Below are 72,089 nucleotides of genomic sequence, written 5' to 3'. Positions count from 1 at the left end.
AATTTATGTGATGGACAAAAAAATGGTTGTAGGTAGTTGTAGGATAAAGTCGTTTTTTACCAATACACTTTATTTTTGACGAATTTTAATTTCAAAAGAATTAAAAATGAAACACTCCAATATTTTAAAACACATCAAAACTGGTTTCGATATTTTAATAAAGTACCAATCAGAAAATCCAAAAATCACATTAAAATATAATAAATAAAGTATTGTGAAAGTAAAAAAAAAAACAATAATTAAAATAAAAAGATAATGAAAAAAATTAAATCATATGTTTATGCCGTTAACAGAAATCGAGTCATTATTAGTATTATTAAATGCTTTTCAAAAGATCTATCAAAAAACTGTATAGCACCGAGTGAAAGGATACAAAATCAAATGTATTTGTATGAAATGTATCGCATTTGTATAGAATGGACTAAAGTAGTATACAGTTTCTAGAGATTAAAATTGAGTATGTACTCGTATAGTTAAAAACACGAAAATTATTAAAACTATTTTTAATGTCACTGCTCATCAAAAATCATGTAATAAAAAAAAAACAAATATTAACTATGTCGTATAAAATACTTATATTGATGTGGCTATGTTACATAAAGTGTGAACAATGAAAAAACCACGAAAATAAAACTGACAGTAGATATATAATGTGTTCAACGAAAAAACGTAACCAAAATTAATAGAATGAAAAATAAAATGGCAAAGTAAATAATTAAATGCGGACTAAGAGTAGAAAAAAAGTGATTATACAGAGAAATCACCATACTTAACACATACATTTTTGATGTAATTTTGCGGTTGATAACATCAAATGCTTTACTTACCCGACTTCGTTGAAATTTTTTCGATATATTTTTACGAGGGTTCCTTCTTATTACGTTGTGCATGTAAACGTAAATATCTCCTTTTGGACCAGCCCCATGGTTTCGTGATAGATTGATTTTCCTAGCTCTTTCAATTTTTTGTCGAAGCTCATTATTTGATTTTCTCGTGTCCATTTTAAAAGGGCTCACTTCTAAACAAAATATGGAAACAATACAAATTATACCATAAATAATAATTATAGTCCTGAAAATTATGGAAATGTTGTTTGTTTATTAAATATTATGTGTTCACACTTAATAGGTATACTTAAGTGATGACCTAGTCTGGAGGGGACAACAAAACTTATAAACATTTTTATTTTTTTGTAAAAATCAAGGTGTAGCTTATTAAAAAAAATGTAATAACTCAATTTACCATATGTTGTTCAAAACGTTTCAAGTACTTATATGTACAAATAATAATTTTAAATAAAATAACAAAGAAAATAATCGATAGACATGAGTTCATGATAAAATGATATGATAATAGCATGCGAATTGTGTTTTAAAGCTACGAATTGTGTACATTTACGGTGGGTAAATTAAAGCCATTGTCCCATTCGAAAAAATATATGCATATTATATTATATATTATACGACTATCTAAAATTAAAAAAAAAATAAACATCTATTCCCATAGTACAATAAATCGGATACAACTTATTTGACTATTTTTTTTACTAGATTTGTTCATAGACTTATTCTAACATAATGTAAGTTTTGTCGACAAAGAAAATCGTTGTCTACAAAACCTATCAAATACTGCAGGTACCTTTGTTAAGAAAGTTTACAATGTTTTTAGGACTTCCCGTGATTATGGTCATTGAGGGTTCGAATTCCTCTTCCTCCTCCGTTTCATTATATACTTCGTTAATTTCTTCACTGTTTTCTTCTTCTTTATCTTCGTTTTCATCTTCTTCGCTCTGTAACCTTTTACCATGTTTATTCTTGTTCATATTAGATTTTCGTGTTCTATTGTTTTTCACATTGTTTTCACTATTACTTTTAGAATTTCTTCGTATTAAATGATTTTTCACCGTACTCTTATAGTTTTTTTGGTCGTTGACTTTACCAATTGCATGTTTGCCCGTTGCAGTATTATTGTATATATTGGGATTTTTACTGGCTGATTGTTTCTTATTATAGCTTACATCGACCTCTTCTTCATCTTCCCCGTCATCGTCATCATATGTTTTATCACGCCTATTATTCTTTAAACTGGCTTTGATACGGGCATCATGGTTTCTTTTTGGTTTCACGTCGTCTTCATCGTCATGAGTGTTTGCACCAAAGTCATTACCCTCGTATTCATTATCATCTTCTTTCCCTTCGTCGTCAAAATCATTCTTCCTCTTGCTAGACTCGACGCGAAAACCTCTGCCTGTTTCCGAATGAGAGCCTTCACTGGTGCCACCTGAATCGTCATCATCAGTGACGCTCCTATTTTCGGTTTCGGATGCACTAACATCAATTTCTTGTCTGCTAATATCTTTGACCTGTTTGTTTTCTTTTACGGTAGGCTCATATATTCTGCAGAATACACCGTTGCCTCGGAGTCCATCCTGATACAAAAACGCGACGAACACCACGGCTAATAACCACAGTTTACTGAACATAACAGTCATTGTACACAGGTTTCACGAGCTTATTTCGACGTACTATTAAAACAACGTGGTCTATCCGAAGAGCAATATAGTGATCGTATGCGATAGATTTTCACCATGTCTTGCACGAAATTCCGATGGCGAATAGACCCTGTTCAAATCGTAACGAGGGCGTGGCAATAGTTTGACGCACGTATTGTAATGCTATAATAATAGGGAATTTTAAGTAGCGCTTACAATTACACTTTGCTTAAATTCCATACAAGGTGAAGTTTTTATTATTATTTTAGTAAAAAGTGAGAATCGGTCAGATGCGGAGAAGTACAACACTAGTGGTAGTAATTATTGCATAGTTCTATATTACGTGATTTTTAAATCGAATAACCACTAAAGCTGAAAGCTTTCCTCGCAAAAAGATAATGTTATTTATTGAAGATAAAACCAAGACGAAGAAGACAACATAAAATACAGCTTGCAGAATTCGATGTCGTATGTTCGTAGAAAACATTTGGCGTTAACCAGGTCGATAACAGACGAGAATTTATTGAATCCTAAAAAACGAACAGATTAACTATTTCCGAAACTCAAAATAATCGGAATCATATCGATAACAAATAATGTCTACAGCCCAATGGATAAACATTGAAAAAACGACTTGTTCCTATGTCTTTTATTGTAGACGAAATACTTTTCATAATACTAAATTAATTCAGAAAATGACAAATGTAAAAAAATAAAAACGACCGTCACAATAATCTCAAGTGTTTGGAAAAATGAAAGTAATTCACCCTGTATCTAAATTACAACGTTTCATACTTAAACTACAAAATAACAACAATTATCTGTGACATATGGCACGTATGAGGAATTTTTTTTATTTTCCTATAAGCCTACTTAATATTCGATATACGCATTTGTACATAATAGTAATTAGTAATAGTAAAAATTAACGTAAAAAATACGGTTAGTGAATAAATTTGTATTATTATTGTTGTTGTAAACTTCGATCATTATTTGCTCGTATTATTATTATTGTGTTATTGTTTATCGTATTCGCTAAAACAAAACAAATACAAAAAAAGACACAGCACGAATAATACAATAACGATTTACATACAAACGGATAGTTAAACCTTGAGTAACTCAAAATTACTTCCTTTTTTTTTATAAGAAAACTGGGAAAATAAAATGCACAGGTGTCCTTAAACGTTGACGAAAGTTGTTCGATTATTAGATATCTATGAGCAATCGCGCCGAATGAAATTGAAACTGCCAGTTCAAATAATTAGATTTAGCCGCTTCCCCTTCCAAATTTACCACCCCTTCAAATACCAAAACATTTCTTTTAAACATCTTTAATAATTAAAGACGTTATATAATATTTAATTATTAAATATACTATTTTAATTAGAAAATACTTGTCAAGTAATATATAAAAAAATTTATTTATATTTTTTAATGATTATTTTTATTTTTTTTTTAAATTCCAATTTTCTAGACAGTTCAATTGAACTACTTGGAGTACGTAGTCGGCGCCATTGTCTATGGTTCGTAACCGAATACATGTAACCGTTTATAACAATGAAATTTTATATTATTATAAGTACCTATTATTAAAGTACTAATTCTCTGTATTTCAATACATCACTTGATATTTTAATCCCAATAGTTTTGTCTCGGTACGATACTTTATCGTATTTTATCTCGTCTAAAATATATCGTCTCTAATATCCTTATCCATGTATAAATACATATATAAAAATCAGGTATTTTTAACGTACATTGAGTCAGTCCGGCCCATTTATAATTTTGACAAACAAACTAGCCCAATGTTTAGCATGTAATTAGCATGAATTTGCATTGCCATCCGCACAATTTGCATGAACATGGTTTACCAGTAAAACATAAAAAAAAGTGGCCAGGCTGGCGCAACGTTGCGCCATTTTTTTCGGTCAATATTTTGCATGTAATTAGCATGAATGTGTAAAAATTCATGCTCATCACCTGAATTCGCACGACATTTTTTATGGGCTAAAAAACCGATTCTCTATTTTGACCGATGCGCCAGCTCGGCCCCAAGTGTAAATCTTCATATTTTTGCTAATATTTCTTGATTTATCATTATCTTCGTGTCATTAGTGTTACACTCCCATTATTCCCTACTACTCGTATAAACAGAAGAATTTTAAGAATTTTTCGTTCATAGAATTAGCATTGATATAAAATTGATGAATATAAATAAAAATAAATTTATATATATAGGTATTGAATTCCTCGAATTTGATTAGACTATTCTAACATATTTTGCCAAACCGTTTATTTGTTCCTTATTATATTACATTTAGACATTTAACGATGTTTAATACCAGACAACAATTATAATATCGATAGACGATAAACTTTATTATTATACCTATATATATTTATTGAGTGTTAGCGTTGTTTAATTTACGTACACTTATTCAGTATGAATATAATATGTAATTTTAGAATCAAAAAATAATGATGGCGTTTGTTATATTTAATTATCTTTTGAATTATCCGATCGAGATTTTATGTTCTTAAATTTATTTTATGATTTCTCAAATTACTGCATTCGACTCTAATCGTATAATTTTTAATTTATCACTACTATAAACCTTAGAAATAAGTTGTCGTCATTGTTGTGGAAAGAATTCCGTAAACTCTTCAGTATATGTTATAGAGGTTAGTGATCGCAACAGTTGAAGCATTGTGAAAAAATTCTTCTAGAGTTACGATGGCTGCTCCAGCTACGTATTGGTTAATGGTAGAAAGAAACATAGACGTGCGCAGACTTTTAGTTCCGGGATTGTACACTCAATATTAGGGCCTACGATAATTTTGAAACCATTATAGGTATATTTATATAAAATGCACAAAAATCATTTTTTTATATAATTATTATTTTAATAAATATTACTTAACAACATATCAACATGAAAATATCAATATTTTATAATAATAATTGACGTTTAGAAGCAACATTTGACTTGCTACCATTAATCACAACTTTATTTCCAGCACCAGTTTTGTGAAATTTTAAAGACTCATCCAATACTTTAACCAATTCAGATATGGATTGAAACGCTTTATCTACATCGTCTTTCAAACCTCGTATTTTGACTAAATTATTTTTAGCCTCGGCTAAAATATCAAACCAAATATTATTTATTAATAAACAAAATGCAAAAAACAAATACTCGTATATTAACATTATTAATTACCTGGACTGGGAAATGTAATTTTAACATTAAAGGTTTCTTGAAGTTGTGTAACTTTTTTACCCTTAACTCCGATCATAGCTCCATGATGACGCTGATCAATTAAAATTTCTTTTTCGCTTACATTTTTCAAATTCAATATAATTTCCTCCAATTCCTAATAATAATTTAAATTATTAGAAAATCACGAATGAAACTATATTATGGAAATTTGTTGAAACACCCAATTTCGTTAATACATACGACTTGTACATTTTTTTGTGACAAGGTAAATTCTTTTAAAATAAAATTCTCAACAGAAATTCTTTAAAAACTTAAACCTAATATATTAAAAATGAATGTTCAATGAATCGATATCGAGTTTTGTCAATATTCAATATTCAAATGCTCATAAATTTATTGTTTAACATAACGCTAATTTGTTAGTAACTATTAAAATACATATAATATATTTGTAAGAATTTGAACATTGAATATTGGTAAAAGTCGATATCGATTCATTGAACATTAATTTTTAATATATTAGGTTATAATGGAAAGTTGTAGGATATTTTCAGACTTTTTGTTGAATTTCAATAATTTTATCTACATTTTAGTTTAGATAGATTTATATAGAGTTAGAGATCATGATATTTTCAAATATTTATTAAGGATTTAATTTTAATTTAATTTTTAATAATAAATAGTACAGCAACAATTAACCACTTAAACAGTTTTGTTAATTTTTTTCTAACCTATTCATACGAGTCATTCTTTTCGGAAATGAATTTTATTAACTGTGAACATAGAAATCGACCAACATATAAATAGAGTAGTGCATTATACTACATTAAAATTTATAGATTACAAACCGAATATAAATTAACTGGAATGAAATGTAATAAAAATCACACCAAGCAAATCAATGAATACTTAAATAATTTTATTTTCATAAATTAAATAATATTCCATTTTATATTCTAAACAAGTTCAATATGGATACTTTAATTAATAAATGTTATACTATATTGATTAATAAATAATATTTTTCATTATTTAATTGCATACAGGAAGAAAAAATATCAAATAATTTTTGATATTTTACATTAGAAAAATATTCCACCCTTGCACTAATAGTATTTCCCGACCCCACCCACAAGATATTTAACTATATTAAATTTTATCAATTAGTTTTTTGAGGCAAAAAATATATTTTAGATCGAAAAAAAGGCAATATCGTCATATTCTTACGATTTTTATTTACGTTAATATTATTACAATATTATTATGATATTAATTTACTAATACTTCGATCAGTATTTATTAAATTCATCATATTAAACAAGACAAAATGTTTCTTAGACAATCGAAAATTAAAAAATGTATACAACTAGTTCAAAGCCCAAAACTGTGCAATAATCCTTCGTTACCACTATTATAAATAGTAACGAGTAATTTATATTTGCCCAATATTTCAAATTAGTTGTGATAGTGGTTTTAAATGTGCACTAATCACTGACCGAGTGATATACAAATTAAAATTTAGAATAACCCAAATGTTTTGAATAATATCTACGTTTTTAAAATTTTAATCAATGGTTTTAGTGGTTACCACAAACATACGGGCTATAAAATTAATATTTCAATTCGTTAAAACATATTTTTGATACATACTTTTATAGCTTTTGCCGTACTATTTCTTGTTCCAGTAACATTTATGATCTCGGACGTATTTTTAATGCTTGGTATATATATACGTGCTCCAGTACGTATTTCGATATCTTTTCGGACTGCTCCTGATTTACCCATTAATTTACCATGATGTTTCTTAGAAACATTAATAGAACGAGTAATCAGCTAAAGAAAAAAATATTATTATATTTATTTATACGCACAAAAAACCATAAAATAACAAATGATTCGTCAAACATTTTATGCACAAGGCTGGGCATTAACGAGTTAAAAGTTAAAATTAAGTTAAAACATTAAGTTAATTAACTCGTTACTTTTTTTACAAATTAACTTTTAACTTAATAAGTTACTTTTTTTTAAGATTAACGTGTTAACCTTAAGTTAATTTAATTTAAAAGTATGTAAATGAAGTTAATTTTAGTGCAAAGAATAATGCAAATTATTAAATGAGGTTTTTAGTATATTTATAATTTACAATTTAATATGAATTTCCTGTAGACGAAAATAATATGAAAAATAATTTTAATAGTCATTATATAGGCTATATATTTATAACATTGTTATTGTGTAGACACTATAAACCTATGGAAATCCTAAGAATATTCTGTGAAAATAGTAAATACAATGAGAGCGAGTGTCGACGAGGGATTAATCGTAGAACAACTGTGGTATAATTTCCAATTTAATTTCATTATTAAAATTGTAAATTGGTTTGAGTATGAGTTCAGAACTAAGATTTATTTTAGAAAAGTAGGTTTTTTGATAGCTAGTTAATACTTTTATGTATCATTTTAAATTTCCCCAGTAATTTTTTTGATCGTAAAAAAACTAATATTATGGGTGCAATTTTTTATTTTTGCAAATTAGAAAATTTTAACTTTAAACTAAGTTAAGTTACTTTTTTTAAAAGTTAACTTTTAACTTAACAAGTTAACTAAAAAATATAAGTATCTTTTAATTTAAATTAACTTTATCATTTTAAAATAACTTAACGAGTTAAAAAAAATCGTAACTTGCCCAGCTTTGTTTGTGCACATTTAAGTATTAAAATATTAAAAAAATAATTATAATACTTTATAATTCATAATTTGTGCACAAAAATATAATTAATTACAAATAATTTACTTGGGTTTGGAAACTAGCGATAATCTTATGTTTCGCTTGATCAACGTTAACTCTTCTTCCCCTGACGAGAAAAGTCAATTCCATATTTTTTGATGAGCTGATCTCTATTTCCACATTAGTTTCTGTAGCAATTTTTCTATATAAGTCTTTAGATTTTACTTCCCCGCATTGCTTACACTCATCCAAATTACGATTTTCGGCAGTTATTGTAAATACCTACAAATTTTACAAAATAAAAATTAAATTGTTATTTTATTTTTACACCAGATATAAATCCACAAAAACTTTCTAAACTATAACTATTTAAACAAAAAGAAAAATTGTATTTAAAATCCTAATAATGATGACCTATAATATCAAAATTATCATTCTATTATTTTATTATTCTTTATTTAGCTTTCAGCACAAAGTTATTACACCCCAACAATTAGATAAAATGAATAAGATAACTAAATATATATTTTAATATTAAAATATATATATATATATTATTATTATCATAAAATAATATTAATAAAACAAAATAATTTGAGATAATTAAATATGGATTGAAGACCAATTAAAATTGATTGGTAACAGATAACATAGTCAGTGATTAAATACGTGATTTTTTAAATTAATAAGGTAGAAAATAATTTGAGCTGTGGAATAAGCTATCTGTGTAGAACAGCTTTGAGAAGGGAAATGAAGGAATTTATTAATGCCGAAAGATCTGAAATAATTTTTCGAAAACGTCTTATTGTTCATAGGGCTATAAGATAATAGGATATTATTAATATTATTATTAACTCTTTTGAGGGAGAGATCTAATTCTAATAGGCCATCAGACATATTAGATATGAGAATTAAGTGGTGCAGATTTCTGATTGTAACCTTATAGGGTCAATATGTTGGTAGGTAGCATAAATATGCGAAAATAAGCACTGGTAGAAATTAGGTGTTCCATAGGTACATTGAAACGTAGACGTCCACGAAGGCAAACAATCAAAAAAGAAGACGATAAGTTACACGTGAACTTGTTAAGATCGATGATTTGTATCAACGTATTTTTGAAAGCTGTGAAGTTTTTAATGTTCCTAACATAGATTGTCGGAACCCTAATATTGTCATGTAGATGGTCAACAATTAGATTTAAAATAGATCCATTGGTTACATTGGCAACATTACTAGAGGTGTCGAATTTCGTTGTCCCCTTCGTTGGCCAAGACAGCGAAACGATTAGGCAAAACTAATGATTTGGTTTTTTTCCCCATATGGATAGGAGAATAAAGCGATGATGACAGCGACCGTTTGGGCTTTGGGCAGTACGTGGAGAGGATATGTTATCCATCTTGAAAGTGAAGACACATTCGATAAAATATAATACCCTGAACTGATTACATGGTTAAAATCGTGATAACGCATCGGTCACATTACAATCGCAAAGACATGTTACCATGTTGATCGTTCTGATACTTATTAATTATTATTAAAATGGCATGATGAATTACTTCATTTACAATTGAAGTTCTAACTATATTCCGTTTTTCAGACACTGCACTCTGACGCTTGATCCTTATGTTGCCCAATGTCTTTAAAGCTGGTAAAGCCGGAAAAACAATGGCATAGCTGTTGCTATTGTATCCTGCAACTCCTGTGCTAGTAAGGTTGGACACGACTGGTGCACTCTTCATCTTTAGGATATTTTTCTGTCCTAATCTCAAATTGTAGTCTTAAAAAAGTATCAAAGATTTATCTTTTTTAAAACAAAAACTAAGAACACTGAAATCAAAATCTGAATAAATGTAGTAATTTATTTCAGTCGAATCTGATATGAATGCTCAATTAGTATGATAGTTTAGAAAATGATATACAATACTTCATATAAATCAACTAGGTTCTTCTATGACTATAAACAATTGAAAAATAGATTCAATCACCAATAGCTACGAATATGCAAAATATAATTTTAGTATCGATACATAACGACTAATAATGCAATTTTGTTCTCTCCTTATTAGTAAACAATAATCGATTTTGATTAAAATTTGATAAAACTCAAAAAGTGCCAATTGAATACATAAAATATAAAATAAAAATCTTGTATCCAAATTTCAACTTTTAATAATAAAATTTTAGCTTTTTCAACTAAAAATGTAGTAGATTTTTGTGATTTTTATTGAGTTTTATCAACAATTAATGTTCAAACATCATAAATTATTTTTTTTTTAATTATGCTAACTTTTTTTATTTATTAGTAAGAGATATGCACGAGAAACATTGTTTTTACATTTTTAATTTTATTTTTCCAGGATTGGCCAAAATTATTTTATCTTATTTTACGAAAAAATTACGAATGCTTAACATTTTCAAATACATATTTATTATATTTGGAAAATTATACCAGTGTAAAGTATATTAAGCAAAAAATGTCAAGGTTCTGTAATTATTATTATTTTGGTTATGATAAAACAAAATTTAATTTTTTCGAAAACCTGTATTATGTAAATATTGTTGATTTTTTTTTTGTAACTTTTCGATTAGTTTTCGTAAATATTAAAAAAGCTATTGGAAAATGAGTAAATTTACCTTCTCCAAAGTACCAACTATTCACCGAAACCTCCACTTTTATTCTATGACTGTGATGATCGGATCACTCTTTCTGGTTGAAATCGTGTCCGAAGACTCACAAAAAATGCATTCCTCGTTTCACTTTTAAACTAATAATTTATCATTAAAAGGTAAATAAATAATAAAAATCATTGACATATTTTCTTTACGGAATAAAGACTCTAACTATATTTCGTAAATACAGTTTTGTTTTTTTTTTTTTTTTTAAATAAACGTTTGTGGTTAAAATTAAATTTTTAAGAGTATTTTACATCGTGTGAGATAAGTGAAAATGTTAGAAAATATATAGATCTTGGAGCGTCTTTATAAAATTTATTTCGTCTCAGGCAAATAAAGTTCTGTTGGTGACTGTTTATTTGATTTTTGTAAAATTTCATGAAAAAAGTCAGACATAACCTAACATTTTGACCTATGCAGATGTTTAAAATTCAATAAACAAATGCATTTCAAATAACTACAAAATATATGTTCATAAGTTTATATTACATTGAATTACAGAAATAACTTTTATTTTTTCAACTACATACATTATTGTTAATTATTGTTGAATTATTGATTTTTGGGAACATTCACAAAACAATAACATTTAAAACTATATATAAAAACTTATTTAAGAAATCCTGACGATTCTTATTTGGTCCATACGTATTTGAGATATATATATTTAGACAATATGTCCTTCTCCTTGGTCTAATCTATTTCTGTACCAAATTTCAACAATCGATTAAGTAGTTTAGGAAGGCATTAGAGACATACAGACATACATTCATATACATAGACTTATTTTATTAACGGCCTAAATATTAATATTAAAATAATACAATATTAAAATTAGCCTTCCTAAAATTTTACACGCCCAGAAAATAAAATTATAAAAAATTATAAAATAATTACACACCTGATTTTAGCTCATTGTTGAGTAGATTTGGAAAATAATTATCTCTTACGTAGACAATTGTAAGTAGCATTTACTAGAGTTAGAAGACCTGATTTATAGATTTATGCACCACAAAATAAAATGTTGAATGTGGTATATAGAGGTTTTAACCGAAGTCATTTTAGAATTGAGAAACTCGAGTTAATGATCAATAGGGTTCAGAAGTTGTAGGAGCTAAAAAAGGCAAAATATGCATGCAAATATGCACGAAAAAATTATAAAATATGCATGAAAAAATGTTAAATATGCAAAAAAAATGTATATAATATGTAAAAATTTTTTTATTAAATATGAAAAAAAATGTACTAAGTATATAAAACAAATTTTTTATATGTTTTTATTAAATTCAAAATTTTTTGGGTGATTTTTATGCATTGTAATTTTTTCAATCTAAAAAAAACAGAATGAAAGTTATTTGAAAAATTATATTTATTTGTTATTAATCCAATAAACATACATAACTGTCATACCTGTAAACGTATTGCATTGAACAATCAGAACTTTCTTTATATTTTCCATATCAAACGAACGACGATTGTCTGAAAGTATATATTTGTAGCGCGAAAAACTTCTTTCAACATCCGATGAAGTTGATGAATGTATAATTGTATATAATATTAGTATTAATAATACACTTGCCATATTGCTATTAGATTAACGATAACGTCGATATTATATAGTGTTCACCTTAGTGCTATAAAGATAAATACACTCCGTTAAATTAAATTGATATAACGACGGTAAGGTATGGCGACTAGTAAGTTAACTAGTCGAAAATAAAATAAAACTTCAAATCGTTTAGAAAATATAACACAGGCATAAAAATCTCATGAAAATTAAGAAATATGCACTTTCTTCTAAAATTGCCAAAATATGCGAAAAAATGCATTTTTAATAATTGTATTTAAACTCGTTTTTGTATGGAACAGATTTTTAGCTTGGTCTGCTATAAATTGAGAGTATACAGAAAAATATGCAACTCCTACAACTTCTGAGCTCAAATGATTAATATACTATACTGAGTATAGAATCATTTTTAAGTATCATAAATTAAGTTAAATTATACAAATTACTATATTACATGGCTTGGCTTTAAATAGTGTAATAATAAACAATAATAATAAAAAAATGCATGTGCAAATCGAGGAGCTGTTTTTAATTCGCTAAACAAAAATACACTGTTCACAAACTCTATTTGTTAAAAATTAATTTTTTAAAATGCTATGCAAAGTCCGTTAGTCTGATAGCTACACTATGATTTTAAGAAAAGATAATAGTTTGTCTACAAAAAAGTGTAATAAACATATGCCTATAATCTACATAGTATTGTTAATTTTCCCATTTTTGTCAGAGGATAGAACTGATGGACAAGAAGATTACACTTAATAGCCTATAAAATAAAAATATTTAAATAATATTAAACCACAAACAAAACCGAAATATTCATCTAGTAATATATGAAACATACAAAAAGCAAAAAATTTAATCAGTTGTAATATATAAATAATGTATATTAGTTAGAAATGAAAATATCAAATTAAATTAAAAATATAAAAGTATTGTTTTTGTAAAAAATAATTAAAACGATATTATAATTATCACTTATAGGTTTAGTCATCTAACAATAACTGCAAAAGGTAGGTAATGACAATCACTACAAACATGTTAGGCATAACCTAAACTATGTTTGGTTTAGACAACTTAACCATGTTCTACACTGTAGTTAATTATATGAATTATACTGTATAAGTTTAATGATTATTTAATTATTTTTATAATAATAATCATTAATTTGATAAAGCTAATAATAATACACTAATGTTTTATTATTTCAGTTTTGAAACATTATCATTTAATAAAAGTAAAAATCACATACATCATTATTCAGATACACATATTTTTAACAATCTTACCTTACTCAAAATTTGATTGAGTTATCATTTTAAAGTTCAAAATATCAAGGATTAAGTTAAACAGTTATGGAAATAGTTCACTAATGAAAACATTTTCTTTTCCACTTTAATTACTAATATACTGAAATAGATATAAATAACAGTTTTTGAATTAACTTAGTATTATTTCACATTTTTTTTTTTTTTTTTTAATTTTGTTAAGGGAAAAAGAAATCAGTCTTACAGTTATTCTGATGACACAAAACAATTTCTTGTAAATTTTTAATAAAAAACAATGTATAAGTCAATCTTTTAAATGTGGCATCAGTGTATTTTAGAACATCACCTCTTATATATGTATTTAATTGAAAAATCTTTAACAAAAATAACAATAATATATTATAATTTATGATTGGTAAAATATCAGCCTTGTTTTAAAGTATTCATCGCATCACAGGCATAGAAACAGCCGCTTTTGTGTCAGTAGCATCAGATTCTTTCCAAAGTTGAGTCACAGTTTTCAATTCCGTAAAGAAATGATAACCCTAGAAAAATTTAGAATAAGTAAAAAATATATACATGGTAGAAAAACATTAATTCAACATCAATAGCACATACTTGTTTTCCATAGAAATGATTTTGTCCCAAGAATGAAGCTCGTGTACCAGTAAAGGAAAACATAGGCAAAGGTACAGGGATGGGAACATTGATTCCAACCTACATAAAAGATAAATAAATAATTAAAACTAAATCCCAAAAAAATAAACAACATGCTTACATTGCCACATTGGACTTCATGAGTGAACTTTCTTGCTGTTGCACCATTTGTAGTGAAAATAGCAGTACCATTACCATATGGATTTGAATTGATTATGTCTATTGCTTCATCTAAAGTATCTGCAGTCAAACACACTAATACTGGTCCAAATATTTCTTCTTTATAACATCTCATATGTGGCTAATTTCAAAAATAAAAATAATAAAAATTAAATGCAACAACAAATTAAAAATGTGCTACAGTGATACCTTAACATCTGTGAGAATTGTGGGTCCCACAAAATTTCCATTTTCATATCCAGGAACACTAATGTTTCTACCGTCCAAAATTATCTTAGCTCCTTCATCAATACCTGATTGAATTAAGTTAATAATTTTTTGTTTTGCTTCAGGAGATATGACAGGACCAACATCAGTATTTGGTAGGTGTCCTTAATAATAAAAATAATTTAATATAATTTATATACAAATAATTTCATTAGATAATATAAAAAAACTTAATGAAAATATGAGTAACTTTTAATTCACTTACCAGCATTGACATTTAAATTTTCAGCACGACTCTTCAACTCAGGAAGCCAATTTTTGGCTTCACCGACAAACACAGCAGTACTTAATGCCATACACCGTTGTCCAGCTGCTCCAAATGCAGCTCCAACTAATGAATTCAGCATGCTAGTCTTGTTAGCGTCTGGCATAATGATACCATGATTTTTGGCACCCATATTACTTTGAACTCTTTTACCATTTTTAGAACCTCGGCTGAATATGTGTTCTCCCTACTCAATAGAAACATAAAATAAAATCACATCTAAATAATTCTATTACATAATTTAACTAAATATTAAATTACCGCCGTATTTGCACCAACAAATGAAATTGCTTTAATAGCTGGAGCATCACAAATAAAATTCACAGTGTCCACACTACCATGAATAATGTTAACAACACCAGGTGGGCAGCCAGCTTCCGACAACATTTCAACAAGCATCATACAATTACCAGGCACTCTTTCAGAAGGCTAAAATTGTTTATAAAGAAACATTTATGCAAATTTTTAATAATTAAAAACTTACATAAAAAAGTATTTAAACATAAAAAATTGTAATTACTACAATTGCAATCAAAAATTACAATTACAGTCAAATCACGATAACTCAGTCCTCAATAACACGAAAAACTTTACAACTCGAATAGTGTTTTATTTCTCTAGAAAATTTTTCCCCTATAAATTAGTTAGATTTCTCGAATAATACATATCTCAAAGTGAATTTTTATCCCCCTTTAACTTCAAGTAATAGCAACTCGACTGTAATTGTTAAAGTTTTGTAACAAATTATAACATTTGATATCTCAATCAATTTAAATTAATCTAATAATAATTCAATTATTCACTTTAATAACAAATGTGTTTCCACAAGAAATAGAAACGGGAAACATCCACAAAGGTATCATAGCTGGGAAATTGAATGGCGCAATACCAGCTGTAACACCGAGAGGCTCACGATAGGAATGTATATCCATGTCAGTAGCTACCAGTGGTAATGATTCACCCATGATTGAACTAGTAAAGTTACAGCAGTTCTCAACAACCTCTAAAAAAAAAATAAAAACAATTATACATAGTTCTATAAAAAAGTACAAGTATAAAGTAAATAACATAATAAATCTTACGGAGTCCACGAGTTACATCTCCTTCTGCATCAATCAGTGTTTTTCCTTGTTCTTTAGTAATGTTTTCTGCCAATTTTTTCTGAAATACAATAAACAACTCTTTAAACAACAACTCAAATCTTAAAAAAATTAATTTACTATGTTAGCTTTAATAATTTCTTGATAACGAAACATTATTTGTTGTCTTCTCATCACAGAAGTTTTGGACCATGATTTAAAAGCTACTTTGGACGATTCTACAGCATGTTCCATTTCATCCAGGGTGCATTTCGGTACTCTAGAGATGACCTAATATAGATAGAAAAAAATTATATTATCATGCAAATTTATTTTTACTTCTTAAATAATTGGATAACAAAAATATTGAGCTTACTTCATTTGTAGCAGGATTATGGACGTCGATCCAATCATTTGTTTTTGATTCCACAAATTTCCCATCTATGTACATTGGAACTTTTGGAATAGCACCGCATGTTGCATTGGATCTAATTGCTTGTTGAAACACGTTTTTCTGAAAAAGAGACCAATTTAAATATATTACTAAAATATTAATAAGATTGATACTGAAACATTTGAATATTAATAACCTATGATCTTAGATTAGATAAACAGTTATATGAGTTATGATTAATTATAGTTCCTTTATGATATTATAGAAATCTTTAAACGAATATATGCTAATGGTCAAATAAAGAAAAAAAAATTATGTTGGGTTATACTTCATTAATTCTATTAACTAATTAGCAACTATAATTTATAACATAAATTAAAACTTTTTTCTATTCATTGACAATTTAAGATTAATGTTAACTAATGTACTTTAAATTTATTTCAAAAACGTATTTATTTTTAGTTATTAACCATTGGTAGAATTTGTAGATGATCAAATATAATACAATTATATTTCAATTACTTCAACCTAATAAAATAATATATATTAGAGGAATTAATTTTCCAAGTTAACATACATATGTAATATTTAAATATACACTTTAGTTGAACTTTTTTTTAATTTTAAATAAATAGGATTATAATAAGAAATACACTTTTTAGTATATCACAGTGAAAATACAAAACCTTATATTTGTTTATCAATAACTTCTGTAATAAACCTTTAGGTAATTAATGTACTATCTAGCAGTAAATGTCAAGTGGTAAAATGTACATACATATTATTATCAGGGGAATTATAATACCAAATTACGTCAGTGGTTAAAAATTAAATTAAATTAAAACTGTATAATGAAAGTTAAAAAAAAACAGTCAGAGATTGATCTTAGGTAATTTTATCAAATTATTTAAATTAATTCAATTCTTACAAGGATATAAAAAAATATGGTAAACAGCTAACAAACATTATATGCTAATAATCATTTCAAGTATTGGATATTTGTTTTGAGGTCAGAAATACCAAACCTTTCAAAGTTTTTCACGAGCACTAATCACAGATAATACTGCAGTATAAAGTGTTTAAAAATCATATGATATAGTTAGTTATTTAGTTTGTTCCGATATATTAACAGTATTAAAAATAAAAAAAATAAAAAGTTAGACAGGTAACCAACAACTTGAACATTATTTTATCGAAAAAAATGGCACTGTAACAATTTACAGTATAATATGCAGTTGACACGAGACCTAGACTAAATTTGTCAACCTGTCGATAGAGCAGTCCCTATTTTTTTAGTGAACCCCGACTCAAAATGTGTAATCAGAAATTGGAAGTATACACTACGGATTGAAAAATATGTACCTAATAAATACTAATAAATAAGACTACTATAAAGATGTTTTTGATGAAGCCAGTTAAAGCAAGACGGCAGACGAGGACTTCAATATACCTATTTCATTTAAAATCATATATCCTTCAAATAAATAATTTGTAAATAGTAGTCAGATTCATGTCTGACAAAAGTATGTTTTCAATTTAAAAAATAATAATAGATTGGTAGTTACCTAATTAGAATGTACAATTTGATCAATAAAAAAGGATTATTACTGAAAACTGTAATCGTATGGAAATGGGCTGGAGAGGGACTATGTATCATATAATTGTACAAAAAGCGTAGTACGGATTTTTATGAAAAATGCGATAGAGGTGTTTAAACGTAAGTACGGACACCGAACGGAAAACCAATCCACTTACTTTTAATACGTTAGACCGGAACATTTTTTCCAGCGGTGACACAACACTCCCACTCGGACACGTAACCGAATCCTTTTCGACTGGGCCGACAAACGGTGATGAGCAACGACGGCACTACCCGTGCAGCAGTTCGAACTCGGATGTGAAAAATCACAGTCGGAGTAATAACCGACCGTCGACGCTGCTACTTAACTGTCCGCGAATGGTGGTCCCGGTGATAACGCCGGAAACTGATATGCGCGCGCGTATCGCTGTCGGACGGTGATCATCGGGTACGCGGTCAACAGGTGGTGAGTGAGGGACCCAGTAGAGATGGTAAACGGTGCGCACATCAACCGGGAACGACGTAAAACGTTTCAATTGGAACGATCCGGAGGGGGGGGACTTTTACCAAAATCCATGACACCCGTATCCTGCTCATGTAACAGCGTTTATCAAATATTATACGTATACGCATATTTAATCAATTTTAATAGGTGTACTCACCGGCGGATGCGTTACGAGCAACAACGCAGGGCAATGGCGAGACGTAAATGTTATTTTGGAACAATTGAACCTTCAACATTTTGTGATGGGTACTGCCATTCTGGATTTGATAATAAATGTACTCAATATTTCAGTGCCCCAGACAAAAGGCACATGCGACCCTTACTTCTTCGCAAAATGTTTTCATTTAAGGGCTCTACTCTTTTTCCTAATACATGTACAATGTTGACATTTTTTCAATATTGCCATCAATTGCAACCGCTACGGTTGAAAGAAGCTTTTCAACTCTAATGCGTATAACAATTCACCTAAGAAATTCAACTTTTGAAGATAGAATGGCCTAACACTAATAAATGTACACAGAGATATAGGTAGATTTAGACAGAATCAAGAGATTCTTTTGCCAACAGAAAAGAAAGACTTTTAAATTTTAAATTGTAAATTTAGAATATCTTCTTCTTTATAGAATTATTAGTTCATTCAAGACCATCACCACTCTAAGAAAGCCTTTCCATCTCTCCCTATCCAATGTCACTCCTATATCTAGCAATGGATTGGTTTTTTTTCTATTATAACATTCAATCTCTGCCTAGTCTTAAGTTTAAAATATAATCTTAATAAAATACTAAATATTTAATAAATTACTTATATAAATAAATATAAATGTGTGATTAGATTAATATTGTTAATGCATTGTTATGTGAAATGTATAGTACATACAATAATTGCCTACAGCTGTACGATTAATTAAAGAAAAATTTAGATTTATGAACATTTACTTTTTACAAGCAATGGCATCATATACATTTTATAAGTAAGGTTTATTAAAAAAAGTACATTTAAAATGTTTGTATAGTAAATTAGAGTGGATAAAACTAATACATTAAAACATTTACAGGATAAATAACATTATTAATTAATTAATAACATTAATATTAGAATAATAGTTACACATTAGTAAAAATAATAAATACTTTTCATGTTGTTCAACATGTAACAGTATTATTCAGAAACTGTATAAACATAGTAACTATATTTGATTGGTCGTTAGTGGTTGATGCATGACTTTTAGCATATGATAAAAATTGTTTCCTAGACTTGACAAGCTGCAACATTGAAACATTCTTATCCAACTTGGTCAAATATTTCCCTTCATAATCTGTTAGTTCAATGTTTTCTCCTTCAACACCTTGTTTTTTTAACTGTATTATTGACTAAAACATACAGATAGAAACAACATTTTAGTTTTAATACAATGATTTCATAAATTCAACATTTATAATGTACCAGAATAAATTATGTTGGATATGAGTTATTTATAAAAATAAAAGAAAAATATTTTTTGAACTCACATTAATTACTTCTTGTGTTTTTTTATCTAAATCATATAAATATGAACTTGAATTTAAAGGAGCCTGTTGAAAATATAAATTCATATAAGACATTACAAAATTTACATTTTGTTGAATACTCAATATTATATTATTAAGCTACAGTTTTCTTGAACAGTTTCATTTTAAACAAAATATAATTAGCATTTCATAATTACTAAAATATTAAATATAAATAGTTATAGAATTTCTGATAATAATAACTTGATTAATAAATTAATCAATAAATTAATGGTAAAATTAAAATATTTTGCAAAATTGAATTCTATAAGTTAAATATTTATTGAACTACCAAGAGATATTCTTACATTTATTGTTGATTGATTAGGAGTGGGAGCAGCAACTTCAAAAATTGCTTTTCGGATGTCTTCAGCAGGCAGTGTATCATCTAATTGTAAATTTATCAAGGGTGAATCCCATCTACATAAATCAGTTAATTTGAATGAAAAGAAATTCAATGGGATTTTAATCTTGGTTAAATTAATTTGTGTTAATTTTAATCACCTATTTGAATGATTTGGTTCTTCATATCTCATAACAAGATCATCAAATGTTTTTCTAATATATTTTTCATTTTCCGCTCTGCTTTCATTTAGCTCCCAAGCTCTAGTAGGTGAAATGTCACAAACAACTAAACATTTAGGTGTGCTTAAACTCTTAGAAGAACAGTACAATTCATACCTAAACCCTGATAAATATATTATTTTAATAAATTATTAATACCCAATTACATAAATATCAAATTCAAAGCAATACAGTAATAGACTAAATCTTAAGTAATAAACAACAACCCTTTAATGAAATTTCCAGAATCTAATATTACAACATTTTCTTTTGTCAAACTCCTACAAAAAGTTACAATATTAATAAGATGTTCAGAAATTAAAATCAAATATAAATTACAAAGAATTCATAAACTAACTTCAAGGCATCAGAATGCAATTTTGATCGAAGTTCTTTTTCTTTTTTCATTTCTGAAAATAATAATCTTAGTAGAATTAAGTTTATAAATATAAATTTAACATATTATTAAATATATGTATGGATAAAAATGAGCAATACATTTTACCACAGTAAGAAAGTTTTCATATAGAAATTCTATAGTTGAGTAATTTAGTAGTTTTCTAGGTTGTACTTATATAATTTTAATAAGCTTAGCTACATGTCTTAAACACACCAATAAAAGTACACATATTTTAAAGTAATAAAATCTCTAATTGGTTAAATTAAACCCCGTTCATATTTCAAAAGTGAATCATATTTTATCACATATCTTCAACAATTTTTTAGGTTCTAAGAATGCTAAAATGAAATGTAATACAATACTGTACACAAAATTATATCTAAACAATGAAATAATATTATAACAAATAGCATTTAAATATCAAAACAATTTAGATCATTTTCCTAACATTTTATCTATAAAAAATATTACAAATTCAACTAAAATAAAGTATGTACTTACCTAAAAATAATGCATTTTTGTCTATGTTCATTTGAGAAATAATTTCATTATCAGATATTAGTACTACATTTCTCTGCTGATTTTCTGCAAAGTATTTTTGAATTTCACGAGCTCTAGTTGTTTTTCCACTACTTGGAAAACCAACCATTAATATTAAAGGCATTTTTAAATAAAAAAATCAAGACAATCGTTTAACCACAATAAATTTGTACACGAATCCATACGTTTTATTTTAAACACATTTGATAACAGTTATCAAAAATCAAAATACCACTATCAAAAAACATCAATTTTTATTTCATGATAATATGTACAATGATATCAGACTAATAAAGACGTCTATTACCTATTTAATAAATTCAAATTTAACATTTTTTGCTATTCGTACAATAAGAAACATAATATTGATCTTCAGGATTCAACAAAAATGTTCGATGAACACAAGGATAAGGAGAGTTTAAAAAAGGCTCCAAATGTATTGCTATCCAATATGATTTTCCTTCTTTTTCCATAAAGTTTCTGCAATTCATAATAATTATATATAACCATTATTTAATAATTTACAGGTTGAATATCGCAAAAGCTAAAATTTACAAATATTTACCTAAACGTTTCAAATAAGAGTTTTACTTTATCATTATTAAAAAATCCAGTCCAGATAATTTGAGTAACTTGACCAACATTGTGAGAATCTGATTTTGTTAATTTTCCGTTGGGTAATATACAAGGTTCTCCATCATCACTAAAAAAAAAAAAAAATATATAGTTAATTGTTATTGCATGGGGGTTATTTTTTTTTTTTAGAAAATAGTTATATAATATATTGAGAATCATTAAAATAATAAATTCAATATCAATAAAAAAAAAACTGTATCTTACATTTTTATACCTAAACAATAGTATGACAACCATGTATCAAGAAGTGTTGTATCCTTGCCTGTAGGTATAGTTATATTATATTTTCTAGTTGTCGTTGATCGAGGAAAACATTCCTGACATTTAAATCCTTTTTTGTTAAAGTATGAAGCTATTGATGAAGGACACACATTATCATCTGAAATAAATTTAAATACTATAATAGACATTGTAAAAAAGAAAAAAATTGCTTACCATTAGATTCCCAACAAATAAGCAAGTCAAATTTTATTGGAAACCGTTGAAAACACTCTTTAATACGCTGAAAATATTTGCTATTAAATTTAAGTTCTTTTAAATCCAATGTAATTTCTATAAACAAGCAATATAATATTGGGTAAAACATAATTATTACATTTTTTAAATTACTTATTTAATTAAAAAATCATATTTAACATGTAAATTTATTAGATATTTGAATTGTATTCACTTGAATCTTTTACTGGTAAACATATGTTCTGGTAAGATGATTCAATTAAAGACATTCTTAATAAATTATTGTTTGTAATTGAAATACAATCATCGACTTCAAGATCAGTATCCAAAGATATTGCATAAACATTACCTAAAAAATAATAATATATAAGTAAGAGTCACAAATAGCATCCAACAACAATTTAAAATCCAAAATAAACCAACAGAAAAACAAAGAATGAATTGTTAACTTAAAACTTTCAAATCAAAATAAATTTAATTTTCTAAATAAAACAAATAAGTATAAAATAAATAATTATGTTTTACATTTTATCACATAACTTAAAGGAACACATCATGCTGTGTTTATGTAGACTAACAAATGTTGACCCATCACCTTAAGTATTACCTAACTAAGTTTCCAGGTGGTAGGTGTATTGCCGATTCAAAATAACAAATGTAACCTACTTTGGGTATCACCAAAAATTTAAAAATGATTTAATGATTTATACATAATTATAATTTGATATCCATCAATTTACAAGATATATATATACCATTCAGTAGAAAATAGACCATTTTTCAATCAATAACTATTATATAGTTTTAACTATAAAAATTATAAATAATCAACAAGAAATCTACTCAGTTAAATTTTCATTAGTTATTATTGGCATTTTTAAATAAAATATTAAACTTGTAATTGGATATTTAAAATAAAAATATTATAAGTACCTAGTAAAAAATTAAAAAAAAAAAAAAATGCATTAATCTTAATGTCCAAAAAATATTACTGAATACTGTTCATTTTTACACTACATAGAAATACTTATAAATTATTAAACAAGTTATCTTACTCATAAATAATAATAATAATAATAATACCATTTTTCACAAAAGATGTAATGAATCCTTCATCTATTAAGGAACATAGAGTGACATCTTTGATTAAATAATAATAACCATTTTCAGAAAACATACTTTCAACATAGTTCGGAATGAAAAGAGTGTCAGGCAAAACAACAGTCATCTACAATAACAAAATTGATCATAATCATATGTAAGACACCAAAGTAGATTAATTAATGGGACAGAAAATAAAAATATCACTTACAGAGTGAGTCAGTCCATATTCGTCAATATTTTCTATTATTTTATCCCAACTTTTCTTTACATACATGTGTTTCTTTGTGGTTGGTTTAAAATTAAACAGTTCTGGTTCGATCATTATAATTGAAAGCTTCGTGAATATTAACCGGCAATATTTAAATTCAAGCTCATGAGTCTAACGAATCACAACCAAATTCGTATCAGAAAAGGTGATAGTGCACTATCAGAAGCATACAATATGACCAGCCGAAAATAATTTAAATATCTTTATTACCCAATTTAAAATAAATCAAAATATTTATATTAATTGATTTATGAATACTAATTTTAAATAATAATATTCTTTTAAGCTGTAAGTCCAAGTAGGTACTAAGTGAGTTTAGGTCGATTCGCACTATACGGAATGTCATCACGTCACAGACCGGCAACGTCACGTCAAAATATCTTTCTAAGTATTTATACCGCCATGTTCATATACACCGCAACGTTACGCAACGTCACGGAACGGCAGCATTTATCGAAAACTCTATTTTGACGTGTCGTAACCATTGTAACCGTGTCGTTCTTGTCCGTTTGGATAGTATGAATGTCAATACGGAACGTTTCCGTCAGCAATATACACAATATTTTGAATGTGGAACCCGTCAACTAAAAATTATAATTTTTTAATTATTATTAAATACACAAATACAGATATATAAAGTAAGTAAACAATATTTATTTAATTCTCCAATTTATAGTGGAAAATGAAATTACATTAATTATTTGATTAATTAAATAATATATTGAAACATTTAAATTAATGATGGGCGTAATCGAGATATACAATCGAGATATCTCGATAATCAAATTAATAATTCGATTATATAACCGAGAGATTATTTCGAATGATAACTCAATCAATTCTTAATCTCGAAATGTATGTCGAATGAAAAAATATTTCGAATGATTTTCATGGAACGAAGGAGGGAGGGAGGAATATTATTTTTAATCTTCATAATGAGATAAGTAAATAATAGTTGTTGACTTTAAGTCTTTGTATTTTCGACTCATGCTATTCGTGGGACTGGTCGTTACACAAATATTGATGGGTATACGGTTTTTCTTAGTTATTTATATTTTAAATGTTGACATAAATATTTAGCTGTAATTTGTGAATAACTCAACCACAAAACAAAAATTTCTCAGAACATTTATAAATAAAATTATATCATTGTTATTCAAAATACTTTACACATGTGGCAATATATTATTTATGTAACCATCGAATTACTAGGTCCGTTGTTATTTTATTTTGTATTTTGTCTTTGATTTCAATTTGAAAATTACGATGAACCTGTAGTGATGATCCATATTTCAATAATTATGTTTATTATGTAAACAATTAGTTTATGTTAAACAGTGATTAATTCATTAATTAAATAATAATTAACAATAGTGGTCAGTTGCGTACATTCAATCTTGCTATGGAGGGGTGCATGGGTGTAGCGAGGGTGGGGCAGGGGGGAGCACTTGCCCACCCCTGCACCTCAAACTGAATTATATTTGTTTATACCAAACGTGTAAGTTTTACATTAAAATCAAAAATTAAATAAGATATAATTCTAAAAATAGTTTAGTGGGACCAAGTGATATCTACACGTGTAATCGTTTTGACGTTTTATGTGTTATCCAATGGTCTATCTGTAGATTATTTGAATTACGAGTTTAACACTAATCATTTTATGTTTTTGCCCCTCCCTGATTCAAATTTTAGCTACGCCCATGGAGGAGAGGTGTTTAACAAAAATAATCGTCATCTTTTTTTTTTCATTGCCCAGATAAACAACTGTTATAAATAGATATTATTTTATACAAATTTTTTACCAATTTACAGTTTATTTTTACATTACAGTTAATTAATAGCTATTGGAATATAAAAACAGCATATTTAACAAAACTTTTCAAACACCTATCAATAGAATTATTTAATTATTATAATATTTGTATAGTTGTATATTTTAAGTTCAAAGCGTAATAATGAAACTACGAATATATTTCACGTCATCAATAATAAAACAATTTTCTTTTTTCTTTTTTTTTTGGCCCGGGGGGGGGGGGTTTGAACCCGGGACCCCCCCCTCGTATATGTGCCACTGATAGTGGTATTTAAAAATGAGGCCGGGCTGTAGACAGCGTTCTGTTGTCTGTAAATGTTTTAAAAACGTTCTGATGGTAAAATTGTAGCGTGCCGAGTGTGTAAGAAAGAAATTAAATATTTTGGAAACACGACTAATAAAGGTAATTTATTTTACAATATTTAAGTGTATGCTATAGTACATTATAAACTGTAAATATAACTAAGTTCATATTTTTAAACTGTTTTTTTTTCTACTGTTTATTATTGAGCATTTAAAACGTATGCACCCACCCATTCAAACTTAATACAGTTCCTAGCAGAGTTGGGCAAAATTTTATCTAGATAATTATTCGAATAAATATGTATTCGAATAAAAAATTATTCGATTGATTTTTTTACAATTCTTCGAATAAAAATTTATTCGATTAATTTTCAAATACAATTATTCGAATAAAAATGTATTCGACTGATTTTCAAATACAATTATTCGAATAAAAAATTATTCGACTAATTTAGAAACAATATTATTGGAATAATTTGTGATCATAATATTATTTGAATAATTTTTAAACATAGTTATCCTATCTTAGTATTTATAGTAGTAGTTAGTACTAATTACTAAATATGTATTATGAAATAATAAATAATAAATATTATAATTCTTCTAGTTTGTTCATGTATTTAGTATTTACCTTTATAGTAATTAATTATCAATATTGAAGATGTTATTATTATATCTAGTTTAGTCCAGTTTCTGTACTATATTATATAGTCTCAGATATTTTCGTACTATGTACTAACTACGTATATTCAATGTTGTATTTCATATTTATAAGTTCAAATATATAGAGCTCTACACATATTCAAATATTATTATATATATATATATATATTTCTTTACTTTCTTATATAAATCAATATTTGTTTTTTATTATACAATATTTTTAAATTTTTCCAAAAATTATTCAAATAATTTTTTATTCGGATAATTGTGTTTGAAAATTAGTCGAATAATAATTTATTCGAATAATTGTATTTGTAAATTAGTCGAATAATAATTTATTCGAATAATTGTGAAAAAATCATTCGAATAATAAATTATTCGAATAAAATGTTATCTAAATAATCATCTAAATAAAATTTTATTCGAATAACGCCCAACTCTGGTTCCTAGTAATGAAGATGATCCAAGTGATCAATTACAAACTATAGAAAATTCATCTGGCCCATCAACTTCTTCACCATTTTTTATTTCACCATCTCAACCAGTAACTTCAAAACAGTGTTCTGAGCCACCGTTTAAACGACCTCGTCAACTAAAACTTTTTGGTTCTACAAAAAACGAATTATCTGATACTGAAATTAAGGCGATCGACAAATATTTGGTTAAAATTATTGTTTCCGACTATCAATCAATTTCAATTGTAGAGAACACAGAGTTTTTAGAATATACAAAAAAATTGCAACCACTGTATTGTGTCCCCAGTAGAAAACTTCTAACAAAAAAATGACTACCTCAAGAATATAATGCTATATTTAAACTAAAATCAATACTTGAATGATTTATCAGTCACCACAGACATGTGGACCTCCGATTCAAATAAATCTTATATTACAGTAACGTGCCACTTTATGTTTAATTATCGTTTACATTTCTCAGTTATTGCGACGAGAGAAGTTAAAAACACTCATACTGGTCAAAATATTGCTACTGTCCTTACGAATGAGCTATTACGAATAAAATAGTAACTATTGTATCTGATAATGGGACAAATATAAAAAAATTCTATAAATGAACATCTTTAAAATTATCATCATCCATGCGTGGCACATACACTCAACTTAAGTGTAAATGATGCAATTAACGGAAATTCTGATATTAGCCAAATTTTAAAAAAATGTAGGACAATAGTAATGCATTATAAACATAGCAGCTACGCTACAGGTAATTTAAGAGATTTACAATATCAAATGAACCTATCTGTATTGAAAGTCAAGCAAGATATCTCTACAAGATGGTATTCTACTTTTACAATGATTGAAAGACTTATAAAAATTAAAATTCCTTTAACCGCTTCAATGTCGTCTTTTTCTCGTACTCCAAATTGTTTAAACGCATCAGAATGGGAGATAATAACAGATTGCATTAACATTTTAAAACCATTTAAAAATATTACATCGGAATTATCAGGAGAAAATTATCCGACGTTATCTTTAATTATCCCGTTAATTCGAGGCCTTCAATATATGCAAAGTTGGGCATTAACTAGTTAGTTTATTAAAACTTCTCGACTGTCTTTACACCATCAGAGAAATAAGAAACTTAATTTTTTTAATGATTTATTATTTTTTAAAAGTATACATTGTGATAAACAAATTTTTTATTAGTCACTCAAAATTCACCACATATTTTCTTAAAAGAATAAACATATTTTATAATTATAAAATTTTAAATTATGACATAAGCAACATTCTCAGCGTCGTGAAAAATGTTCGAAAACCAAGCATTAAGACATATCCATGTTAAAAATAACAATCTTTAACAATGGTGGTGTTTTTCATTTCGGTGGGGGCCCGGACCCCCTCCCCCCATAAATACGCCACTGGTACATTGTACAATGTCATAGTATTTTTCTAACTCTTCAGCGCCACTGCTGTGTATTATGATAAATAATTCAATAGAATTGTTTATTATAATTTAGGAAATAAATCTTTCTAAAGAACGCAGTCACTTATATGATCTACTTACTAATAAAAAAAGTAGATAAACTTTTTTTAAACTGAGTTAAGTTAATATTTTTTTTTCTTATTAACTTGTAACTTATCTAGTTAAATTTATGAATTGTTAACTGTTAACTTTAAACTTATTGATCTTGTGTTCTTTTAACTTAACTCGAGTTAATTATTTTTATTAACTTGCCCACCTTTGAATATATGTTAAAAAAACTTAAGAACAGAAACTACTATAGGAGACGAATTTAAAAATAAATTAATTTATATTATTGGTAGACGTTTGGGTAATTTAGAAAAAAATAAAATAATTGCGAAATCAACATTTTTAGATTCATGACTTAAAAAAACAGTGTTTGGATTACAGGAAAATGCTGATAATGCGCATAAATGGGTATGTGATGAATTAACTAGAATGATATGTAATAAAAATGACGAAACTAAAATGATGACCACTGAAATAATAGTTACTACCGAACCTATTTCGAATACTAATATTTCCACAAGCACTTATTTTGTATGAAAACATTTTGACAATAAAGTTGCACAAGTAAAAATTACGTCAAATCCAAATTCTACTGCTTCTATGATGATACGTCAGTATATAGAAATTCCACTATTAGACAAAAAAAAAAAATCCTTTAGAATTTTGGAAGCAATATGAAGCCAGAATTATACAAAATGAAACTGAAGTATTTGAGTTTTTCGGCTACATCCGTTCAATTAGAACGTGTTTTTACAAAAACGGGACAAATTACCAACGAACGTAGAAACAGATTATCACCGAAAAATGTAGATCTTATTATATTTTTAAACATTAATTCAAATAATTTTTAAATTTCGTTTTTAATTTATTAATTGCTTGTACTAACCTAGGTATTTTTAATTGTGATTAGGTATCTAATAAGTTTTAACTGTTATTATCACATATTATAATATTTTAACTAATTCATTTATAATTATATTACAAGTAGACACTTACCATGGTAAGTAATTGCAATTTAAAGTTTTAAAGTTATACATAAAGATATATAAGATATTACTAGTTGTAAATTGTAATTAATTATAATTAACTGTTAGTTGTGTAGCTGTTTTTATTAATTTTTATATTTTCAAAGATTTGAATATTTATAGAACATGGAAAAGTATTTGATTATAAATTAAAATCTTTTTTAAAAAGTTTATAACGCATCAAAGGTTTTCTAATAGTAGGTAATCATAATAAGTAATAAGCAATAAGTAATAAAATAACTAATAATTTACTGTAGTAAAGTAGTAAGTAGTAACTACTAAGAACTAATAAATAATCTGTATTTCTTACTATTCAAAAAGCCCTATAGGCTTTATTTAAAAATTAGGTTTCGAGCGACTGTCTTGACAACTAATTTTAATAATTTGATAACTTCCATCACTAAATATTATTCAATTATTTGTTCAAAACATTTCCATTATTTTGATAGAATGATCTGATTATAACAGTCTATCGTATCTCGATTATTAATATTTCAATTAAACATTTCGAATGATTATTTCGAAACATCTCGTTATTATAAAAATGTCTCGATTACTGATATTATTCGATTATGCCCATCACTAATCACGTATCTAGATTATTAATATTTCGAGACATCTCTTGATTATAAAAATGTCTCGATTAATAATAATTCGATTATAAATGTCATTCGATTATGCTCATCACTAATTTAAACAGTTATGGATGATGAGATGTTGATTGAGGAAGTACGCCAATATCAAGAACTATATGATAAGACGCACAAAAAATATAGTGATAACATTCATAAAGATAATATCTGGAGAAAAATTGGTAGTGAATTGAAAACAACAGGTATAAACTTAATTTAATTAATATTACTTATTATTAGGTACTTAATATTACTTTTACAGTTTTTATTTTTAAATTTTACATAAACTTATCTCTATACCATGGTAATGATCTATTTTCGGAGTTAAAAAAAGTTTTATTGGTTTCACGCATGCATTTTAATATGCACATTAAGAGCAGTAGTGAAGGCATTTCCACCTTGTCTATGTATACGTCCCCAATTAGGTTCACATTCTGGTGGGTCTAAATATTGAGTAATTAAAACATTATCTTTGATATAATTATGCAAAATACAACTAGTTAATATTATATTGTCTACATTTTCGGGTAAAGATTTTATACTTCTAAAAAAGATTTGAAATTTTTGCACCAAGTTTCCGAATGCGTTTTCGGATACGCGCCTAGCTCTTGACAATCTATAATTGAATACTTGTTTCTGTATATCACCATTAATTATAGAACCAGGATAAGGTCGTAATAGATAGGTTTTTAGGGGAAATTTCTCATCTGCCACAATGACATATGGCACTAGACATTGAGTTCGGGGAAGATTTTTATCTTTTGGGACATGTAGTTTATTTTTTTCCAACGTTTTTCCTATTTACAGTTGATAAAAAATTTGTTTTTGTGATAACAATATGACACATTTGTTTCTATGTTTGTTTTTACCAAATTTTATATTTTTAATAGGTCCAGCGTGCAAAAATAGGTGGATTTCTTTGCGTGACCAGCTGAGAAAAGCAATAAGAAAAAATATTACAAAAAGTGGTCAAGCCGCTGAACATAAAAAAAATGGAAGTACGAAGAATCAATGTCATTTGTAATTCCGTTTTTCAAAGAAAGAGAAACATATAGAAACATAGCAGAACCTGATAGCTTGAGTGACGGATCGAATGATGAACAAGAAGGTATGGAGAGTGTTGTTAATACTGGGGATACTTCAGAAAAAAATTCTAAAAACAATATAAATAAGCAATGTAAATTATCTCAAAAAAAAAAGTTCTATTAGGCATTCTCTAAACAAAAGAAAATTTGAAAAAACAGAAACAGCTTCATCTGTACTAATGAAATATTTAGTAGAAAGAGATAAGTAAGAAACAAAAGTGGCTGCTAATGATCATCCAATAGATATATTTTTCAATAGTCTAGCCACTACTGTAAAAACATTTTCACCCGAGTACCAGCATATGGCAAAGTCTAAACTTTTCAATGTTGTATCTGAACTAGAGTGGGTACATTTACAAAGTAAGAATAAAAATTGCTAAGTGACAACACCAATTCATTTTCCAGCTCCAGACAACAGATCAAATACACATCCCATACCATTTTTTCAAACTCAAAACATCCAACAAGCGGTCCATCCACAACAACAAATGTATGAAATTTCACGTGTGTCAAACTCATCTACTCCAAATGATACATTTATGTCTGGTCAAATTCAAACACCATCGCCTTAAGTTCCGGAAGGTCATCTGCACCATCTTACTTAGAAAATGTTCAGCCAAATAACTTTTAATACAGTTAAAATATGTTCATAATATTCATTATTTTGCTTAGATACAAAAAAAATACAAAATATAAAATACGAAATGTTTTATTTCTTACCTTAAACAGACCATTAGTTTTCCTTGGGACTAATAGCTTCTCGAAATGTTTTTTTTTTTAAGTTTAGTCAAAAGTTCATAAAATTGACTTAGTAACATTCTAAAATATTTAAAAAAAGAAATTTCTTCATTTTCTAAGTTCTTTGAATAATATGTGAAATTCTTCTACGAATTTCCTCGCAGCAAACATTTTCCGTACCCACTTTTTTTTAGTTCGATTACAATTTTTTTCTTCGTTGTCCAAAATTAAGGCAATCGTCGCTAGTTGTTTTTTTCTGAACTTAGGTATAATACAAATTCGAATATTTAAAAAACAAAAAAAATGAATTGAAAACACAAAATGAACTTGACTTAATCTAACATAACAGAATTGACTGAACGGACGGCGTTTCTGTGACATTACCGATAGATGCGAACGTATTCTAATTTTGACGTGACGTTACGTTGACGTTACGTATAGTGCGAATCGACCTTTTCTCATTGCACTTGAAGTTGCAGTAACTTATTTTGCCTACTCTGTAATATAATATTTATCTACAGAGCAAACAACAATATCTTTTTAAGACATTATCCAACACCATGGTTATTCACAGTGTACTAAAAGATCTTTAAGAAGATGCAGATGAATACTTCATACAAATTTTTATGAATGATTCAGATATAGCAAATTTAGTAAATGTTGAAATATGCATGCCTCGTATATGTGGTAAGCATACCATACAGAGTACATTTATACCCAAAAGATCCTGAGACATATTTCAAAATATCAGTGTTTCTTCCTTTTTTTTATTTCATTATTCAATAATCGGATGTACCATTTAATCAACGGCTAAGTGATATAATGCCTTTACAAGAATTCATTCCATCAAATTTGTAGTATGTACGACGATAAAACTATTTTGAAAGAGGCATCTATATATGCTCAATATCTTCCAAATAACCAAAGGTGGGCATTACCTAATTAAAAATTTAAAGTTAAGTTAAAAAGTTAATTTTTTTAAAACTTTTTAACTTAATTAATTTAATTGGCAGTTGAAATAACTTAAGCTTTTCACAGTTAATATAAAAATGATCTACAAAATTAAACAATTTTGAAATGTTCAATTGTTTATATTATTATATATAATATCGTTAAATCGTAAATATTAATATAAAAATTAAATAATCATATAAAGTAAATTGGTCGCATACACTGCACATCAGATGTCATATTAGATTTTGTAGGTTGGGGGTATTGGATATTGGGTTCTGGTCATGAATACCGAATGTTACATATGTATAAAGAATTTTAACTAGAAAGATAGATAAATACGGTAGTGAGTGGCCCCTTAACAGTGCCGTCCCGAGGGCAGGGCAAACGGGGCACTCACCAAGTGCCTCACGTTTATACAATAATATATATATTCAACATACCATGTATAAATAGATTATAGATATATGGATTGAGGACCGCTGTTCTGGTGTACCTATGGATTTCGATATAATATTGTAGGGCCTCAAATTCTAATGATGCCCAGGGCTTCGTAAAACCTAGGAACGGCACTGCCCCTTGATGTACAATGTCATGGTATTTTTTCAAACAATTCAGCACCACTGCTGTATATTATGATAAACCTCACATTGATAAATAGTTTTTTATTTATCATAACCCGCCAAGCCAGAAAGTATAAAAAAATTTAAATTTATAATTTATGTAATTTATCGTATCACATTTGTATTCTAAAACAGTTCCTTCTACCTACAGATATCAGTAATACATACATATATGTATGTGATATTAAAAATATATAATAATAGAATATTACAATTACCTACAGTAAGACTTTATATTAAAACTAGGTTGCTAAGATATCAAATTCTGATTAGCCCTCTTCCCCCATTGAAATAGTCTGGGTGCGCCACTGCTCATATTATTATTGATTTATGAATTATTAGTTTCGAATCGTTCATTTTATATAGTATATCTTTTAATTTTTCTATTATTATGTAGGTACTTATTTTATTTCATTAATTTTGTAAATAAGAGTTATAATTAGGGCAAAGAAGTTATAGGATTTGCATGTTTTATTCTGGGCCTCTATTTTATAGCAAACCAAGATATAAATATAAGTCATAGGCCCCACAGTTTAAATCTAAAATTTTTTTTTGCATATTTTTACATATTTTAAAAATTTAAAAAAAAATTGCATATTTCGTGCATATTCTACATAAAAACGATATAGTATTATTATATTTTATATACTATATAGTAACATTGTACACTACCCGATTCCCATGTACACTATACTATATTTGACAGCTCAATGTTTCTCCTGTGACCCGACGGTGTTCGTCATGATGACTTCCTCCTATTTTTAAGCGATGCTGCGCCATACATGAAGAAAGCAGGTACAACTATCAAGGCTTTGTACTTCAAGATGATCCATATTACTTATATAGCACACGGATTACATAGATTAGCAGAAAATATTCGGGGTCATTTTCCTAGAGTTGATAAATTAATAGCAAAAGGAAAGCAAGTATTTTTAAAAGCACCTTCGCCTGTTTTATTTTTTAAGACAGAAGCTCCCGGAGTCCCTCTTCCTCCCGAACCTGTACTTACACGTTGGGGTTCTTGGATTAAAGCTACTTCTTATTACTGCCAATATTTTAAGTAAGTACGAGATGTTATGCTTCATTTAAATTCTAACGATGCTGTATCTATAAAAGAATCTCAAACCCTTCTAAATGAAATTTCAATGGAACCAAATTTGACTTTAATACATTCAAATTATAGGTTTTTACCATCAACCATAACTAAATTAGAATCACAAGGAGTATTATTAACTGATTCAGTATCAACAGTAATATTTTTTTATTTTACTAAAATATAATTTATTTTTTTGTGCATATTATCTTGCATATTTAATGAATTTGAATGCATATTTTTCAAATTTTACCTCCTATAACTTCTCTGCCCTAATTATAGTAATTCAATCAAATTTAAAATTGTTTACTAAAATTCTAATTTTTGTTTTTAATTGGTTGAATTGGAAAATTTTGTTTAGAGGAAATTCCCCGGCTCCTCACATAAAAAAAATTTAAATACACCTCTGGATATAGTCATAAAATACATTATTTATATGTAACCATGTAGGTATGTACATTATCTATGTATACGGATAATTAGGCTACGCTCGTATACCTATGCAACTGTGGGTAAAAAATCATAAAAATAAAATCAATAATACCTTAATGTTATCTTAATTAAAAATATACTATAAAAAAATTTGCGATGTTTAACAGTAATTAATGATTTGAAAACGGTCGAGCTGCAAAGGGTTTTCAAGTTTTCTCGTTTGAAAAATAGAAACTAAAATTAATCTGTAAAACCAGAGGTGTTTTTATCTTGAATATTCAATTAGGGTGTATAATAAGCATTTAGAACACTGTGAGTGACAGATTTGATAATAAATCAAAGGTAAAAAAAAGAAACTCGATCAGCATTTTCTTATAACTGCTGCGTGACAGGTCTATAGAATTCTCTGATCCCTTTTCGTTTCACTTGACAGTATATTATAGATAAATATATAATAAATAGTATAAAGCTGCATTTAATATAAGATCTGTCTATATAAATATATGTTTTATATTATGATCAAGTAGCGTAGTTTGAGCTTAATTAAGGGGGAGGTCGTTATAAATATCATATAGACATGCTACATTATTTTATTAGTTATTGGCTATAAGCTTTAACCGAGGTTAAGACTAAAATTAATTAAAATTAAGATTAAAAAATCCTGAGGAGAGCCACCTATCGAATCTCCATCAGCTACGTTATTTCTATAATCCTAGGTAGTTAAATCATGTAAATCATATATCCCCATGGCAAAACAATCAGGCTGTAATTTTGCAATTTGTAAGTATTAGTTAGTTAAATATGTTAATAATTAAATCTATTACAATAAATAATAAAATATAATTTCATTTAGAAAATCCACTTAGTTGCATTTCATTGAAGTGTATAAAATGTGAAATGCATTACTTTTTATAAGAAATACCACAGTAGCGTCATTTCAGATTTTTCTAGAGTAGGACAGTCGACATGCACTTTTTAAATTGCTGTTCCGGCGGCTCATTTTACCAAAGTGTCGATTAACAGGGGGGGGGGAGAGAGGAACGTCAAATCAGTCCAAAAACATAATGTTTTGTACGTCGTACATAAATATTCGTATAGTACACGTCTCATTTTTCTGATTCACCAGTGGCGTAGCCAAGATTTTTAAATGGGGGGGGGGCTAACCACTTTTTTTGGATAAGTAAGGTAAGAGAGGATATGAGAATTCACCCTTAAACCCCCCCCCACCATCCACCACAAAGTTTCTAAACGTAATTCAAGCATTTTAGTATAGTTTTAAAAATATTTATTAATATATAATTTATAATAATAATAATAATTTTGGTTTCAGTGTTCAGTCACTTGCTCCACTCTGACAGCTGCATTCTCTTAGGCGAATTTCTAGCAAATTCAGTTATTATTTCACTTTCATCGAATTGCTCTTTTTTATTTATATTAGCCATAGCTAACCCATTCAGTCTGTTTTCCGACATGGAGCTTCTTAAAAAAAATGTTAAGCGATTAAGTGCTGAAAACGTTCTTTCCGTAGTGAAAGAGGTAACTGGTAACGTGGTGAATAATTGTAAAAGTACTTTAATGTTAGGTCGAAGATTGGTGCGATGAGAGAGTGAATCAAGAGCAGAATTCGGTTTTGGAATAGTATTTTGACTCCATTGTTGCCTCCATATGAACAGGTCAGTTCTGATTGTAGATGAGGTATCATCATGGAGATCTTGGACATATATTTTAACAGCTTTTATAATATTTTTATCGTCATACATATTTAAATTGGCCGGAATAAGTCCTTCAAGTGGCATAACATCAATAAACCTTTGATTAAAACGAGCATCCATTGATTCTATTAAAGGGTCAAGATACATCCCCCACCCCCCCCCCCCCTTGGCTACGCCACTGTGATTCACTACATATCAATGACTTCATATAAGTCGTATTTATATTTTGATTAAGTGCCGATTTTGGATTAGCTAAACTCTAGACTGCGACAAATGCATGAGTTGTCCCGTCCTCCCAGACGACGACACTGGAACACCGTATTAAAAAATGTATGGAAAGTCGAATACAATAACATTTAGCCAAATCAAAATTATTTATATAAAGGACCGGATTTATGAATGTGGAAGCCTTGGGCTCACCCTTAGAAGTAATTTTTTTTTTCGATTACATATATTTAATAACCAAAATTCCAAATATTCAGAATTTTGGTTAGGAAAAAACAATGATTTGTTGTGATGAAACAATAAAGGTAGTATATTTATTTAAATTTATACTCGTAAGCTCGTTACTAATTTGTATGTAATTATAATATATAAATATATTATTAGTTATTAATAGGGCTGGGATTTCGATGCACTTTGCATTTTTTTCTGAAGCTTTCTGAAGGATGCTCGTTTTATTACAAATATGTTTTAGGTATTTTTAAATTAGAATAATAAATTTTATTTCACATTTTTTGACAATTTATTAATTTAAGGATATTTTTCTCAATTATTTGGATATTTTAGGGGTTTTTAAATCATTTTTGGTGTTTTTGCATTTAAAATTATAGATAATAGATTTTTTCTACCGACGGATTAGTGTTGTTGTATAAGGTATGCAATGTAAAAATTGCTGCTGAAAACGTTTTTCCATAAAACAACATATACCATGAGACAAACATATAAATGGAGTACAACGAAGAGAACAAATTGAAGAACAAGAAAAAATTGTGTGTATCTACAAAAATGTATTGGCCAATAACAGGAAGGAGGTATGCTCACGTGATTTAGTGTAACAATAAAGAATATTATTTTACTTATTAATATATGAAGTAAAATAAAATATGTATGTACATGTAACGTAATTTTTTTTAAATTTTAAGCTATTTTAAATAAATTTTAAAGGCATTTTTTGAGTTTTTTAAGTCATTTTTGAATTTTTAAGGTCATTTTTTGTGATTTTTATGGACAGTAAAATCTCAGCCCTAGATATTAATAATAACATTTATTTATAAATTTATGACAACATCAATGATTGAATATTTTTATTAAAGTTGTGATTTAAATCTATTTTGCAAATGTTATATTGTATTTTATACATGGATGCAAAAAAAACCACATTTAGTAGAGGCCCGGGGCCCCTGCCCCCTTAAATCCGGCCCTGTAAATATTTATATACATATATATGTTCTATTGATTATAAATACTGGAAGATGGCAAGTTAACAAACACAAAGTTTATATTAAACTCCCAGTGTTCATTCGTTTTTCGAAATTCACATCGAAGTTAAAATCATACGATAGGCAATCATACATGCATTACAACCAAGACACGTGTTTTTTTGCCTATACATGTGGTTTCCAGTTTTACAGTATTGAATTTGGTGACTAGTGGATTCGGCCAGTCTTGACGCTCCGTAATATACTTAGCACAACTCTTCGACGTTCTCCAACGCGACGTAATCGCGATTCGTAGGGAAATTAATTCGACCGGAGTGATCCGGAGAAAAGATCTCTAGGGCCGACGACCTGTACCGGAATACGCGTATTACCACGTGAACGATACGTGAATGTAAGTACGTTGTACACAACCGGTCGGGTTGAGTAAGCTATCGTGAACGTGTCAAACGTTTATATTATGGCTGGACGCTGCGACGGAAACGTAACCGCGAGCGCCGGAACGGATTTATCATTCGGTCACGTGCCCGAAACAATAACAACAACACGGTGACGTGCACGAGAAGCGGATGCAATTAAGCGTGTCACGTACGCGGTAACGGGGACGGTGGCGACAAAAGCCGAAGGGATCGCAAGCGCGGCGGGTGGAGATCTCTTTCACGATGCGGCGGCGGCGGCGGCGGGCGGGGAAGGAGACACGATCATGTTTCGCGATCGTCATGTGTGGGAGGCGCGCGAACGGCCGGTGGCCGGATCACGCCCAACGGCGCCCCTACCGCGGGTATTGATTTAAAATTAGCCCGTCGTAACGCTATCAGCACAACAGAGCACGATGGCGGTCGTCTGTTCTGAGATGCGCCGGTGCTGGTGCCGGTGCTGCTGCTGTTGTCGCTGGTGCCGAACGGGATCGGTTGTTCGCAGACGGTCCCGTGCGGCGTTTTATTGCGCGGGCGCGTCCGGTCGCGGCCGACCGCCGCCGCCTCTCCGTCCGTCGGCGAACGAGCGCGATGGGTATAATTTATTATTACGTACTGCCGTCGCCACCGCGCCCCACGACCGCCGTTACGGCCATTATGTGTACGGAGCAGCATCGGACGCCGCCACCGCCGCGCGCGCACAAGTAGTTAGTACGAACGACCAGCGAGTGGCGAGTACTCGTCGTCATCGCCAGTCGCCACTGCCGTCTTCGTCGTATTGCCGTCGCAAACCGAACGCAACAACTGTCCGCCCGACGTGTTCGTTCGTCCTTAATGAACGCAGATATCACGCACCATAGTCATAGATGTTAATTGTCCTGTTAAAACCGATAGGGATATTATGTTCCTACATATTTAAAGCCATGGGACAAAGGTACGTACAGGGATGCGCGTCTCAACCCCCTCAAGTCCACCACCCACCGCACTTTAACTGTTATGGCGTCGCGCTCACTCTCTCCTCCCCTCTCCGCCGGTAACCCTTTGAAAGAATTCCTCATCCTCCTACCGTTATTGTTACATAAGATATTTTATGCTTTCAGCCTGGTCATCGGTTCGGAACGATCTGCTAGAAGAAAGAAACAAAAAGATGGTCTATCCATCGACACGCCGACCGTGTCACTCACGGCGGCTTCCATGACCGATTTGGATAATATTACACAACACCAGATTATCTATAAAAAAGTAAACATACTCGCTCACATTATATTATTATATTTATCCTTTTGTAGTATAGCTGCGTTCAATGTATCCCTATAAATAATATTATGATTTCACTTAGATGGAACACCTGATGGATCGTATGCAGGACGAGAACACCGGCATCCCCGTGCGTACAGTCAACAAGTTCAGAGCCAAAGTGCCTTCCGTGTTCACTGGTAATTCTCAGAAGCTATATTATGAGTCACCTCACCTAATCTAACTTACTCAGGTCACTGTACGATTTATTATGTGTTGTTTATTATTAGGAACTGATTTGATTATGTGGATAATGAAGAACTTGGATGTTGACGACCAAGGTAAGTTCTATTATTGACTATTAAAATAAGTACAGTTATAACAAACTAATTTAATTATATTTTAGTTGAAGCATTATACCTAGCAAATCTATTGTCTTCCCATGGTTATTTATTTCCAATTGATGATCATTTTCTAAATGTCAAAAATGATGGATCATATTATCGTTTTCAAGTAAGCACTATCTAAGTAATTTTCAACCTATAGTACAAGTTATAAATTATTAATTATTTATTGTTCATAAATCATAGATTTATTATAACATTAGTAATATTTATCTGTGACTGATACTCTTAATTGTACTTATTAATTGGTATAATTTTTGATTAGTAAACTCAATGTTCTATTATGTTAATTACAAGGTACTATCATTGATCAGTTTTACTACATAGGAATCAAGAAATTTAATTGAAATACTAGATTAATTCATGATTTTAAATTTCTCCAGCGGTGGAAAGATGTTAATGACATATTCTTATAGTATATAATCTAAAAATATTCTGTCACCTTCATAATTCTACTTGTATTTAAAATCAACAAGCATTAATCATGAGGTTATTTTTATAATTTAATTCAAGTCATAACAAAATATTAAGAATTAATACTAAATTAAAATAAAACATATTTATTATATTTTAAAACACATTATATTTAAATCAATATTTTAATAGTAGATCAAGTATACAAGTTAAACAATCTGCAGAATATTGTATTTATTTTAGATGAAATCAGAATAATCAACAATATAATTTATTTTTACAGAACTTCTTTAATTTTTAAAAATCAAATAAACCTCGTATTTAATTAGTTAGTTATGATTAAACTTGTCTTTCAAATGAAAACAAATTATTGCTTGAACTTGTAAAAATTTATATTTAACCATGTAACAATTATAGAATATTGATATTTTTCTTATTTGTTTCAGACTCCTTATTATTGGCCATCTAACATATTCGATCCAGAAAATACAGATTATGGTAAGATATAAGTAATATGAATCATAATATATAAATTTAGGGATTTAAACCTTTGAACCGTGGTGACTCAAGTGTATCAAATTGTTTTTAATCATTAGTTCTGATTCCTGTAATAATTTTGATAAAATTGTTAGTATTGGTTTCGGTTCCCTACACTTTTTAAAATATAGATTTCAATTTACATTATAAAAGACCATTATAAAATACTTTTGGTTCAATCCTAGCTGTGGAGTATTAGTTTTTAGTTTCAAATAAAATAATAATGCACATTTATTTTAGCTGTTTACCTTTGCAAAAGAACAATGCAAAACAAAACACGTTTAGAACTGGCTGATTATGAGGCTGAAAACTTAGCTAAGCTCCAAAAAGTTTTGTCTAGAAAATGGGAATTTGTTTTTTTACAAGCTGAAGCCCAAAGTAAAGTAGACAAAAAACGAGATCGTATGGAAAGAAAAATATTAGATAGCCAAGAACGCGCTTTCTGGGATGTGCATAGACCAATGGTAATTTTTGAAATATTTTATGTTACATTATATTACATTCAATTTATTTGATTTTCAGCCTGGAACTGTAATAACAACAGAAATTGATTATAAGAAATTAAAGAGATACAAAGAATTAGCTACATTGGCCAATGGAGATATTAACAGTTTGCAACCATTACAAATCCCAGTGAAACCAAATATTGGTAAGCCTACTGTTGAGTCTATAAAAAAAGAAATCACAGCGATGCGACTAAAACTTGATCGACGTAATATAAAGCTATCTAAAATTGCAGACACGTTAGTATTTTATTCATTAATGTAACATTTTTATAATTTAGTGAACTTTTTGTGATAATTGATTGTTTTATTTTAAAGGTACATTACTTATTTCGAACAATATGCTGAGTATGATCCATTTTTTACACCTCCAGAATTTAGTAACCCTTGGTTATTGGATAATGTAGAAGTATGGGACTGTGATAAACATTCGTGAGTTGTATTATCGAATATTAGAAACATTTAAAATTTTCAAAATAGTTCTCTATTTTCTTACAGAAAAGAAGTCACTGTGCGTAGAATAAAACGGTGGGCATTTAGTTTAAAAGAGCTTTTAGCTGATCCCGCTGGCAAGGAGCATTTTACAAAATTTCTGGAAAAAGAATTTAGCTGTGAAAATTTAAAGTTAGTGTACATTGCATAATGTTTTAATAAATTTTATCAAAGTATACAATGTAAAATAATTTAAATGTGATATCTTATATTCCTAAAGATTTTGGGAGGCTGTGCAAAATCTAAAAAAGTTACCTCAACGTGAAGTGCCAGAAGCTGCCCAAGAAATTTGGACTGAATACTTAAGTGGTGATTCATTGAACATAGATTCTCAATCAAGGGAATTAAGCCGAAAGAACATGTCTGCTCCTGATCGATGGGCATTTGATATAGCTGCCGTATGTAATCGCACATTTTCATTATGTAAGATTAAGAATGGTGTTCAAGATGATATAAATATAAAATAGTCAAACCAAACTAGTTAGAATTTAGTTAGCGTAGACATTTTAAATCATATATTATTTGTTAAATGTTATTAATCAGGTTCATGTTTACCATTTAATGAAGAGTGATAGCTACCAGAGATATATAAGATCAGAAATGTATAAAGAATATTTAAACACTTCCAAGAAAAAGGTAATCATTTCAAACATTTTTGTTTATTTTAAATGATAAAAAAAGAAAAATTCAATTTCTATTTTATTTTGTCTAGACTTCCATGAAAGGCATTAGGTCTATAGTTTCATTTTCTGGAAAAAGAGATATTTGTCCTTCGTGATGGTATGCGTACTTAAATATACTTAAAGTACCTTTTCAGCACAGTTCAAATATTTTATTATTTTTAGTTTTATTTATGAACAATTGAATTTGGTTTCTATCATTTTATTGAGTGATTGGATTATTATTTTTTATACGTGTATTATTGTTAGGAATTATTTCAATTATTATTATAAAAATTAATTGTTGTGAAAATGTTAACTATTATGTTTGAGGTAACTTATGTTCCTATGAAATACTGGTGACATTTTTGATAAATATATTTTTGTTATTTAAGTTGCATAAATATATATGTATAGCGTATACACATATATGTAATATAATAAGTATAAAAAATATATTATTTAATTAAAGTATATTAATATTTGTTTAATTTTTTTAATATAAGTAGATACTTATAATATTGTTATTGTATAGTTAAGAGTAATTTATTATTAATGTGTTGAAATTGTTTAAAATTTTGATTTACTTGTATCTTGGTTATTAAGAAGTCCATTAAATGTTAAAAGTGTTTTTATTATAATTTTTTTTTAATTTGTTAAAAAAATAATGTCCACAATATTTTCTGTGACTATAAACTCAAAGTTTATTCAATTTTTTATAATTAGAATAACCAACTCAGTCAATTTTAATTTTATATCATCTTAAAAATCATAAAATACCATGATTAAATGGATATGAAATTTTAAAGATTGTTAAAATTTAACTAAGCATTTGGGAAATTGTTGTAAAACTGATATTTAGAATATTAAAAAGAAAACATTTTAATGTTTACAGTTTTATGTTTTAGTTTAAATAAGGTAAAATTTCATAAGATTTAATAAAGTATATTATAATAGTTTATAACTATCAAAAAACAGAGAAATATAAAGTTTGCAATTTGTTTATTATTATTATTTATTATAAAAATATATGGTTTATCCATTCCACACAGAATACCTTTGAAAGAATTATTTCACTAGTCTAGTTCAGATGGAAAATTGGTAAAACAAGCAAATTGATTAGCAAGATTGTTTTTATGTTTTGGTTCAAATGAACATTTGTGAACATCTAATAACTTTTTGGCTAATTCTTCCATGATACCACCTGAAAATTGAATTGGAAACCAATTATTTTCAAACCATAAATAGAGGGCAGCAGTTAAATAGTGCATCAATAGGTTTGTTATATGTATTTAAGACTTGAGTGATAACTGACCTGTACATAATATAATATGTTTTCGTGTTAGAGATTTTGTAGTCTGTAAAGATTTAGTTAAACATTCTTCTGAAAGAAATGGAGGGTCAACAATGACTAAATCAAAACTGTTTAAAAGTTCTTGGTCAAATCGCATTGGTTCGTTGTAATCATAGAAAACATAATTTGATCCATAAACATCAAACCTTTTGTCATACTCGAAAAGTTTAACTAAAATTCAGCGAATATTAATCAAAACATAATACATTTTTTCCATTACTTTTCAGTACATACTTGATATGGTAGGTGATTTTTCCTTAAAGGTTTTATACAATGTAGGACAGGATATCAATGCTACTGTGCCATTTGGTCCAACTGCTTTAAGAACACACTCAACAATTCGTTCACATGTTTTTTCATCATACCAAAATTGACTTAATTGCTGCAATGCAGTCAATTATTTAACTATAATTTATTACAAGTGTATACATATCCAAGTTTATGTGAAACATGGTAATTAAAAAAATTTAATATGAATTCAATACTTACCCAATCTTCATCAAATTGTATATTATTTGTATCATCATTATGTAATAACAGTTTTTCGTTCTGTTCTTCATAAAATTCTTTTAAAGCTCTCTGTGCTTCAGCTGAAAGCTGTAAGTCATCGCAGTCTTCTTCGGAAATTGACATTTTCAAGGGGAAGTAATTTTATTAACTTTTAACCTTACTACCTATTCGACTTTTTAAAAATAATAATATCGAAGAAATAACAAGTAGGTATTGTATTTACTTTACGAGTTAAGTTAAGGTCTGATAATTGATAACTGGTGCATGTGCTTATATCGTTTTGATAACATTTGAAAATCTACTGATAACATTTTTAAAATATATTTTTTATCAACAACCAGATTGAATATTTACATTCTTGAAGTGAAGTTAAATAGGTATGCTCGTTTAATTTTAAAATGTTTAAAGAATATTTCAAATATTACAAGCGTATTAATTCACTAGAACATCAATCTAATGTAATAGATTTTGAAAATGTAGATGTGAACGAAATTATTGTAAGTTATTCATATAATATAATGCCCTTATTAAAATGTATTAAGTTTTATTTATACTTTTTATAATAAAGAAATATAAGGAATTAAAAACAGCGTCTTGTAACAATGAAAAAGAAAAACTTGATGGTCTTGGTTTAAAAAATGATTTATCAGATTGGAGATGTTATGAAATATCAAACATACCAGGTAAAATAATTAAAATAAAATTACTACTAGAATTTTTTAAATTATTCAAAATATATATTTTTGTTCTGTGATATACTTAGGTCTAATATTTATTAGTAATCCTTTCACACCATGTGGTCAAAAATATTGGATGAAACGATGCATTGTGGATTATACAAAAAAACCAAATAGATTAAATATTGATGCTCATCATTATATTGATGTTGAAGAAAATTGGTGGACTACAGTAAACAAGTTAAATTTATTATGACATAATAAAATAAATAACTCTATATAAAGCAATAATAAAAAAGAAACTCTACTTCTTAATAAATAATTTTTAAAAAAAACATCATATATTAATAATTAATTTTAATTATTATTATTTTTTTTTAAATTAACTTGATATCTTATTTTTAGTACGGGTAATATCAAACTTAGAGATCAATTACGATGGGCTACACTGGGATACCATCATGATTGGGATACAAAGGTTTGTTTCATATTAAATTTTTTTTTATTAATTTGTAATCGATAGGTCAATAAAAAAATAATAAGGAAAATTATTTTTCTTTCTTTACATTAATAATGTTATGAACATTGACATACTTAGTATAAATGCTATGGGTACTCTGCATTCCTTCATTCTTACAAGCACTCCTAAATCATTTTATTTTTTATACGTATTCTCTAGTAGCCTCATTATTTGAGTTATGCTAATGAATATAAGTTTTTTTTTATTATTTATGTGGAATATATTTTATGTGCATTTATAGTACTAAGGTGATTAAAAATATTTTAGTTGTTGATCAATATTACTAATTGCTTAAATAAATACAAAATAATTTAATTTTTTTAAAAAATTTCAATTAGGTCTATTCTGAATCAGCAAAATCTGAATTTCCATCTGATTTATATCAGCTTAGTAAAACTATTATTGAATTGTTAAAATTTCCTGAAGAATTTATTGCGGAAGCAGCTATCGTAAATTTCTATCATCCATCATCAACACTATCTGGACACATAGATCATTCAGAGTATAACTTAAGTGCTCCACTTTTATCAATCAGGTAAAAAAAATATATTCAATTAATGTCAAAATTGTACACTATATTAAACCTGTACATTTTAATGCAATTTTAATAACAACTATTGTTGTATGTTACAGTTTTGGTTTAAGTGCCATATTCCTGATTGGAGGTCATTCATTGAATGACAAACCAACTGCTATACTTTTAAGGTCAGGAGATACTATTATTATGAGCAGAGAAAGCCGATTAAGTTACCATGGAGTACCAAAAATTTTATTATCTGAAAATGATCGAAAAATCAAATATGAAAATGAATGGGAGTTTAATCTTAAGAACTATATGAAAGTTACGAGAATCAATATAAATGTTAGGCAAGTTAATAATGCTATCAGAAGTTAATAAATTAACTCATTTCAGTATTCATTTTTTAAAAGTTATTTAACTAAAAAAAAATTGTCATTACCCTAAACTGTATATATATATATATATATATATGAAATTATATAAATAAATACAATGTTTAACCTTAATTGTGAAGTTATACAGGTATATTGTATATTGTTATCAAATATAAACATACAATTTTGAGGAAAATGGAATGGTAGAAAGTAGGAAGAAAAATAATAGAAAAGATGAATAAGAAACAATGATATAAAATGAGAAGGAGGTAAGAAGAATGATAAGATTAAAGATGGTGTATGGAGTAACAAATAGTGAGGAAGACGAATATAAAATTAGATTTTAATAAGATTACCTTCCTCTTTGTTTAAGGGAGGGCTTTCAAGGTCATACAGGTTCAAGAGCCAATGAGTGCAACTGGATAATTTTGAAAACTAAATGAAATAGTATTTAGTTGTTCCATAATTGATGTATGGAGTTGATGAGCCTGATACTTATGATTGCTATAAGTGTAGTGAGGTTGAAATGCAAGAAAAAGAGTGTGAGAAGAATTGTCAATACAGCATCTCAAATTTTTCGTCAAGAGATGTTCCCTTTATTTCAAAAAGGCTATGACCACGTTACTGTTATTCCTACATATGCTTCTACCAAGACAACTTTAATTGGATTAAAAAAAAAACACTTGATAATACATTATATCCAAAATCGAAAGAAGAAATTATTGTAGCTGATGATATTTTACAATTTGGTAACAATTACCAATTTTTATTATTTAACCATAATGTTGAAGAAAGAATTATTGCTTTTTCGAGTAGTACTCAAAGAGAAGCCGCATCTACATATAGACATTTCTTTGTTGTAGCAAACAATTCCTACATATATATTCATGTAGATTAATATAATTATATATATATAGAATTATAGAATACATGTAGATATTGAATGCACATCGAGTGCAACTAATGTGATTCCAGTAATTTTTGTATTACTTTCAAACAAAACAAAAAAAAATTATACTCGATTATTTAAACTTTTAAAAGAGCATATTCTAAATTTCAACCCCGATATAATAACAATTGATTTTGAAGAAGCAACTATTCAAGCAAAAAAAACATGTTAACCTCCTTTACTAGATAGATAGTTCCAAGAAGAGTGGTGGAGATCGTGTCAAAATCAAAAAATCATTTTTGAAATATTTTTGAACTATATGAAAAAGACGTTTCATAACCATACGGACTAAAAGAATACAGTTATTGACGACACTGATAAGTGGAATAAAAAAAGATTAGTTAAAATAAATTATATTTTACATTTATGACGTAGATCACGTATTAGACCGTAAATCAGTGTGTAGGTCGCATATTGGACCGTTACCAATTATTTTTACACTAGATCCTCTGAATTTCCCTGATAAATATTTATAGTCCTGTTGCGGGGTTCGTTAAAATCTCGTAAAATATCTAATCATCAAATGAACAACATAATGAAATTTATTACTTAAAATATATAATATAGTTATTAAATATATACATCTGATTGTTGGATTACAGTGTTGTACACGAACGTACTTAATATTGGGATTTATAGGTTATATTTATTATATAGGTTATATAGATTTTATATATTGGTCTCCCCGAAAAAACGCCGTTTACGGACAATTGACCCCCGTCATAATTGTATACACGGAATTGGTCAATTGATTATAAACTCAAACAGAAAGAAGTTTTCATAAAGATTGAAACCATGAGAAGCATTTAAAAACGAAAAACAATATGTACAACATTTTACGTATCGTAATAATAAAAAATAGTAAACAGTAGTTCTTTAAAAAAAGTGGCACGGTGAAATTATTTTTAATAGGTCTATGAAATTACATGATTAAAATTTAGTACTATTTATTTTACAGGTAATTAAACGTTTTTTTAATATTTATTGTTTTAAAATGTACTAAAATAAACTTTTTTTATCATAAAATCCCAAAATAAACATTAATTATAATCATAAAACCATAGATTATGCAACCTTAAAGTATTTAATTGTGTTTTTATGAAAGAGGTGTGTGGGTAAAAATTATATGCTGTGTATCATTCTTCATAAATGTTCACCACGCCATTGAGAAGAATTTACTTTAAAATTATTTTCAAGTGAAACATAAAATGATATTAATTAATCGTATTACATGTGACATGAGTTTACTGATAACCGCCATCGTCAATTGGTTTGATGACGTAACTGTTAAAATGATTAGACTTGAGTTTCGCACTCTCGTCATCCAAATAATCTGTAAACAAAAAAAAAAAACACGAGGTAATCAATCTATATGCGTATTATATTATGGTAACTATTATATTTCTATACATAAATTCTTTTTCATATTATACCCTATTACAGTGGTTCCCAACCGGTGTGCCGCGAGCGCCCTTTAAATGTGCCGTGATAAATCAATAAATTGTTTTATAAGTATGTATTTACCAGTTTATTACTGATATTCGAGATGAAAACTAATCGAACTAATTGTAGATACATATAATATTATTTATTGTGAGTATGCCCGTCGCAGCCGTCTCGATCGATCGATTGTATTAATATATTTCTCAATAAATAACCCTCTAATAGAGTAGACTGTAAACAGTATATATATAAATATGGTTGACATAATATATGGATTAGTGTGCCGCGAAAACTTTGTTGTAAATTAATTGTACCGCATTGTTAAAAAGGTTGAAAACCACTGCCCTATTACATTGATTAAACCTACAAATATATCAACTGTACATGATTTTTTTTAATATTGTATGTAAATAAAAATTTCCGTTTACAAAAATTTGCGATGAAACAAGAAAAAATAGTTCGCATATGCAATATTCTACATAAAAACGTTAAAAATTTAATTTTTGGGCTTTGTAACCGCTTACGATTTCTTTTGTAGTACATTAAAAAAAAAAAAATTGCTTATAGAAACAGACATTTTTTATAAAATCATTATACTATAATATGTAGACATTAATACTATATGATTTATATTACTCATTATTATCATATATTGTAGGTATTAGAAGGGTTCTTTGTAGCTTTGTTAATGCGTGAGGAGATGACACCAGTCTATAATATAATATGAAATCTTTTCATAGGTAGAGGGGAGCACTAAATATATACAAATAGCTTTCTATTTATTTTTGGTGAATATACGTAGGTATACTTTAAATAAAAATTTACCTAAATAAACTTTCAGAGCTTTCGAATAAAACATCATAATATACTATATACAAATATTACCAATTTCAACCAATTAAAATACACTCAATTCTATTGAATAAATATATTCATTTTACAGACTATACAAGAAAAGACCTTTATGTAGGTTCCAAACTAGGTGAGAGAATATCCAATATTTTTATAATCATTTGACCTTATAACATTTCCACCCAGAGACGGACTGGGTTAATATTTCAGGCTGGGAATTTTTTTGCCTGGCCAAAAATTAACAGGAGACCAACGATTTAGTCATAAGTTAATATACCAATATATCACTTAATAAACTCGAAAATCCAATATTAAAAGGGTTTTTAAGAGAAGTATACCAATAAATCAATTTTTTGATAGATCGTCAATAAGAAAAAATTATGTAAGTAAATGTTACAATAATACCATGAATAAAATAAATTTGGGTTTCTTTGGACGAAACAACCGACGCAGAAGGACGTTTTGTTGCCAACTTCATCGTAGATACTTTAAAAATCGGTTGTCCTGGAAAAACATTTCTTTTACACTGTGAGGTATTAGAAAAAGCAAACCATTCTACTGTTGCTAAAATGTTCAATAATTCTCTATCTTTATTGTGGTCAGGAGCAGTGGCGTAGCCAGGATTTTTAAATGGGGGGGGGCTAACCACTTTTTTAGGATAAGTAAGGTAAAAGAGGATATGAGAATTCACCCTTGACCCCCCCCCACCATCTATTACCAAGTTTCTAAACGTAATTCAAGCATTTTAGTATAGTTTTAAAAATATTTATTAATATAAAAGTTATGTATGTATACGTCACTGAAGAAGACCATTAATGGCCGGCAATATAATATTTAAAAATATTTTTGTAAAATAAAATATATTAAATATTTATGTGTAAATTACAAACTATGTTTTTATTATATATTGTTAATCAATTACAATTAATAATGCACTTTGATATAAAATGGTTGAAATTAAAAATTTAATAATACTAAATTTCCTCTAAATGTCTAAGTCGGGACATATGGACATCCCGAAAACCTTTTTCGGGACACCGGGACGCGAAATCCAAAACCGGTGATAATCCCGGTTTTCCGGGACGTATGGTAATCCTAATTAAGGGCTAATTCTCAAATTTTTTTCCGATTACTTACCTTAGAAAAACGTATTTTTTTTCTGATTCTAATATTGATTAATTGTATATTTTTTTTATTCAAGTTAAAATGAACATTTTACCTAAATAAACGTCAATACTTTTTATTCAAAATTAAAGTTTTATATATATTTTTACAGTTTATGTTTAAGTTAAACTACACTTCTGTATACTTTATTAATATTAAAAACGTCCTAAAACGAAAATAAACATATTTTCTAGTGATAATAAATATGTTGGCATTTTATCAAAATTAATATATGATAACAGCGTATTTGGCGATATTGGACGAATTTATCAGAGCACACGGCGATTTTGAGTGATTTTAATGCTCTCTGTTGGCGATTGTACTTATAAACTTTTGTTTATCCTTATACTTTTGTCAATCCTGTTCATAATACACGAAGTGCTCGAGTTGGGAAAAATTAAGTAGAGGAACACAGTCCAACGATTTGAAAACTGCGTTCAACGTACGTAATTATTTAACTCAGTCTTACATATATTTTGAATACCACTTTTTAGCTATACAAATATTTAAATTCCAAATATATTATATTTTTATGGCTATACCAACGTCCTACATATTACAATAAAAAATAAAAATCAAATAATAATTAACATAATTGTAGGTGATCAGGCAGTCTCATGAATGGAATGATATAATCATATATTTGGTTTTTGTTTTTATCTATTTTTACTCTTTAGTGCGGGCCTCGGCCTTTTAGAAGATTAGTCTAAAGTACCCTGTACACGGTCAAATTTGTTTATCAATTTTGTTTGTCAAACTTCATTTTTTCATTAAACAAAAGTGCATACGATCAAACCAATAGATCAAATAAATATGTTAAACTTGGCCATAGTTTCGGTTTTCTCCTTGCCGTGAAGTGACGTTTGTGTGTGGTTATCATCTTCGTGTCGTTATAATAATAGTTATAATAATGAGTGATACAGATAAGGCGTTTTTGGCATTGACGCTATGCTAGCACTATGTATGAAGAATAATAAAAATGGTCGTCGATGGTCTAGAGAGTGGTTGAAATTACGGGATAAATATACACACGAAAATTTATTACGGGAAATACTGAATGCTGAATGTTGAAATGCTCACAGAACCGAATAACTACGTAAACTTCCTGCGAATGGACCATAATACATTTTAATATTTATTAACAATATTAATCCTTCGCATAACAAAACAAGATACCGTTATGCGTAAATCTATACCAGCTTTTCAAAGATTGTCCATAACCTTGAGGTACCTGGCTAGTGGCTCATGGTGCGGGCATTTATTGTTTTCCGAAATGACGATATTGTCGATCGTCATTATTAATAACAAACCGTACATTGTATACCAAATTCACAGACATTGTTATTTATATTTTTCCAGAAATTACGACGTTGTCCCATATCATAACCACCAAATAATCTTTAATTATAAAAATAGTTTCGATATTATAAATCGTAAAATTCGTTTTCAAATTGACGTAAATTGAAATTCATATAAAAATTATTTTGGACATTAATTAGGATGAACGTGGCGTCCTCCCGTTCCGGTTAAAAAATATAGTCGGGGTACGCAGAAAAAAAAATAGTAGAGGAGCTCCGTCCCCCTACGCACCCCCACCCCAATTCGAGCACTAAATACACGTACAGTCGTTAAGTTATGCTGTTACGTTATTTTGTCCTCAGTAAGCTTCAACCAGTATTAAGAGATTGCGTATAGAACACTATATTACAGCCACAAATATTTGGTTTGTTTACAGTATTTTAAGGTCTATTCACACATATTGGGTCCGGGCCGTGTTGTCCGTACCTATTTGTCTTATGGTTTGTAATATGAACATTCGCACGGTTCCATTCCGGGCTTTCCGTGCGCCTTCCTAGCCGACAAATTATTATCGATAACAATATTTCTCGTCCGGGCCCGGATACTAAAATGGTAAAAACGGATATATTTAGATTGGATTTTGAAAATCGCTGATATTTCCCAATCGTCATATTATCATATTTTTGAATTATAACTCGGAATGGATCGGATCGGAATCGGAGGTGTGTGAATACGTTCACTCGAATAGCACGGACACGGTTCGGCCCGTTAGGCCGAATATGTGTGAATAAATATGACACCCCCCCTTGAGCCGTATCATACATTACATTATTATAGGAATATAGGTAAATCGATAATACAATATGAAATATAAAATAATGCACAATACTAATTACATATATATAGGTTAAAATTATCGCGATTGCGACAATACGTGACGAAAATTATTCGTTTACGTTTTCGTGCAACACAAAACGTTTAATAATAATAGGTATTGTAGCATCGAATAGTCAAATATTTGAATAATTTATGGTAAAGCTATCCGAATTCGAATATACATTACATCTCTGTTACAGACATTATGTATACATATTAATTAATTAAAATAAAAGTTTTAGTTTGTACGTATTATATATAATATTTAATAATTATAATTAACACCCCCCTTCAGAAAATCCTAGCTACGCCACTGCTTTACACGTCCCAACCGTAATATACTTTGAAAAATTCATATATTCTTATAGTCCTTCGCCCCTCAGTTTTTTTTCCACCACAAAAGGCAGACTGAAAAGTATTTCCTCCCATATTATTACGATTCGCGATAACGGTCGTCGAAACGCGTCCGCCAGATAAGACGGTGGCAAACATAAACAGGTTTCGTCACGCTGTTCAAGAAAATCACGTATTGTTAGGGCGAACACATTTATACTAAATTTTTTATGAATACCTAGCTACCAACTACAACCGAAAACAAAAATCTAAAATCTAATCGTAAAATGTAACGGTTTCCATCGCCATTTTTTTTTTCGAATCGTTAAATCACGTATACAGTTTACGGCTCTCGCTCGACCACTTCGAAATTTTCATCTACTTCTTTGCGGTCCAGTGCAAGTCCACTTCTCGTCTCGCGCAAAACATTCGTCAGTTGTACGTGCGGAGCAGCAGCACCCGGCTAGTCGTTGTGTAGTCTTCCATCATTTTTAACTCTTTTTACCCTCTACCCTTTGACTCTTTAATTTTTTACTCTTACGTTGCATCCCTCCAATACCCCGTGATGCCCGCTGGCGACAGAAAACGAGTATATAAATTAGGACCTTACGACCGTCCACGTGAGTATTTAATTACATAAATTATTACTGTCGTTTAAGGACATCGGAGCCAATGTGATTTAAGGACTAAAAAAAAAAAAAAACTGCCTCACGGGAAAAATGTTCATGCCTTGTAAAATTGTTGGATTTTGGTCAATTTTTTTTTTATTTCGCCTAAGTTGAAAAACTTTTTACAGATAGCATTAGATTTCAATATTTGAGATTTAAATTATAAAAACTGTAAATAAATGTCTATATAGTTCGAAATTTTAGTATTTTTAAAAAATACGTTTTTTAACATGATGAACAATTTTATTAAAAATCGGAGTCCAATGTGACCTGTTAACACTTTTTCCTTTTTCAATAAAAGAAATATTAAAATCCTAACAGTCTATAAGGCATCATCGTTTTTTTTTTTTGTTTGTAAAGTCGTGTTAATAGGCGCAACTAGAGCCCAAATATTGGGGGTGCTGAAATTACGTAGCCCACACTAACCCCAAGTATCATATCTCAATTTAATCATTAAATGTACCATAACAACACACATACACTAATATTTTAATTAATAAATATTAACAAACATAAATTGTAACATACCTATTTATTTCATTATATTATATTTTATGCAGGTCATACAATACTAAGAAATACACAAATTAAAAAAAATATTATACAATATATCTACATTTATCTACACTAGTATTATCTTGCGATGACTAGTGGAATATTTTTCAAGTATTTCTGACGATGTAATTAACTAATAGTCATGAACAATTCATCTTTCTGATAAAAACATTAAATAAAACTACATGAAATAAGAAAAACTATTTTTCACACAATTTTTCAATTACTAATTTTTTAACTGGGGTTGCTACATTTGAGCCTGGGAGTGCTATAGCACCCCCAAGCACCCCCCTAGTTGCGCCTATGGTCGTGTTCATCAATTTTGAGATATTTTTCTTTACGGCTGCTATGACGCCGACACTTACTGACATGTGCATTATAATTCTTCTGGCGAAGTTTGCAACTTAGTATAACCCAGTTAATTGACATATCCATAATCTTCAGTAGGGTCAGTAAATTTATAACTTCGATTTCCAAAACAAATATACTTCCAATTATTACTAACTTCGTTTAAAATGTAAAATAAAATAATATAACTACAACTTATAAAAGCCATTTTGGCTTATTGAAAGTAACAATTTAGTTCATAGTAAAAAAACAAAAACAAAAATTTAAATAATTTTTTATTTCCATACAATTAGATGACCTAAAGTTTAGTTTAAACCCTTTTTTTTTTTTTTATTTATAGTTCTTTGTTCTATGTAATTTTCTCATAAATTTTTTTATAAATTTTCCCAGGCTCAATTTTGTTGCTTGTCTTAGGGAGTTTTCAAATATATTCTGGATCAAAGTTAGATAAAGCTGCCATGCATCTTGCATTGTACTTAGTATCATTTAAATGTTTTGGTAAATCTCAATTATTATTAAATTGGATATGAAAATTAAATTTTCAATAGTTTATTTCACCTCTCAATGAATAATTTATCCTTTTCCCACTCATGAATTTAGCCACTATATTATTATATGATTCTTCATATTTATTAGTACATTAATATAGTAATTCTATTTATCTGTATATAAAGTAATAATATTGAAAATGTTGACGCAAAAAATCTTATCAGCATATTTACATGAATGGCTCCCACGTTTGTAGATAATAATATTATTACTTACTTAACCAATATTTGAAATGTATAGGGAGAGTAAGAACTCGCAGGGGGGGGGGCAGCCGCCTACCTTACTCCTCTCGTAGTACCGCCTAAGGCTGTGTTAATGTAATCATTTTCATTTATATAAATACATGGAATTTATGTAATACGGGGGAGGGGCATAAGATCTACTTACCATAAGTTTATTAAATTTTAAAACACCCTCGTTAAATGAATCCTGGATACGCCACTGCAATAAAATATACGTAAAGTAATTATTTTATTATGAATAATTTTAAATAACACTTCTCTTTGAAATATCTAGCTACGCGCCTGATATATATATATATATATATATATTATAAAAATAAAGTGTTTTTATAGATGGATTTTAAAATTATGGATAGTAATAAAGGGGGAAGTGTGTTTTTTTTATTTATATTTTAATTTTTTGAAAAAACGTCGGCAATAAATTTTAGCCACAAATATTTTTAAGGTTGCCGCACACTGGATCGGATCGGATCGGAGCGCGACCAAATTGTTTGTCGACAATATTTTGACGGATTTCGAATAGGGATGGCAATTTTTTTGTGACATCGATGTATCGATTTATTTATTACGAAAAATTGATGGTGTCAATATCGATAAATTATAAAAACATCGAAGTCAAGAACTCGATGTATTTAGAAAGACATCGATGTTTTTAAAAAAAAACAAACACATTTTATAGGACTAAAAATATTATTCTTTGCCATAGCCCACAAGCTAAATTAATTATAAACATTCATAATTTAAACATACACAATTAACTTAATTTATTTACTTATTTATTAAAAAGATTAAAAAAAAACATTGTGTTAAAAATTTAATTGAAATTAAATGAATACAGTTCACAGTTAAATATAATCACAAAAAATCGTAAGTTATAACAAAATTTTTTATATATTATTTTAAATTGAAACCAATGCTGTCATTCATATCGAAGCCAAAATAGATCGGCTAAGTTGTTTAAAAAAATCAATTTTGATGCCGATTATCCACATAACCGTTTTATTTATTTATTTTTGGGAAACATTTTAGTTTATTTCTATAATTAGGTATTAAATACAAGGCTATTATATTATTTTTCTAGTGATAAGACTATATTATTATGAATTAATAATCAATCTTGAATATAATATTAAATTATAATTATATGTATATCTATATTTTATTGTTTGCAATTGAAAAATTTTAAAAATCTTTTGTGTAATATTCTTTAACATCGAAGATAAAGCAAACATAAAAATTAAAACATTGGTAAACGTCGATGCAAAATATCGAAACTTAACCATCGATGTTGAACATAGATTATTTTAGCTTAAAACATCAATGTTTTTTTGACATTAATAGTGTATAGAAATCTTCTTTTCCCCTTGCCATATGTATGCTATGATGAACCCACTGTCTTTTTATCGTTTATTTTTCTTTTTCTTCAGCTTCTGACTAAAGTGCTAATGTGAATATCATCTCTTCTTCGTCACTACTTGTATCATTCATTATATTATTTTATATATTATTTTTTACAAACACTCAAAAATATTAAAAATAAATGATGTAACAATAAGCTATAGTTGAGCTTGAGCGATGAGATCAAAATGGCCAAGTATATATGGCCACGGAATTCCGACTAGTTCCGACACAGTGTGCGGCAACCTTTATATGTATATTTTTTTAGATTTTATATTTTAAATTTTTCACAACCTACATAGTAAGTACCTCAATAAATTGTTTTTGAATAAATATGTAGTATAAATAATAAATTATATATAATTATAAAATGTGTAGGTTTTGGTTACAAGAATTTAAAAAAGTGTGCGGTTTTTGGAGTCGTCGGAATTTTTAATCCAAATATTTATACGTAAAAGATTAGTGTGAAGATTACCAATATCGGGAGTTATACCAATGATTAAAAATAAAATAAATAATAATACAATATTGACAGATGACTTCTTTATTTAGTACTCAATGGGATATGAGTAAAATTTGCAATTTTTTCGAATAATTCAATTAATTTACTTTTGATAAATATGTCTGGTACCATTATTTGGATTATTGATATCATTCGATTATTTGGATAATCGTAAAATAATAATGGAATGATTTGATTATTTCAAATAATGGAATCATTCGATTATTCCATTCGATTATTTCCATCGCTAATTAAAATATTGTTATTATTGATATTAATGTATTTTATGCTGGTGTTTTTTTTTTTTTTTTGCAGTATCGGTTTCAAAAAAAAACCTATCCGATATTTCCGATACTACCAATATCGGCAGATACCAAGTATTGGTTTTAGGATAGTCCACCCCTAAAACATAAATGTTTCGTAATACCGGGGTTTCCGTCTTACCGAAGTTTCGTCTTATCGAGGCTTTACTGTATACTCAAACTGTCGAAAAATATGAGGGTATACTTGGAAGGGGAAAAGTTTGCTGGTAGATTTGCAAATTAGAACTTATTATCTCTCACATTGTCAGGTAGCCCACCAAGGCGACTCAAATGAAAATGGTTAGCCTAACTTTAAATATAAAAAAAAAAAAATTACTCATATAATTAAATCGTACAAGATTTAACCCAAGTCGAAAGTGTCATCGGTGAGTGGTTTCTTTTCTCAAATTATGTAATTCATGTTATTTGTTCCCTCTTATCGCACATATACTTTTTATGTCTAGATACAGATTGTATATTTAAAAAAAAAAAAAAGATTTGCAGATCTTTTACTTGAAATTGGCATTGGTGATTATTCACTATTTGATGAAATAATAACTATCCTAAAAATGTGTGCACAGTTGTAACTACGGTTCAGAATTTAATATCAAAAATGTATCCAAATATTGCTCATATTCATGATAAACCATGAAATGGTTGTGTGAACGTGATATACTCACTCTAAAAAATGACCAAGCAGCGACTATCAATAATGATACACTGCTGATATCTTTTGGAGGGGAAGAAAAAGTATATTTTTCGATACATACGGTGGCCAACATAGAAGATGTAACTAATTATGCGGTTGAATTTTTAAATTCATATTGCCATATCTAGGCTTATTCTACGTGTGGACACACCTATTATGTGGTTGCGAAATTTGAAACCACCTAAACTGTGCAATGGGACCAGCCTTATAGTCAAAGTTGTACATCGCAATATTGTGGAAGTCACAATTTTAACTGGATGTGCGAAAGAGGAAACTGTGTTTGTACCACGAATCCCTTTAATTCCGAACAATCTTCCGTTCGAATTTAAACCATTATAGTTTCCCCTCAAAGTCTGCTTTGCAATGATTATAAACAAGTCTCAAGGCCAGACTCTCAAATTTGTAGGAATAGACTTGAGAGAAAACTGTTTTTCATATGGGCAGTTTTACGTAGCTTGCTCACGCGTAAGTTCACCTTGTAGCTTGGTGATTTTGTCACCTACTAATAGATCAGCGAATAATATTGTCTACAAAGAAGTGTTTTAGATAAAATTTAAAAAACTATTAGTAAAACATTTATTTTAAACCTTTACTGCTAAAACTTATCGTTAACAAAGCTGCTTCCAAAAGCTATAACTTATATAATAGGTTGTGATAATAATTATTATCTTAAAAACTAAATTAATATGTATAAAATATTATTTCAACAATTTTAATTAATTTAAATTTCCATAAATTAAACAACATTTATTCTTGTTAGGTTACATACATTTTTATACTTAAACCCGGCAACGACGGGTATTTCAGCTAGTAGTATTATAATCACTTACCCCGTTACTAACCGTAACTTCACTAATATTTAGTACAGCTTATATTCTTTTAATAATAAAACTTAAATTGATTGTATTGTGAAAAGTAAAACAATTTCTGACCCTGTAGTTACACGATTTAAATAAAGATGTCACCATCTACTTAATCTATTTATAATTTATTTTTTTGGTTATTTTAGTATCCCGAATTCTGTTTTATAATAAAGCGTTTATATCCCAATATTTTACAATATTACATTTCAAGAAATATGTTTCGCAAGTAAAAAAAAAAAATCCAACACTAGTTCGTATCATTTTAATAAAAAATATAGTTCATATCCAAATTTTGAATTAAATTAAAAAAATTATATAAAATGTAATTAATGGTAATCATCAGGGCTCGGGACTTATAGTATTTGCTTATTTTTAAGGTTTGACATAAAATGTAGCAAAGTGTTATGAAAGTGTATTTCATGTTATATGAAAGTGTTATTGTGTTATAAGTGTTAAAATAATAAAAAATGCTTATTTCCTATTTTTCTGATTATTTTATTTATTTTTTTTTTCATATCTTTGTTTAATTATAAACGATAAAGTATGGCATTGACCTAACCCAGATTTTTTTTCAACTATTTTTAAATATCGTTAACATTTAATTATTCAGAAAATTCCTCAGAAAATCCATAACAAATAAGACAAAATATCATGAAAGTCAAAGTTAGACTTTTTTTAAAATATAAAGTTATATATTTTATATATTTATAATATGTACCATATTTTTTTAATTTTTAATTATTTATTCAGCACAATTAAAAAAAATGTCTACAACCCTATCATGTTCATGTTAAAAGAATATTTAGAAATTTTTCTAATTTTTTCTTATTTTGAGTAATGTTTTTTATTGAATATTTTTGTTTGAATTTAATTTTTTTTAATGCTTATATGAGTGCTTATAATGATGTTTTAAGTGCTCTTTTTAAGCACTTAATTTAAATGATTTTAAGTGCTTTAAGCCCCGATCCCTGGTAATCATATTATTAGATATTTACCAGAATATTTACCATTTTTGAGTAAGCCTTAAATAAACTAAAAATAATTTGTTATGTAATATTGGAAATATTATTTATAAATAGGTAAAGCAAGTCTAGTGCTCTCATTATATTGATTCATTGTAAAATTTCTTTTTATTATTTTATTTAATTATTTTAGATATTGAACATAATCTCCATATTGGTCATAGTACAAACACCATCAAAACGAAAAACAATAGGAGTAACTACCATAATAAAAGTTTGGATTGTATAACTAGTCTAGTTGGTAAGCAGTCAAGAAGGAAATGTAACTATAATGAACACTCAAAATATAATTCTTCTCAAAGGTATATTTTCATTAGATATTTATTTTTTAAGTACTTTATTGATAATTGATTTAACTCAATTAATTATGATTATTAAATAAATCTTACATTGAAAGGTTTCAAGTTAAGAATGGTGATGATAAATACAGAAATCCAACATGGAATATAAATAAAAGTTGCACAGGATGGTATACAATAATTGTAAGTATTCAATTTTAAGAGGATATTCTACTCGTATTATTTTCCCTACTACAAACATAATAAAAAATTTAATAGATATATTTAAAATTATCAAGGCCAATATAACTAATCGTTAATTTATTAGGTAGTTATTTTACTAATAAGTAACTAAAATTGTTGATTTATATTATGTTTTTTGAATCTGAACATATTTGATAATGTATAAAAAACAAATTTATTATGTTTGTTATATTCTAAATGTTTTTAAATGTTGCAATTATTGTATTATGTATATATTCAATAGAAAAAAAAAAATAAAAATTATATTTACTTGTAAAATTATTTTAAAAGTGCCCATTTTTAAGTATTAACTTTTATGGTTTTTAAGATTCCAAATGCTTATGACTGTGATGAAATCCTAAAAAAAATTGCAACTTATTTATACCCTGTCATATTTTACCCTTACAATGTAAGTTATTTTCTGTACTATACATTTTTTTTGTGAAGTATTAATAACTTGAATGTATTTTTATAGATATTTAATACAATGAACGATTTAAAATTTTTTGTTGACAATTATGATACTGCTAAAAAATTGCACTTTGCTAGTTACAAGATAAAATTAAGAAATAATCAAAAAGTAAATAAAATAGAACAATTGGATTGTAGTTGAGTATTCATACAATTTAAAATATATTTTTTTAAGTTTAAGATTAAGGTATATGAATATTTTCCCAAACATCAGACTATATCTTATAGACCAGTGTCCAGTATCATAAAGGAAAAAATAGTCGAAGCAATGTCAACTCGTTATGATCCTAATACTAAGAGTCTGGATTTGTCTCGATTTTATGCATGTATATGTATGTAAAAGTTTATTTTATATTATACCATTAAGTTTTTAATTATTGATTAATAAGTATAAAACAAAGGCTTACATTTGTTTTAGTTTTTACTGACAATAAATTGTTTGTGCCTTTAAATCGACCATCAGTTCTTTTGGCTACATTAAATATAGCTGCTAAATATACTAAGCATGAACTTTATAGGCTCAGTCTTGAAAATAACCATATCTATTTGAAGGAAGGACTTGTATGGATACGGAGATTATTTCCAAGATTAAAATTCTTGGATTTGTCTGGCAATAAAGTAATATATTTTAATTTTTTAAGTTTGAACTTTAATTTTCTTTTATATTTTAGTTAACTGAGTTGAAAGTACTAAATAAGCTCTCAGGTTATTCTATTGAAGTCCTCAATTTATCTAATAATCCAGTATGTAGTACAAAAAATAAAGAAAAATTTGTATTGTAAGTATATTTTAGTCTTATAATACCAATTTACCATTTGTATTCGGGTTTTTTTTTTTAGGGATGTACTACAATTATTTCCTATGCTAAATAAATTGGTAAGTGTATTCTTCAATTTTATTATTTATTTTGAACACAAAATGAATGATAACAATGTTTCTTAGTAGAACTTGCTTGTTTGTTAATTTTTTTTTCATTTTTAATAAGCTAAAATGTCCAAAAGGTTGAAAATATAACTTACTTGGTTTAAATTACAAATTCTAATTGGACTGAAGTATTAGTAAAATCATGAGACCTATGATTTTTTAAGAAAATGAATTATCAGTTTTATTTTTAATAGAAACTAGATATAATCTAAAAAAAAAAAAAGATGAACTATTATTAGTTAACCTCTAAGTATTTATTGGATTAATTATTCAACTAATATTTATTCATTTTTTAAATTTATAGTATATAGTAAGAATTTCAATCTCAATAGACAAAAATACTATTCGGCTCTTAAAATGTTGTTTATTGGATATCTCTCTCTTTATATTCTAAGGATTGTTGTAAGTCTGGTTTTCTATACTTTATTTGTATCTTATATTTTCATATCGGCATATATTTTGAAGCCAACGTTATCATTGAATATTTAAGTTATTGAACTTCAGAGAAAAAAATATCTTGTTTTGAAAAATGTATTATCTGTACATAATATAATTATGTAATAAATTTTGTTTTGACTGTTGCTATGATACTAAAATCGTGATTCAAATAATATTATTCTATTAACTCGAAAAAAAATTGAAACTGTGTTGAATGAAATAAAAATTAATATTTAGAGAAATTTTAAGAGCTAACACTTAAAATTAAAATTTTTAAAAAGAACTCAGAAAATAAAATACTTATAGTTAGCTGATTTTTTAGTAATTATTGAGAAATAAAAAAAAAAAAAACAGTTGAACTATGATACATGGGAAAACAATTCACTGGCATTGGGTGAATTGCAGGAGTCCTTTAAGATGAATGATAATTATTCTTTTAATTTGAAATAAATGTACTAACATTGGTTTTTGAAAAATGATTCTAAGTAATGGTGGTTGGATGATCCAACTTTGATAACTTTGTTAAAGAAGTTGATCCAAACTTCTCCGACTAAAGATAGTTTATGATATTATTACTATACTAGTAAAAGCTAACTCGCGTGTGTATAGATTATAAATGTGAAGGGTTGGGAAGCTAAATTGCCTAATAATTAATTTGTTAACTCTATCTAAAAGTCTAATTTGTATTCCATTTAGTATTATCAACAAGATTTTCCCGTTTTCTCCCTTTAAAAATACATATTATTTTTTAATCTTAAGGATAAAAAAATAAATACATTTTTTTAATCAAAATTCTAATTGTTCAAAAAATGTAATAGAAATTCCTTATTTTGTCAATATTTAATATTTTTTTGCCACTTTCTATTCAACTTTTTTTTTTTTATTGCCTCCAAAGAAAAATTGTGAAAAATTTTGAATTTTATTTTCAAGCCTTAAGTATTATAATTGTGAGTCTTAAACATTTTTAACTTATAAAATGCAGAAGATTTTAGTGATTTTATTGAAATTGATCGACATTTAAAAAGTTAAAAATTAAAAAAAAAAGTTTAAAATGTTTTAAAACATTTATTAAAAGAAGTATGAGTATCATTTATTTGTACCTATGTGGATATGGATTTTGAATTTTAATTTGTACAAGTAAAAACAATGTGTGAAAAACTTTGTATTACATTTTCAAGGACTTTTATCAAATTAAAACTACATTTAATTTTTTTGGAAACTGTTAAGTTCAAAAAATGACTTACATTTGACAACATTTGTTATCAGAAAAAAAAATCTACTTCATAATCTGAGCAATAATTCTGGTAGATGTACAAAAAAAAAATAAATAAAAAAAAATACATATAGTAAAAACAATGTTCCTGCCTTGATTCAAATTGAAAATTTAACTGTAATTTAAATATCTGTGAAAAAAAATCCAATTTTTGATGCAGTAATATACCAGAATGATGAAAAATGATTACAGATTGAGTCTTACATTGTTGATATTTAATTTGAGCAGATGTCTATGATGTAGGTCAATGTAAATTTTTTCAGGATAATTTAGAATTACCATGTAGGCAAAGCACCATTGTTAAAACTAAGTTGTATATGCCAATAAACCTGGATAATAGTTACCCAATATCAGAAGGTCATAATCCTGAACAGCCAAATCCTTTGTTAACTTCAGTAGAATTATTCATTACCCAATTCTACAATATATATGATAATAAAGTCTCCAGACAAATGGTCTCTGAAGCATATCATGAAAATGCCACATTTTCTTTATCCAGTTGTTTTCTATCCAATTTGTATGTATACGCGATGCTTATTAAAATATCTGTGTTTATTTATAATTAAATATATTTTATATTATTTTAGTAGTAAAGGTTCTTTAGCACATTATAAGCCAATTAGTCGAAACTTATTGATATCTAGCAGATTTGGAAGGAGTGAAAAATGTGTTATATACAAAGGCAAAAAGAAAATAATAAGTGTTTTAGAAAAGTTGCCTAAGACAAGGCATGACCTTGATTCATTTTTCATTGATGTACCGATTGCAAATGTAAGTTTAAAACTAGTTGTCATCAAATTGTTTGTAATAGTTATAATTTTCTTGTCTTCCGAAGTCTGCGATGATTCAAATTGTAGTAAATGGAGTGTTTGCTGAAAATCTCACTGAAACCTGTTCAAGACCAGTGTTACGGTCATTTTGCAGAACATTTACTATAGTTCCGATTGAAAGTTCTTGGTATATATTGAGTGATTTGATGTTCGTGACTATGGTTTCTTATGAGTTGTTGATAGTAAATTAATTGTCTATTAATCTTGTTTTGTAAGTATTAATTGCATGTACATTTACAGGAATCATCAAAACGGTTTTATTATTTTAACCATAAAAATATTTCACCAGTAACAGATATAGTTAGTTACAATAAAATTCAAATGGCAGTGTGCAAAGAGAAAATTGATAAATTTTCTTGCATAAAAGCTTCATGTACTAAGAATCTGGACTCTCCGTTGTCTCTTCCTTTAAGTCCACAGAAACAACCACCTTGTGAAAGTAATTTTAAATATCTTTAAATTGTTTAATCTTCCAATAACAAAATTATCTTGCTACCGTAATTATTCAATCATAAATACAAACATTTTAACGTGCCATTTTTCATTTTTGAAGATTCACCATTAGAATCGGAAAGAAAAATTTCTGTTCCTCTTATGCCAGTAGAACATGAAACTACACAAAAGGTTGTAATGAATTCTATGAAAGATACTAAATCTTGCTCTGAAAGTAAACTGACTATGGTTAAGCGTTTTTCAAGTGAATCTGGAATGTATCCTGAGTGGGCTAAAAAGTAAGAGATTAGCAGTATAATTATTGGCTATTATAAATAAAGTTTAAAGAAATGATTTTAAACTTATATCACTTGGAAAATTAAATATTTAGTATTGTATTTGAAACTTTTCTGTATGTAGTTATTCAAAATTTTAATAAAGTTAAACTTAAATAAATAATTGTATTTACTTTTTATTATAGGTGTTTGGAAGAAAATGATTGGGATTACACTAAAGCTTCTTTGTGTTTTTTAAAATTAAAACCAAATATTCCTGCTGTAGCATATATACGCTGATGATTCTAAGAAGAAATATTTATATATACTGTTAAAATTAAGTTTATTTATATTTTTTTATTTTCTCTTTATAGTGTTATATATTATTTTGAATATTTAATGTATACATATATTTTATAACTTTAATCTTTAATCCTATGAAATAATAATAATTAATTAGTTTGTTATTTTTACTATGAAATTGGGTATATTGTGAAATATGAATCTATAAAACTAATACACCAATCAAGACTGTTAATCTTGTTTACCAATTCTCTATTTTTTGTTTAACTACCTTTTAAAATGTTATTTCATCCAATATCACAATTTTTTAATCAGTATTTTGATAAATTGTACATATTTCAAGCTGATGGTAATTATATAATCAAATTAACAATATTTGATATTCGCTTCGATAAATATTCTTCTTCTTCTTTACAGCTTAACGACTTCAATATATAGTTATAACATAATATACATTTTCATACCTATACAGTTTTTTTTCGTATTCTTCTTTTCTAAAGGCTTAACCTTGTCATAGTTAGAAAATAGATCTCCACTCCTCTCTCTTCAAAGCCAGAGTCTTCATTTGTGAATACCCGCTACATCCAGCCATTCCAATTATTTCTCCAATGAATGTCTTCCTCGGTCTTCCTCTTCCATTATGTTCATTGATTCTTCCTTCCATTATGTTGGTTATGAAAGAGTTATGTCTCAATAAATGTCCTATAAGTTTTCCGCTTCTTGATCTAATGATGGATAGTAAAACTCTCTTCTCCTTTACTATTTGGAGAATTTCTTCGTTACTCTTCCTTTCAGTCCAACTAATACGAAGTACTCTTCTCCAGGTCCACATTTCCATTGCTTCGATATTTTTTTATCTTGTGATGTTAAGGTCCAGGTTTTACTGCCATATAACAAAACACTCAATACGTAGCTTTTGGCAAAGTTTTTTCTGGTTTTTTGTGTGAAGGTTCTCTTTGCCATAGTTATTCGGCGTCTTATTTCTACCGAACATCTACTGTCACTCGTTAATATACTTCCTAAATATGTATATTATACCTGATCAATTATTTTGTTATTCTTATATTGATATTTATAAGGTATCTTTTTAATACCTCATTAAATGTAGCCAGTGATGATGTATATCCTTTGCTGTTTCTGTTACCATAGCAATATCATCAGTAAATCTGATACAATAGATTGTCTTTCCATTTATTTTTACACCTTTAGTTTTGATTTTAAGTTCTTGAACAACTTCTATGAATATATTGAATAAATAGGGTGACAAAGAACAGCCTTGTCTTACCCCTCTACAAATTCTGGCTGTGGATATGCAGTGTCCTATTTTAATTGTTGTTTCTTGGTTTTTATATAGTTCCATAATAATTTTTCTGTTTCTCCAATCCAGGCCAGTTCTTTTCAAGGTGGTCATCAACAAGTTCCAATTAACGATGTCGAATGCTTTTTCTAAATCGATAAACTCTATATATGTATTTCTGTTCATATTTAGCCTTCTTTCTGGAATCGTTTTCAAAGCTAAGATAGCTTCTTTGGTACCCAGTCCTTGTTTAAATCCGAACTGATCTCCTAAATTTATTTCCGTTTTTTTCCATATTTTCTTTTTTATAATGTTCAAAAGTATTTTTGAAGTGTGTGCAAGGAGGCTGATATTTGTTGCATTCGGTAGGATTTCCTTTTTTGGGAATAAGTATAGTTCTACTTTGTGTAAAATCTTTTGGTATTATACCTTCTCGGTAAGTTTTTATCATTTTAAATAAAATATATCTCTTTTTTTCCCTGAATGTTTCCATAATTTGACTGGTATTTCATCTATACCGACTGCTTTATTTAATTTTAAGTCATGGATTGCTTGGATGAACTCGCTTTTCATTATACTGGGTCCTATTTCATCTTCCTTAACACGGTTCATCTCTTCTATTCCAATATTATTTTCTGTTGTCTCATTATTTCTTTCATATAAGTCTTCTAAATATTCCTTCCACCTCCTTTTTTCTTCTTCATATAGACAGTTACAGGGAAAAAGGGCGTAAACGACATTTTCGTAATTTTTTAGGAAAGCTATAATAAAAATACAATATATTTTTCTGTCCTATTCTATCAAAATATTACTTAGAGGTATAATTCTTATATCAATCTATTAATTGATTATGTTTCTAATGTATTTTACTTACAACTATAAAATTTACCGATAATTAAGGTAAAAATTAGCTCATTAGCGATAATATGGCGCTTATGCCCATTGTTTCTCAACTTACCGGGCCATTGATGGTTACGCCTGAACTCTTGAACGTATGATTTAATGTTAATAATTCAATAAAAAGTATTCAAAATAAAATTAAATAACGTGTATTTAATTATCACATAAAAAAAACAGTAAAATATTCCTTTAAATAAAATAAAACATCGCTTTTTAGTAAAAAGTATTCAAAATAAAATTATATAACGATTATTTAATTATCACATAAGAAAACAGTCAAATATTCCTTAAAAATAATAAAACAACTATTTTAAAAACAAATCGATATAATTACAATAGTAACCAACTAATTTATAATACTTAATGATAAAATGAGTAAAAAAAATTTGATAATTTATCAGTCTTATTTTAAACTGACAGTTTCATCTTCCTCGTCAGTTTCTTGTAAACAGTCTTGGGTTTTTGAACTATTTCTCATTTGCAGATACTCCTCGTGAAACTCGTTTGGAATAATTCCAGATGTACACAATTTAATAAGATCATTATATTTTTCTTTCGAGATTGCAATGGTTTCTTTATACAACTTTTTTTGCAAAGACTTCTGTAGTGGATCGAGATACTTTTTTGTTCCGACCATCCTTAAGTTTTAAGGTTTTTGGTTCACAATCAGGATTATATGAAAAATATGCATGGATATTTATGGAATGCAAATTATCATCTTCACTATCCAAATTCAAACGTGAAAAAACAAAGTCGTTTACAACATCATGTATTATTTAATAGTCGTTTAATCGCCTAATAAAAGTCGTTTACGCCCAACAACAACTACGCACCTGATAACGAATGGCGGTTACGCTAAATATTTAAACATCGATAGTTATTCGTAAAGAAATCGTATCGATACAATCATTGGCTCTATCGATAAAGAATCGTTGCGTTTACGCCAAAATTCTATTAACTCATTTTCGTTCAAAATTTCGTTTACGCCCTTTTTCCCTGTAATCGTCGTTATATTAAAATGTTTCCATCTTTATTTATAACCACTGTACTTTTGGTTTTTGGGTTTCTTGAAAGTTTTTTAATGATATTGTATGCTGTTCCTATATTACATGAGGATAAATTATACTGAATATCTTGGCATATACCATCCATCCATTTCTCTTTTGCTTCTCTACACTTTGAGTTATTCTATACATTGATTCGTCTTTTTTCCTGAAATTATTTCTTTGATTTATTAACTCCATAATTTCATTTGAAACCATGGATATCCTCGGAGCAAGTTTTAGGTATCCAATCGATTTTTCTGCAGTTTTCATAATATTTTCTTTCACATTTTCCCATGTGCTGTTAGTGTCTATTAATTTTGGTATTCTATCTGATTCGCATGTGCAACTTGTTCTTGTTTCTTCCGTTTTGAGTTTATTGAGATCCCATGTCTTGTATTTGGATCGATTCTTAGACTTCTTGAGTGTAACCCGATATTTCATCATGACTAGTTTATGATCACTGTCAATCTCTGTTCCAGGAAAGCTATGACTTTTTTACTTGATTTTTAGAGCGGGATTTGACTAATATATAATCTAGTTGATAGCGTGCGGTGTCTCCTGGAGCTGTCCACGTGTAACATCTTCTTAGTGGTACTTCAAAAATTGTATTTGTGGTTACAAAGCTATTTTGTTTGCAGAAGTTAACTCCTCTGTCGTCCCTTGTTCCTAGTCCATATTTTCCTACCGCGTCACTATCATTTAAATTTTCAACCATAGCAATAAAATCTCCCATTATAATTAGGTTGTCTTTATGATGTATGCGTTCTATGAGCTCTTCTAGAATGTTATACATTTGTTCTATTTCTTCTTCATCACTATTTGACGTTAGGAAGTATACCTGTATGATGGTCGAATTTACTGGAGCTGTTTTAATTCTGACTATAAGTATTCTATTATTTACGTGATAACTGTTTTCAACACGCGTTCCATAATTTTTGTTCGACAACAATGACACTTCGTTTTTTCCTTGTTTTCCTCCGTTATGTATTATTCTAAAATCATCGCTCCAGAAGTCGTCATTGTCACCCATCTCTTTTCGTATACTCCTAGAACATCTAACTGTTTTTCTCTCAACTGCTATTTCAACTCTCCTAGTCTTCCGGGATTCAAAAGAGTTCTTATATTCCAAGTACCTATTTTAATAGGTTCTTTTTTACTAGCTACGTGGCCTGGTTTTCGCTGGATGACGACCTGGGAAACTCTGCTCCTCCTTCCCCTGCCAGACTCCGGGTTCCGATTCCCATCGTCTATATTTATATATTTTCTCTTGTCTATTTTCATCACTTTAGCATGGGTGTGTAATGAGGTGATTTCCCTTTGCTTTCCTCATCGCAATATTCTAGCCGTCAAACATGTTCCACGTTTCGTCTAGAATAATCTGATAACGAGTCGTACCAGAAGATCCTTCTTCTGCCTCGCTTAAATACTGATGGTTACTGCTGCTCTTCATTTGGTGTTTAATCCCTATAGGGATTGAACGTTTTTACTGGAATCGCTCGCTTGGAGCTTTCCGCCAGTAAAAGCTCGGGGTTGCTAGGCCTGTAAAACAATGTGTTCCCTTGAGGAGTATTCGTATTAAAATTATTTTATTGGAATTCAATTAGAAGTTATTTCAAATCTTGATTCGGCTACTATAACCGCTATTACACAAGCATTTGATATTATGCAAAATAATGACCTGAAAAATCATTTAGCATTTATTTTAACAAGTTTTTATTTCTTGGTTAAAGTATTAAAATAATTATAAATATTAAATCTAACAATAATTGAAAGTCTTGTGATTATAGAAAATGCAGAAA

General features: G+C 28.1%; 9 protein-coding genes and 1 pseudogene across 12 annotated transcripts in view; 4 read left to right on the top strand and 6 right to left on the bottom strand.

Annotated features, from left to right (window-relative positions):
• The window catches only part of LOC112686434 (putative uncharacterized protein DDB_G0282133), a 2,891-nt gene extending 274 nt beyond the window's left edge, over positions 1-2,617 (bottom strand). The window contains exons 1-2 of the mRNA XM_025558695.1: positions 1,639-2,617; positions 828-1,018 (exon numbers count right to left, since the gene is read on the bottom strand). Coding sequence (XP_025414480.1) covers positions 828-1,018; positions 1,639-2,491 — 1,044 coding nt within the window. The 5' untranslated portion in view covers positions 2,492-2,617. The remainder of the gene's footprint in view (positions 1-827; positions 1,019-1,638) is intronic.
• Positions 2,618-14,251: 11,634 nt separating this feature from the next.
• LOC112686445 (probable methylmalonate-semialdehyde dehydrogenase [acylating], mitochondrial) lies at positions 14,252-18,904 on the bottom strand. Its single transcript, XM_025558715.1, has 11 exons — positions 18,545-18,904; positions 16,772-16,909; positions 16,537-16,686; positions 16,399-16,477; positions 16,120-16,319; positions 15,578-15,745; positions 15,257-15,503; positions 14,974-15,155; positions 14,726-14,905; positions 14,566-14,664; positions 14,252-14,492 (listed from the first exon to the last, which is right to left on the bottom strand). The coding sequence occupies exons 1-11, from the start codon at positions 18,566-18,568 to the stop codon at positions 14,391-14,393; spliced, it is 1,569 nt and encodes a 522-aa protein (XP_025414500.1). The 5' UTR covers positions 18,569-18,904; the 3' UTR covers positions 14,252-14,390.
• Positions 18,905-19,933: 1,029 nt separating this feature from the next.
• LOC112686448 (protein KTI12 homolog) lies at positions 19,934-22,128 on the bottom strand. Of its 2 annotated transcripts, XM_025558717.1 has the most exons (7): positions 21,887-22,128; positions 21,344-21,395; positions 21,213-21,266; positions 20,926-21,108; positions 20,730-20,841; positions 20,383-20,445; positions 19,934-20,244 (listed from the first exon to the last, which is right to left on the bottom strand). In XM_025558717.1, exons 1-7 carry the CDS (start codon positions 22,047-22,049, stop codon positions 20,017-20,019), a joined length of 855 nt encoding a protein of 284 aa, XP_025414502.1. In that variant the 5' UTR covers positions 22,050-22,128; the 3' UTR covers positions 19,934-20,016. The 2 variants fall into 2 exon arrangements, with proteins under 2 accessions (XP_025414502.1, XP_025414503.1); XM_025558718.1 differs by lacking the exon at positions 20,383-20,445.
• Positions 22,077-24,746, bottom strand: LOC112686446 (ribonuclease P protein subunit p40-like). Its single transcript, XM_025558716.1, has 7 exons — positions 24,330-24,746; positions 24,101-24,245; positions 23,232-23,366; positions 22,997-23,113; positions 22,766-22,940; positions 22,491-22,628; positions 22,077-22,405 (listed from the first exon to the last, which is right to left on the bottom strand). Exons 1-7 carry the CDS (start codon positions 24,441-24,443, stop codon positions 22,252-22,254), a joined length of 978 nt encoding a protein of 325 aa, XP_025414501.1. The 5' UTR covers positions 24,444-24,746; the 3' UTR covers positions 22,077-22,251.
• Positions 24,747-26,490: 1,744 nt separating this feature from the next.
• On the top strand, positions 26,491-32,579 carry LOC112686447 (annotated as a pseudogene).
• A 7,139-nt stretch (positions 32,580-39,718) lies between these two features.
• LOC112686449 (regulator of G-protein signaling 7) lies at positions 39,719-43,928 on the top strand. 3 transcript variants are annotated; one of them, XM_025558721.1, is made up of 13 exons: positions 39,719-40,240; positions 40,407-40,548; positions 40,646-40,742; positions 40,833-40,883; positions 40,949-41,055; positions 41,807-41,858; positions 42,138-42,361; positions 42,420-42,640; positions 42,719-42,832; positions 42,899-43,024; positions 43,113-43,290; positions 43,436-43,528; positions 43,605-43,694. In XM_025558721.1, the coding sequence occupies exons 1-13, from the start codon at positions 40,173-40,175 to the stop codon at positions 43,668-43,670; spliced, it is 1,539 nt and encodes a 512-aa protein (XP_025414506.1). In that variant the 5' UTR covers positions 39,719-40,172; the 3' UTR covers positions 43,671-43,694. The 3 variants fall into 3 exon arrangements, 2 of the variants coding, with proteins under 2 accessions (XP_025414506.1, XP_025414504.1); XR_003148893.1 differs by having other exon boundaries at positions 39,722-40,240; positions 42,881-43,024; positions 43,113-43,315; XM_025558719.1 differs by having other exon boundaries at positions 39,723-40,240; positions 42,881-43,024; positions 43,605-43,928.
• Positions 43,929-44,536: 608 nt separating this feature from the next.
• LOC112686444 (EEF1A lysine methyltransferase 1) lies at positions 44,537-45,670 on the bottom strand. Its single transcript, XM_025558714.1, has 4 exons — positions 45,395-45,670; positions 45,140-45,287; positions 44,867-45,076; positions 44,537-44,755 (listed from the first exon to the last, which is right to left on the bottom strand). The coding sequence occupies exons 1-4, from the start codon at positions 45,536-45,538 to the stop codon at positions 44,628-44,630; spliced, it is 630 nt and encodes a 209-aa protein (XP_025414499.1). The 5' UTR covers positions 45,539-45,670; the 3' UTR covers positions 44,537-44,627.
• A 51-nt stretch (positions 45,671-45,721) lies between these two features.
• Positions 45,722-47,531, top strand: LOC112686443 (nucleic acid dioxygenase ALKBH1). Its single transcript, XM_025558712.1, has 6 exons — positions 45,722-45,912; positions 45,984-46,098; positions 46,179-46,332; positions 46,498-46,570; positions 46,951-47,147; positions 47,246-47,531. Exons 1-6 carry the CDS (start codon positions 45,814-45,816, stop codon positions 47,505-47,507), a joined length of 900 nt encoding a protein of 299 aa, XP_025414497.1. The 5' UTR covers positions 45,722-45,813; the 3' UTR covers positions 47,508-47,531.
• A 7,079-nt stretch (positions 47,532-54,610) lies between these two features.
• Positions 54,611-67,074, top strand: LOC112686433 (nuclear RNA export factor 1-like). The gene is made up of 15 exons (XM_025558694.1): positions 54,611-55,042; positions 61,714-61,882; positions 61,978-62,062; positions 62,430-62,510; positions 62,577-62,681; positions 62,748-62,904; positions 62,991-63,190; positions 63,244-63,350; positions 63,412-63,448; positions 65,471-65,724; positions 65,795-65,978; positions 66,043-66,219; positions 66,278-66,476; positions 66,591-66,768; positions 66,951-67,074. The coding sequence occupies exons 1-15, from the start codon at positions 54,988-54,990 to the stop codon at positions 67,042-67,044; spliced, it is 2,082 nt and encodes a 693-aa protein (XP_025414479.1). The 5' UTR covers positions 54,611-54,987; the 3' UTR covers positions 67,045-67,074.
• A 3,700-nt stretch (positions 67,075-70,774) lies between these two features.
• Positions 70,775-71,320, bottom strand: LOC112686452 (craniofacial development protein 2-like). The gene has a single exon (XM_025558724.1). The coding sequence runs from the start codon at positions 71,318-71,320 to the stop codon at positions 70,775-70,777; it is 546 nt and encodes a 181-aa protein (XP_025414509.1).
• Positions 71,321-72,089: the final 769 nt, after the last annotated feature.

Source organism: Sipha flava, unplaced genomic scaffold (assembly GCF_003268045.1).
Source record: "Sipha flava isolate LNK unplaced genomic scaffold, YSA_version1 308_pilon_pilon, whole genome shotgun sequence".
Taxonomy (NCBI): Eukaryota; Metazoa; Arthropoda; class Insecta; order Hemiptera; family Aphididae; genus Sipha; species Sipha flava.
This window is presented reverse-complemented; position numbering and strand designations above follow the sequence as displayed.

Bases quoted from the DNA above. Each gene is read 5' to 3' on its own strand.
- LOC112686448 (XM_025558717.1), bottom strand. From the start codon at position 22,049: ATGCCTTTAATATTAATGGTTGGTTTTCCAAGTAGTGGAAAAACAACT. The intron at 21,396-21,886 runs GTAAGTACATAC...TATTATTTTCAG, and splicing joins CAAAAATGCATTATTTTTAG to AAATGAAAAAAGAAAAAGAA. The intron at 20,245-20,382 runs GTGAGTTCAAAA...TGTATGTTTTAG, and splicing joins AAACACAAGAAGTAATTAAT to TCAATAATACAGTTAAAAAA.
- LOC112686443 (XM_025558712.1), top strand. From the start codon at position 45,814: ATGTTTAAAGAATATTTCAAATATTACAAGCGTATTAATTCACTAGAA. The intron at 46,099-46,178 runs GTAAAATAATTA...TGATATACTTAG, and splicing joins TGAAATATCAAACATACCAG to GTCTAATATTTATTAGTAAT. The intron at 46,333-46,497 runs GTTAAATTTATT...TCTTATTTTTAG, and splicing joins TGGTGGACTACAGTAAACAA to TACGGGTAATATCAAACTTA.
- LOC112686445 (XM_025558715.1), bottom strand. From the start codon at position 18,568: ATGTTCCGGTCTAACGTATTAAAA. The intron at 15,746-16,119 runs GTGAATAATTGA...AAACAATTTTAG, and splicing joins GAAACACATTTGTTATTAAA to CCTTCTGAAAGAGTGCCTGG. The intron at 14,665-14,725 runs GTAAGCATGTTG...TCTTTTATGTAG, and splicing joins ATGAAGTCCAATGTGGCAAT to GTTGGAATCAATGTTCCCAT.
- LOC112686433 (XM_025558694.1), top strand. From the start codon at position 54,988: ATGCCCGCTGGCGACAGAAAACGAGTATATAAATTAGGACCTTACGAC. The intron at 63,449-65,470 runs GTAAGTGTATTC...AAATTTTTTCAG, and splicing joins TTCCTATGCTAAATAAATTG to GATAATTTAGAATTACCATG. The intron at 66,220-66,277 runs GTAAATTAATTG...GTACATTTACAG, and splicing joins TTTCTTATGAGTTGTTGATA to GAATCATCAAAACGGTTTTA.
- LOC112686452 (XM_025558724.1), bottom strand. From the start codon at position 71,320: ATGGGTGACAATGACGACTTCTGGAGCGATGATTTTAGAATAATACAT.
- LOC112686446 (XM_025558716.1), bottom strand. From the start codon at position 24,443: ATGATCGAACCAGAACTGTTTAATTTTAAACCAACCACAAAGAAACAC. The intron at 23,367-24,100 runs GTATTATTATTA...ATTATTTTTTAG, and splicing joins TACATCTTTTGTGAAAAATG to GTAATGTTTATGCAATATCT. The intron at 23,114-23,231 runs GTGAATACAATT...GCTTGTTTATAG, and splicing joins TTTACCAGTAAAAGATTCAA to AAATTACATTGGATTTAAAA.
- LOC112686449 (XM_025558719.1), top strand. From the start codon at position 40,173: ATGTTAATTGTCCTGTTAAAACCGATAGGGATATTATGTTCCTACATA. The intron at 42,641-42,718 runs GTTAGTATTTTA...TTTATTTTAAAG, and splicing joins CTATCTAAAATTGCAGACAC to GTACATTACTTATTTCGAAC. The intron at 43,529-43,604 runs GTAATCATTTCA...TATTTTGTCTAG, and splicing joins TAAACACTTCCAAGAAAAAG to ACTTCCATGAAAGGCATTAG.
- LOC112686444 (XM_025558714.1), bottom strand. From the start codon at position 45,538: ATGTCAATTTCCGAAGAAGACTGCGATGACTTACAGCTTTCAGCTGAA. The intron at 45,077-45,139 runs GTATGTACTGAA...GCTGAATTTTAG, and splicing joins AAAATCACCTACCATATCAA to TTAAACTTTTCGAGTATGAC. The intron at 44,756-44,866 runs GTCAGTTATCAC...TTCAATTTTCAG, and splicing joins ACATATTATATTATGTACAG to GTGGTATCATGGAAGAATTA.